Below are 72,089 nucleotides of genomic sequence, written 5' to 3' on the forward strand. Positions count from 1 at the left end.
GAGGCATTTGATAATTGGAGCAAGACCCTTGGAGTGACCGAGATTGAGTCTCCATATTTGGCCAGTAAAAGCCAAGGCGCTGGAGACGTCGGTAAAGAGTCACTGCCAACATTTGTCCGCAAATCTCGTTGTGAATGCGATTAAGTTGTAGTTGTGCTTCTTCGTCTCCAAGACATCTTGTCAGAGACCCATCTGGATTCCGGTGGTACATCACTCCATGAAGCATGAAAAAGCTTTGCATGGTTTTGAGATTGACATTTCCTTGTGAGAGCGAACTGTGTAGCTCTTGAACGATTGGAGTCCTCCAGTCATCAGTTTCAGCATCTTTGGATTGTGCGAGCCATGTCGACGCTACAGTCCGTCTCCTCACAATCAAAGTATCTTCCGAACCTTCGAATTGCAGCTTCGAGGCCAATGTGGATTGGCAATCGGCGTGTTTGTTGTTATTGCGGCCAATATGCGTTATGGTTGCATCGACAAAGTAGTTCAGTAGCTTTTGCGCCTCGGATCCATAGGGGGGCAGCATTACATCCTTGAGTGAGTAGACCCCGTTCATCTGATTGACCAACAACTTAGAGTCACCTCTTACTTCCAGGTGTGTAGCTTCTGCTTGTTTGTCTAGTGACAATCCTATGAGGAAGGCGTCGTATTCTGCCAAATTGTTGGTGCACTGAAAGTCTAACTTGAAAGAATGTGAAAAGACTTCGCCCGTTAGAGACACTAGAAAGATCCCCGCTCCTCCGGTATTACTATTAGGAGTAGCAGAACCGTCGAAATATAACAGCCACACCTCCTTTTTGATAAAAGAGATTTCGGGAAATTCTCCAGGAAGGTCTTCATGTAATGCGACGGTTCCTTCTCCTGGAAATGCCGCTAGAAGATCTACCACCGCTTGTCCTTTGATAGCCCTTGGAGGAGCGCATGTTATATCAAACTCTGACGTTTGGAGCATCCATTTGGCCGGTCTGCCTATCAAGGATGGTTTTCAGAGTAAGAACTTGATAGGATCAGCTCTGGATATTAATACCACCTTGTTCGACAGTAAATAATGTATGAATTTCTGCACAGCATGAACTAGGGCTAAGCATGCCTTCTCTACTTTGTGGTATCTGAGTTCAGCACCTCTCAACGTACGACTGAAGTAGTATATAGGATGTTCAATCCCCTCATCATCTTCCTGGGTAAGGAGGGCCCCGATGGCAGTGTCACTAGAAGCAGTATAGAGACATAACACTCTTCCTTGCATGAGAGATTTCATAACGGCGGGTGATGAAAATATTTGCTGGATCTTTCGAAATGCTTCTTGTTGCTTTGTACCCCAAATGAAGCTTTCTCCCTTCTTCAACAAGGGGGTCAATGCAGCGATAATTTGGGCCAAACCAGGTATAAAACGTCGGATATAGTTTACCTTGCCCATGAAGCTTTGGAGTTCTTTCACAGTTTGTGGAGGAGGCATCGTAAGAATAACTTGGGTTTTGGTCGGGTCGAGCTTGATTCCTTCAGAGGTGACTTGGAATCCCAAAAATTTGCTAGAAGAGACTCCGAAAGCGCATTTCATAGGGTTCATCTTCAATTTGTACTCGCGACACCTTTAAAACACTTGCCGTAGGACGTTTGTATGGGGTGCGCGAGTCTTTGACTTGACCACTATGTCATCTACATAATCTTCGACTTGCTTGTGCATCATATCGTGAAAAATTTCAGTGATGGCGCGTTGATAGGTAGCACCAGCATTTTTTGAACCGAAAGGCATCACAATATAGTAAAAGTTTCCGAGAGGAGTTCGAAAAGCTGTCTTACTTGCATCGTGTTCATACATCTTTATCTGATTGTAGCCGCTGTATCCATCCATGAAATAGAACATGCCATGCCCACTGGTTGCATTTACTAGCATGTTAATGTTGCGGAGAGAAAAATCGTCCTTGAGGCAGCATTTGTACAGATCTCTGAAATCAACACATCATCTAATCTGGCCGCTTTTCTTCTTTACAGGAGCCACGTTGGCTAACCAGGTAGGATGGTGAATGGGCTTGATGAAGCCAACAGTCAACAACTTCTGAATCTCGGTCTTGATCTGCTCCTCCACGTCGTGTCTGAACTGCCTAGGAGATTTTTTGATCGGTTTTATCCAGGTTTTATATGCAGGTGATGGGTGACCAGTTTTTCATCTAAACCAGGCATTTCCTCATATGTCCATGCGAATATGTCTTGATACTCCTTGAGAAAACTCGCAAGCTTCGTGCGTTCGTCTGCACATAGAATCGAACTGATGGATATAGGTCTCGGATATTTTTCATCCCCAATGTTGATCACTTAGAGTTCGTCCATTGTGGAGTCAGCGCCATCCTGTAATTGAAGTGGAGCATCCGGTACTTCCTCTTGCAGCATGTCGTTGTTGTTGCATTCCATTGGGCGGAAAGACCGAGTGAGGGTCTCTCCTGTTAATTGCTAACATCGGCGACGGTATATGGTTTTCCCTTTCTGGTCGCGACTTGCTGTAAAGGTCCATTCCCTCTTAGTATGGAGATGTGTTTTTTTAGAGCATGGCTCGGTTGAACCCCCCAAGCGTTGGTATGTCAAGTTTGGTTGTCATATTTTAGTGAATCAAAACTCATGTTAAGAGTCGCTTGATTATGTACTAGAGTCAACTTCGTATAGGTTAGCTTGAAAGTATTAGGATATGAGACATTACAAGTATTACGAAGTCTTGAAGATGTGAAGAAGCAAATAGCTACAACGACAACAATCATCCTTCCACTTGAGGTTAGTGATATTTGACTTGAACTGTTTCATTCTCTAACGTATCTTTCAAGTCGTGCATATTGAAAACATAACTGCGAAGCATATTTGAATTCTAGATAGACATAGTGTTAAGGAATACAATACGAGGTTTATTGCTTAACCATTAAACTTTGTATATAAGACATCGCCATAATCATTTGAATGCTATTGTGATTATGTATGGGTATGAGGTGAGGATTTCATCCTAGGGAACAATGTTTACATGTGTTCTAAGGAAGTAAGTTCATAAACTTGTTTGTGGACCGAAAATGGCATTGCCAGGTGTTATTGGTTTTGTTATTCATTGCATATCTTATGAACAACCAATATGTGTGATAGAGTATAAGCGCTCACAACTTGTTGTGTTCCTGGTAAAACTATTCACAAAGGCCTGACTTATGTATTGATATCACTTTTATTAGTAAAACCAATCTTAAGTAATCACTTGTGGTATGATCGGGTTTGTGTGTCTGACCAATTTTGGGAGAGGGGAGCCGATCCTAGTAAAGGGTGCAGTACATCACAAGGGGAACCGATCCTTGTATGGGGTGCAACAAGGTTTATAGCAGAAAGGGAAACCGATCCTATGGACATGTGCAACACGTTTTTAGGCAAAGGGGAACCGATCCTATGGACATGTGCAACACATATAAGTTAGATACCATATATATGTGCGGAACCGATCCTAGTACCTAGTCAACCAAATTTTTGGAAAGCTAGTGTGACTATGCACAATACTCACATGGAGGTAGAACCGAAACTTGTTTTGGCAGAACTGTTAAACCCATGATTGTGATTGAATTTTGGTTTGATCAGTCACATAGTTCTTGAAAGTCAGATGAACCAGTTCTAAACTTTTTTTGAAGTGTGGAAAATCGGTTTCAAGGTTGTAAGTGTGAAAGAGAACTTACAATGTTAAGATGTCGACAAACTTTGAACATGTGCTGTGAATGTTTATTTCTTTAATTGTTCAAATATATTCCTTAACGTCTAAGGGAAGAGAGTGGTGTGGTTTTAAAAGAACCTACAACTTAGACCTGCAAGTATACAGGGTCAGTTGTAGTGAGTGAGGTAAGAAGGGGTTTGTCCTCAAGGACTTGGTGTGTGTAGTTGAATCTAGGCTTTTGCTTAACTGATTTCAGAGAATTTTGGGCAGTGATTGAAAGCAAAAAGCACAGCAGTGAAAAGCAGTGTGTAAAGGAGCAAATATAAGACAGTGGAAGCAATGTGCAATGTATAATAAACAAGAGCATGAATGAACTAAGGGTGTAAACAGTGATAATGAGGGAACTAAGGTTGTCGAATCCACCATTAACTCATACTATGTATTCAACTGATTATGATACTCTTGTCCTTGTAAGAGATAAGGAAGAAGTGTCAAGTCCATCACTTACCTAAGGTGTTTCACCAATGGATAGTTCAATCGCAAATAAAGTATCAATCCTAAGCACTAACTTTCTAACTAAAGCACAACTAGTCAGAGGTTTCATAACAGTCTCTAAGGCATGAGTTGCAGTTCAATCAACACAATGTTATCCTAACTACAATGGATGCTTGACATACATTGTGAGAGCAGAGTATTGATGCACTGAGATTAAATCTATCATACAACATTTTAAGCATCAAGAATCACACAAACAACATAAATAACATAGTACAAAGCTATGGTTTCATCTCAACCTTAGCTTAGTGAACTAAAACATGATCAAATTATACTACTGGATGAAACATATGAAATAGTAAAATTACAGAACACTAAGAGCTTGGTGATCCGGCTAGCCCGGGCATACCCCCCCAATACCCACACATACATTCTATTTATACCCCAAAATTAGGGTTCATACAATTTCCCCCAAATTCCCAAATTCCCAAAATTAGGGTTTATGTAAAATAAACTCACCAATCTTCTTATTTTGTTTTCTCCTCTGCTAATTGACGACAACCCATGCCTTGTCTTGCTTCTGCCACTCCATCTCCTGCTTCAATTGTCCTTAATCGACTGTGAGGGGAAACCCTAAGTCTGCCTCTCTCAATTGTAGCATCTAGGTATGAAGAAGCTATGATGGAGAAAGAGAGACTAGGGGGTTCAATTGATGGTTTGGTCTGCTGTCATGGTCGGGTGAAGGTGGTAGTGGTGAAGCTCGAGAAGAAGAAACTGCAGGTGATGGGTTTCTGTCGGGGGAAGAAAACTGCAGAGAAAGAGAGAAGAAGTTCTCGATGGGAGGAAGAAGGGAATGTTTGGTTGGGAAGAATATATTTGTTGCTAGGGTGTGAGGCGGGGACATCGAATGTTGATGCACAGCGAAGAGAAAGCGTTGGATGATCACATCTGGATTAAATCGAACGGCATGAAGGGAACAGGCGTGGAACCACCGTTGGATGTGTGATACATCAAAACTGACGGCTTAAGATTGGAGTTAGGTACTATGATGTTTGACAGGAGCTTCAAGATTTGATGCTCGGTGATGAGGCGAACGTTGGATGATGTGATGGATCCAATCTGACGGCTCTCATGGAAATGGGTATGGATATTGGAAATGGATTTGGGTAAGGGTTTTGGGCCTTGGGTATGCCAAACCCATATCTTCTTTAAGAACAATTCTTCCTCTTAAAGCCCATTTCTAATTGATCCGTCTCTTGCAAACATCAATCTTCGCTTCCTCCTAGCGGGAGTCTTTGCCGGTTCTTTGCTCTTTTCGCTCCGTAATTCCATCCAAACTTTATTTATAACCTAAAAATGCAAAATTAATTAATAAAAATATTTATTCTTGAAAACAACGAAAACACATAATATGGGATAAAATGGAGCGTTAGTGCACGAATGATGAGTTAAATGCCAATAAAAAGGTGCAAATATATACAATATTTGGCACTCATCAAATACCCCCAAACCTGAATTTTACTTGTCCTCAAGTAAAACAAAACTAAGGAAATCCTACCTATACCACTGTCGCTGGTCTCTCGATTGCATTTAGCGAATGCAATAAGCCTTTTAAACCACTAAGTGTCCCTAGTGGACGAGTTGAAGTCTCGTGAAGGTTTGCTTAGAACGTACCTACAAAGTTCTAGGACAAAATATAAGCTCAGATTCCATGAAATGTGACATGTGCAAGACAATAGAAGCTCACAGCAAAATGGAGATGTCAATCTAGCTATCAAAGGCACAATCCTAGCACCGATAACAAATAAAGACATGTGATAAGAGTGTAAAGTGTATCTACACATGTGTAAAGAAAGATCGGATGTTATGACTACTAATCACCAAGAGATAGTTTCTCAGGCTAAGAACCGAGGTCGAAATCTAGATAGCTCTCCGGACTTTACGAGAATTGTGAATGAGTTTGAGGTATTTCACAATTACTCGCGTTGTACATCAATGTCATACACCCTTCCTTGCTTATAACACAAAAACACAAAAGATGACTCTTTACATGACTCTTATTTATATTGACTACTCTCTTTTATTTTTGGAACAAGAGAGGATGTAATTGATAAATACTTGATTATTCTTTTTTTATTTTATTTTTTTTGAAAAAAATATTTACAACATGGTAACTCTTTTGATACATAAGCAAAAAGAAAAAAAATTACATGACACTTTGCAAGAGGTAGCACTTTTTGATGCACCCAGTTAAATTCGATGGTTGTCTTTCTTAATGTAACCTCCACCTTCTATCCCAACCAACCAAAGAACAAGCTAGTCAAGTTTTGTTCAGTATTCTAAAGTGATTGGCAATCGTGACTTCCGATAGAACACCTCAAGGATGAGGCTATACATGTATTGGTAGATCGTGCGCGTGCAAGTTTCTTATCACTATGTGAATTGTGCTAGAATCAGGGTACATACATGCACAAGAGTCAACATTTCAAGGTAAATGAGCTCCATTTTTATGTTTTTTTTCGAATTTTTTTTTTTTTTTTGATTTTTTTTTTCAAAAAGAAAGAGTTCTGTTTTCAATTATAGCATGTTATCAAAGTATCTACTTTTCACCCCCAAACCTAAACTAAACATTGTCTTCAATATTTCAAAAGATAAACATGATTATAACACATACCATGAGAACGATGCTAAGTGTAGAAAAAGGAAAGAGATTACCGGATATTGGCGAAAGCAAGTTTTGAACTCCATTATTCAAGGCAAAACCCAACAGTAACTCAACTGAATTCACATTGGGTTAGCACAATATATACAAGAAACATATGATTCCACTAAACATTACCTACCAGATTATATACAAACAATTCACTATATACATACAGTCTAAAGAGTTGAGGATCAACCCAAAAGACAAAGTGTTGAAACATAGACAGTTTTAAACAACTATAGTTGGACTGAAATGCGAGTGAGAGTGAAAAACCAAATGAGCTACCCCTAAACCTATATTTTTCAATAGGTTTACTTTTAAGCACAAAATCTTTTAAATTTAGGGGTTCAGGATTCATAAGGTCTAACTCAAAATGGCCTTGTTGCGGGATGGTCAGAGAAATTAATTCCAACTGTGGCTCTTTAAAAATGTTGTATTTTGATGCAAAATAGTCCAAAAGGACTTGGGAGGCACACAGTTCCAATCATAGGTTGGGAATTTTCAGAAAAGTTGGTTTAAAAGTTTTGTTACAAACCAAATCTAGGTTGGGTGGAATAATCTCAATATGCGATTTAGGTAAGAAAGTTGGTACTTCTAAGTTATTTTCATGGATAAGATCAATAGTACCAACACATACTTCCCCTAAATCAGAAATTGGTAAATCATGCTCACATTCATCGAACAAAACATCAAGACCTAAATCGGTATCATGATTGTCCGTAGTACTCAAATCAATATCGGAAGAAATAACATTTTGTGACTTAGGCAAGGAATCAGACACATCAAAAAAAAATTCATGCATATTAACATTAGTGTCTACAGAAGATTCAACTATTCCTATGTCATGCTCATCTTCGAAGAACAATTGTACAAGTACCATATCAATATCAAAATCATATGATTTGCTATGAGTATTAGAAGAAACAACATTCATGAAGGTCGAGGGCGAGAAGCCATATGTTATTGAACCAAAAGGTTCCACAATATTTTCATGTTCTTCTAACATAACATCATCATCATCATAATCTTCATAATCATCATCATGGTAACATGCATATTGGTCCTCATTAACAGTGGTGGTGTCATTAGTCGATTCATGTTCCTCTAAATTAGGTTCATATTCAACATCATTTACATGAATGGGACTAGACACTTCATTAGGGACAACATACATTTCCTCATGAATTTCCTCCTTTTGTAGGTGAAGCAAAATCTGATCTAAATATGCCTGAATTCGTGATGTAGATCTAGCAAAGTTTTGCTCACTGAGTCTGAAAGCTTCTGTGGTGGAGTCTAAATTCATGGGAGTACAAAATTCTTCATGTTCAAATTGTGGTGAATGGTACATGTGTGCATGGTCATTAGGGTTTATAAAAGATTGATCGCAACCCTCAAAGGATTGATTATGGTCCCAATGACTACCAGCCTCACAATTTGTGGGCATTTCATAATTTGGATTTTCATGGGATTCTCTAAATTGCCTATAATCATGAAAAATATAGCAATATTTATCCGGGTGGTCTAAACCACCACATAAGGTACATGCATAGATTTCAGGTCGTCTATGTGAACTAGATGCTACAGATTGCTCATGTGTTTGCATTTCTAAAGCAGTGATCCGAGCCTCTAACTGATTCACAAGTGACGAATGTGTGAGTTGGATATTGTCTAGATGTTCATTTTCACTCAATGGTGGATGATACATGTGTGAATAGTCATTAGGGTTTGCATATTGAGGTTCATGACCTACAGAAGGTACATAATAATAATCCCTATAACTATTGACATCATGGTCTGTGAGAGGCTCATAAGGTGAATCTTGCCCGTAAGCTTCTCTAATAGATTTATTCCCAGTGGCAGACCAAAATCCAGACATGTTATGTTTATCAAACAATCACACAATTCAAAAAGAGAAATAAGGCCCACACTTTTCAGTTATGGGTTTCAAAAATTTGGTTTTTTAGGATTTAAAGGTAAAGCCTATTTGGGATTTTTGGTTAAAAAGAGGGAGAAAATTTTTGGTTTTTGAATGGGAGAACACTTTTGGTTTTAATTGGGAGATAAAAAGAAAAATTTGGTTTTTAATATTGGGAGAAAAACTTTGGTTTTAAAATTGGGAGCAAGCCCACATTGGTGGAGCAAGAATTTGGTTTTGAGTTGGGAGAAAAATTTGGTTTTGTTGGGTTTTGAAAACTCCTTTTGGTTTTAATGGGATGAGGCCCAGCTAAATGGTTCAAATTTTCTGTGGGACAAGCCCAGCGAACGGCCTAGAGATTTGAGTACACGGCCCAACTAACGAGTTCAGTGAACCAAGCCCAGAAATGCACGAGGCCCAGCTGGGTATTTGATTTTTGGGCTCTCAGTTAGCCAAAATTCGAGGCCCACTTGGGCTTAAAAACTTTTTCCAATATTTGAGTTGGGTTCAAGCCCAGAGTTCAGAAACAAAGTGCACTTGGGTTCAAGAGTTTCAGAATCAATTTACATGGCCCAGAATTTCAGTTTTTAAAGCAATCCCACACAGTTATTGGGTTTAGGCTTACTCTTTTTAGCACAACCCAGCTGCTCTGTTGTTCTAGTTGCACAGCCCAGTTGGGCTTTGGTTCACAACAGCAACAACACCAGCAGCAGCAGCTCAGCAACAGCAACACAGCAACAACAACAACACATCCAAGAGCAGCAGAAGCAACACCAGCTCCACAACACCACAACAGCAGCAAAATTTGCAAGTTCAGTGAAATGCAATGAGATGCACAACAAGAAGGCAGAGATTATGTGAATGCAGGAGGCAGTAAGATTAATTGAAAGATGCAAGTTATGATGCAGAACAATATGCAAAGATAAATGCAAGAACAATATGCAGTGAAGATGCAAATGTATTTACAATTTATGCCAAATGAAATGAAATGATTTTTTTGTAAACAGCAAAGAATATGCTACCAGAATGCAATAGAAGCATGGGATGAATAGATGCAAGAAAATGATGCAGTGAAGACTGCAAGATGATATAATGCAAATAAGATGCAAGAAACAGCAAGACAAGGGAATGTACAGCAAGAACATGACAGTAAAGATCAAGATCAAGAGAAAACAGTGAGCAAAGAGTATGAGATGCAGGTGCAGCTACAGATGAGAAACTAAAATGCAGTTACAGGAAAAACAGCAAATATGCTTACACTAAATGCACAGTAAGTTAGATAAGATGTAAGTAAAGAAAAACTAAGATGAACAGCAAGGAAAACAGAAAACAACAAAGCAAGATACACAAAGCTTCAACCACACAGCAGCCAAGTCCCCGACAGCGACGCCAAAAACTTGGTGTGATTTTAAAAGAACCTACAACTTAGACCTGCAAGTATACAGGGTCAGTTATAGTGAGTGAGGTAAGAAGGGATTTGTCCTCAAGGACTTGGTGTGTGTAGTTGAATCTAGGCTTTTGCTTAACTGATTTCAGAGAATTTTGGGCAGTGATTGAAAGCAAAAAGCACAGCAGTGAAAAGCAGTGTGTAAAGGAGCAAATATAAGACAGTGGAAGCAATGTGCAATGTATAATAAACAAGAGCATGAATGAACTAAGGGTGTAAACAGTGATAATGAGGGAACTAAGGTTGTCGAATCCACCATTAACTCATACTATGTATTCAACTGATTATGATACTCTTGTCCTTGTAACAGATAATGAAGAAGTGTCAAGTCCATCACTTACCTAAGGTGTTTCACCAATGGATAGTTCAATCGCAACTAAAGTATCAATCCTAAGCACTAACTGTCTAACTAAAGCACAACTAGTCAGAGGATTCATAACAGTCTCTAAGGCATGAGTTGCAGTTCAATCAACACAATATTATCCTAACTACAATGGATGCTTGACATACATTGTGAGAGCAGAGTATTGATGCACTGAGATTAAATCTATCATACAACATTTTAAGCATTCAAGAATCACACAAACAACATAAATAACATAGTACAAAGCTATGGTTTCATCTCAACCTTAGCTTAGTGAACTAAAACATGATCAAATTATAATACTGGATGAAACAGATGAAATAGTAAAATTGCAGAACACTAAGAGCTTGGTGCTCCGGCTAGCCCGGGCATACCACCCCAACACCCACACACACATTCTATTTATACCCCAAAATTAGGGTTCATACAATTTCCCCCAAATTCCCAAATTCCCAAAATTAGGGTTTATGTAAAATAAACTCACCAATCTTCTGATTTCGAACGGCACGAAGGGGACAGGCGTGGAGAGACCGTTGGATGTGTGATACATCAAAACTGACGACTTAAGATTGGAGTTAGGTACTATGATGTTTGACAGGAGCTTCAATATTTGATGCTCGGTGATGAGGCGAAGGTTGGATGATGTGATGGATCCAATCTGACGACTCTCATGGAAATGGGTATGGATATTAGAAATGGATTTGGGTAAGGGTTTTGGACCTTGGGTATGCCAAGCCCATATCTTCTTTAAGAACAATTCTTCCTCTTCAAGCCATTTCTAATTGATCCGGCTCTTGCAAACATCAATCTTCGCTTCCTCCTAGCGGGAGTCTTTGCCGGTTCTTTGCTCTTTTCGCTCCGTAATTCCATCCAAACTTTATTTATAACCTGCAAAATTAATTAATAAAAATACTTATTCTTGAAAACAACGAAAACACAGAATATGGGATAAAATGGAGCGTTAGTGCACGAATGATGAGTTAAATGCCAATAAAAAGGTGCAAATATATACAATATTTGGCACTCATCAGAGAGTCCCAGGATCGAAACATAAGTAAGTTAAGAATCTTTTAATTAAGGTTATTAATTTCATTTTGTAGGGAAATTCCAGAATTAGTAATACGCATTTACTAATTAGATTTTTCGAGAGATTTCAATCGTTATTTTTGGACAGAGCATTTCCAGGAATTATGGAAAGCGAATTTGTGTTTTAATGAATATCTTGAGAATATTTTCGGTATTGGAAATTCCTTGGTGTCCAAACTTCCTTGTCTATAAATACTTGAAGTTTGCCTTTCTAGCAAACTAATCCTTCATAACAACAAACTTCCTCTTTTGTTGTTATTACTGGTGTAGCCGCCTATTCGGAGAGGAGAGTAACCTAATTAGGCGAAATCACTTACGGCCGCTCAGTTTAAAGTCTTCTTTGGGATTGAGAATCTCTAGCATGTATCGTTGGTGGGAAACTAGATAATTGCGGTTTATCTTTTGTTTTCGATTGATTTGATTGACTAACAGTGGTTGAAATCTGATTGCACCTAGTTCGTTTATTCTTGAGAATCTTCTCTTCTAATATAAGATTCACTCAAACTAGTTCAAAGTTTCGACAGGGATCTTTAGACTTTTGTTAGTTCTAAAGACGATCTTTTGATAATCCATTGTTAACAGACTCCATTTTGTGCGTGATTGATCACAAGAGATTCAAGTGATTGTGTGCAGGTTTTTATTGAAGATTTAAGAAGATTTGAAGAAAACGAAGATATTGAAGATCTGACTTGGTTTTATAATCTTTGGTGTGCACAATACTTGTTTCGGTAAAAGAGGATCCAAATAATAATCGGTTTATCCTTGTGGTAGATTGGATTGATTAATTGAGTAGATCGGCATCAACACGATTCTTCGGATTAAAGGTGTTGTTCGCTTAATCTTAAACGATTACTTCGGTAATTGAACATAAGATAGATCTAAGGACCTGACGAAGGAGTTTATGTTAAGATAAACGGAAGAGCCTTTTTCCAACTCATATCACTTGGTTGAATAGAGTTGACACCAAAAAGATTTGTTGTTCCTTTACTGTTTGGAATACGAACCAATGGAATTTTTCCAAGTACGTGACTTATTCATAAGTCGGAGGTGTGGGAATACAGACGGAACTAGGTGAACTATAGGGTTAGTTACTTGGTCTCAACTATACGAAGTTAGGTTTAATTTTGTGTAGCAGCTTAATCCTGAGAGTGTTCAATTATGGAAAGGTCCCGGGGTTTTTCTGTATTTGCGGTTTCCTCGTTAACAAAATCTTTCTGTGTCATTTACTTTTATTTTCCACATTATAATTGTTTTATTATAATTAAAGTAAATTACACAAACGTTAATTCCTATTTACTTGATAAGTAATCCTATTGTGTTTGGTTAAGTCCGAACCTTTGTATCAAGTAAACATACTTCGTTGTTGTATTGTCTCGATCTCGTATCCATTGACGATCACACGAAGTGTGAACCGATTAGTTGTATTGTCTCGACTCAGTCCATACACAATCACTTTCGGAGAAAGGACTTATAGGTAGGAAAAGTTTAAGCTTGAGGTATATTTGGTTACCCTCGCCTTTTTAATTGATATCAAAGCAGGAAAACATGAAAAGATCTAGCAATCTGTGTTAGGTGCGATCCAACCTATAAGAATGAACTCGAGTTCTCATGAATGGCCTTAAATTAATATACCGCCAAGATTTGACGGAACAAACTATCTATGGTGGAAATCTGCTATGAGATTTTTTCTTCAATCACGAGACTTTAATACTTGGCTATTAGTTGTCAATGGTTATACTCTTCCAAAGATAGAAAATTCAGAAACTGAGTTTAAACGCTTAACAGAGTTTTCAAATGAAGAAAAGGCACTTGCAAAGCAGAATTCAGATGGTTTGAATGCTATTATTCATGTTGTAAGTCGTGACTTACAACATCATGTGTCTACATGTCAAACTTCGAAAGAAGATTGGAATAATTTTCAGATCGTATTCGAAGGAAATTCGTCAGAAAAAGAAGCTAGACTTCAAACCCTCACTTCCGAGTGGGAAAACCTTCGAATGGAAGACAATGACACTTTTGAGGAGTTTCACATTAAACTCTCTGAGATAATTAATGCTTCTTTCTCGTTAGGAAAGACTATTTCTGAAAAGGATATAGTAAGCAAGATTCTAAGATCGTTGCCATTTAGATACGATTCTAAGAAGCATGCAATCATAGAAGCAAATGATCTTTCAACTCTCTCATGAAGCACACTCATTGGTAAGTTAAATATCTTTGATCATGAATCACAGTCTATTCAAAGTAAAGGAATCGCTTTTAAAGCAAAAGTTCCAAAAGCTCCAATGGAAAGGAATAGACAGTTGGATTATTCAAATGAACAGATTGCAGAAAATTCTGATGATGAAATTGAACATTCATTATCATTAATTACTAGACAGTTCCGATATCTCTTGAAGAAAAAAAACAAGAGATTCGTTAGGGATACTTATCGATCTTCTCGACCGCATGATCGAGTTCCTGTCAAAAAGGATCAGGAAGAAGATGATGAATATCATCCGCAGTGCTTCAAGTGTAAAGGGTTTGGTCATATTGCTAAAGACTATCCTAGTCTTAAAAAATACACTAGAAGCAAGGCATTGGCTGTAACTCTTGATGAGACCTCTGATTCATACGATTCTGAATAAGAGGAAACAACTGACATTGCATTAGTTGTCAATCTTAATTCTTCATCCTCCATTAGTGATTTACCCATTTTAAGAATGGACATGTCTTCCGATGTTATTAAATCACCTAAAGGCAAAAGGAGAAATAAGACAAGATGCAAATACTGTCTCAAAAACAGAATTGCTAATTGTTGCGCAAGCAATTCCAGTCTATCCCAAGATACTTCGTTAGTTCGAAGTAACAAAAAGAGATCTTTTCATACTATACTAGATCAAGAACACTCTGGTTGTTCAAAATTCCATAATGAGAGAAAATCTCATAATAATGCCACTTGATCGGTATTAGAATTCTTTCCTCACCACGTGTGCCAAATTTTTGAGTGAGGAAAGAAGAAAATTCAAGGCACTTTTGTGTAGATTATGGAAATAATATCTAGTATTAGAAGATATTTGATATATTCGTCTTTTTAGGAATATTATATTTTCGGTAGTATGAAAAATATAAAAAGATTCTTCTCCTATTTTGATCATTCCTTTTCCGAACTATGGGTCTTGATCAAATGGTTTCTCTGGAGAAACTACAGGATCAGAAAGATCGTTTTAAAACTAAGTCCGGATTATCTCTTGATATTAAGGGTAAAATCAGAAAGGGAGATTGGCTTAGCAAGAAGGAAAGAGAGAATACTCTGAATAAAGATCAGTGTATTGAAGCATTGACACATTTTTATGTTCAGTCAAAGAAAGAATTACATGCTCTTACAGAATCCTTCACGTAAATTTCTCATCTGCAAGAGATTCTGGTCAAACAACAAGTCTTTCTACTTGAAGAAATCCAAAAGATGAAAAGTAGTAATCCACCTTCATTCAGTTCTGACATGAAGGACTAGGTTGCAAGAAAAATAAACATCAATTTTTGATTTTTTTTCATTGATTGTATTGGTCTAATATGAATAAAACTATTATGAATAAAATTATTTGATTGGTAATTTTTCTTGTGATAGTTTTCGGTTTACATAGCTTGTGCTTAATTGCTTTTACCTTATTGCTATGTATGTTTATGAGATGTTTGATTTCGGTTTTACTACCTTAATATTCGATCTCATATATTGTGAACCCTTATGGTTTGGGTGACTTTTTGATTTAGAAGGATTAAGTTCTAGCCCATGTTGGTAGGCTTTATCAAAGGATCACGAGGGGTTCTGATAGAAACAATATGTGAAAAAGTCACAATATGTTGAATCGTTTTTTGGTTTAGCATAAAAGCATATGTGTTTCGACGGTTTTCAACTTTTGCTTGCAATTTTTAAAACCGGTTTTCAACCTTTCTCTGGTAAAGGTTGAGGTGTATTGTTATTGTTTCGTTTATGCATAAGGATGACAACGTGGTGATATTTCGATATCAATTCTCCCTGGACGAAGATGCAATCATATTGGAGAAGTGGATGCAAAATTTGAGGTAACAATATTGTTAGTTAATTGTTTTCCTGTTTAAGAAAATCCTGAGTTTATATTATATATATTTTTTGCTTTTGCTTAACGAAATTTCGGTTCAATTGATGTTTATACCATGATGTGTGTGTGTGGATGTGTGATTCAATTGGTCCCGGTTAAGAAAAACTATTGTTATCTTGCTTTATTATGTGGTATCAATTGTTTAGGCTTACAAAATTTCGGTACAATTGATGTGTGTGTGTGATTCAATTGGTTCCGGTAAGAAAAACTATTGTTATCTTGCTTTTTTATGGTATCAATTGTTTAGGCTTACAAAATTACGGTGCAATTGCGGTGCTTTTAATGTCTATGTTGTTTCAATTGCTTCCGGTTGAGGTGAATAATTATGCAAATTGATTTATTTTAGTTTCTATGAATTATTTATGGCTTAACGAAATAAATTGTGTACGGAATGAGTTGTTTAGTCCAATTCGATTCCGGATAAGAGAAACTAAGTTAATTTTTATCTTAGTTAGACTTATCGAAGTGAGGTTTCGGTTATACAAGTCTAATCGAAAGCCTAAACAAGAAATGCTAGTTAACTAACCTAGTACTTATCTTGTTTAAAATTGAAAGGTCTAAGTTTATGGATAATTAGAACCTGATGAGAAAAATGGAGTTTATCTTTATTTTTGTCTTATCGAATTAAGAGGTTGTTTGAGCAGTGTGCTTTCTGTCTGAGCATTTCGTGCAATGGCCTTAACTTTGGTACTTGGAGGTTCATGCTAGTCCGCTGCGAGTGAACATAAATCCGTCATGCCATACCGATTTAATGTTTCTGATAGGGGAACATAGCACATGAAAGTACTCAGTGAGTCTAGTATTGGAGAGGAGCCAGAATTTACAGAGTGTTATGGATAAAAGTATATTGAGCGGCTCAATAAATGTGTCGGTGGAGAGGTTAGTACTCGCAACACCGTTTCCTTGCAGTGTGACGTCACATCTGATGCTAGGTTTTATGATTTTAACCCTAAGCTAAAAACCACCATCAACATTAAGTCCCCTGCTTAGCACGTAACAGTGGCATTGTTGCGGAGTAAGCATGAGATGGTGACAGGCGAGAGTAAAATCGAGAGAGCAATACGTGAAGAGATCGCCAAGGAAATTCAACTAACCTTTAGCTAAGGCATGAGGAATCCGTGTATCCTTGTATTGACGACTTGGCGTATTTCCGGCTTGACCAGAGGGTGTTAGCGTAGAGTTTTGCTTCCCGGAACGTTGGTGCCAATTTGGGCCATGGGGTAGTGAAGATGGTGCTGCCGGCTTGGGAACGGCGGGAAGCGCGGCTTTGAACGGTGGAGATTGCGTTGCTTTGAACGACGGAGATGGCGCTTCAACCTTGGCCGAACGGAGATGATTTTATGGAATAGCGAATAACGCGGCTATCTTGGAAGGACCGATAACGCGGCTATCTTGGAAGGACCAAGGCGTGGTGAAGATGGAGCCATGAAGCGTCGGTATTGGGATGCGGAGAGGATAGCACTGGCTCGGTTGCGACGCGGAGACGACACTGGCTAGGACGCGGACTGTTGGCGTCGGCTTGGACGTGACGCTATTGGATGTGGAATGTTGGAAACTGTCTTCAGTCCATGAAATGGTGGAAACTGGCTTTAGTCCACGGAATGGTGGAAACTGGCTTCAGTCCACGGAGTGGTGGAAACTGGCTTCAGTTCCGTGGAATGATGGAAATTGGCTTCAGTTCCGTGGAATGATGACAACTGGCTTCAGTTCCATGGAAGGGTGACAAATGGCTTTAGTTCCGTGGAAGGATGACGACTGGCTTCAGTTCCGTGGAAGGATGATGACTGGTTTCAGTTCCGTAGAAGGATGACGGCTGGCTTCGGAACTCCAGCTACCAAACGGTGGTGATGACATTACTTACTTGACCACGGAGCGGGTGGAAAATAGTGATGTTGGCTTGACCACAGAAAGAGAGGAGATGGCGCTGCTGGCTAGGTCTGTGGAAAAGTGGAGATGACGCTGCAACTTCGGCCATGGACCATCGATGCTGGCGCTGAAACTTTGGCCACGGAGCGCTGATGATGGTGCTGCAACTTCGGCCACGAACTGTTGATGTTGGCGCTCGAAGCATTGGCGCTGGATTGACCAAGGAGTGTTGCTTGTTGAGCGGCTTGTGTTCCTCGTGCTGGCGCGCTGCTGGTTCGGTCATGGAGCATAAGTCTATTCCCGTTCATGGAAAAATAAGGAATCCTTATTCTGTTCAAACTTTAGAAACTCCATCCACATGTTAAGAGGTATCGACCCTCTTCTGTTTTCTGTTGCTCGTCCGGATCCGTGATTTTATCTGCAGTGTCTCTCCAGTGGATTCCAAAATTTACCAGACTCCATTGCATTCTTGGAAAGGATGGATGAAAGATATTCTCGGCAACGATCATGTCAAGGCTAATCTTGGGGATTGTGGTTGCGTTGTCGGTCAATTCTTGACTTTAGGTTGTTCGGTGCCTGGACCTTCTGATTGCGATGAAAATATGTTGTGGATGCTTGTATGGTCAAAAATCTTCCGGAGCTACTGGATGAAATAGATGAGTTGGGAGACGTTCCGTTGCAGATGTGCTGCTATTAAGTCTTTCAAGGACTTTGTTCAAAGCGACATCCTTCGAACCATCTTCTGAATCTTGGACTATCGTATGGAATGGGATGCGGTGAGCAGTCCCCAGTTATATTTTTGTTAGATCCGATGGCATGGTCGAATATGTGAATTTATCTTTGTGGCGTGCTTTTGGAGTCTTCAATGCGCATGTACGGCTTCATGTTGAGAAATCCCTGCGGCTTGTAAAACTTCGATAGCGATAATGTTGAAATCAGAAATAGCCTAGTTGAGGGGAGTGAAAACATCCCATGCTGGTAGGACTCATATGTAGCCTACTTTCATCGCATCGTCTTGAATCCACGTCCACGGTATTTGATACGAGCTTATTGTACTTTTCATGATGTGACGTTGGGATGCTCAGAATATCACATGGACGAAATATTCTGGATAGCGAAGAGGTAGAAATGAGAGAGTTATGTTGTTTATCGTGGATACTTATGTTTCTTCGAGAAAATATTTCAGCCGCGTCTCTGGAGTTATATCATGAATCTTTGATGGCCGTCGGGATGGACTGCGATAAGCAGTCCCCAGTCGCACTTTTTAGTTTCTGAAGTTGTTTCCTCTGAGCAGGCTTAGGATCCGTCGCGGCCTCGTAAAGTGTTGCAGGCACCTTCTAGACAGAGAGGTGATGATATTCTTATGTTACATCCTTGAAGAGTAGATGACCTTGTCGTGGCTATGACCTTTTGGTCGACCGTTTCTTAGCTTTTACAGTGAATGGATTCCGTGTAGATCCTCAGTCCCCAAGTGTGGTTTATACGCTTCCGTCTTGTATGGTCGGTAGGTTTACCATGATAAATATATCACCATCTTGTATTCATACTGGTGATTTTGTTACTTCTTCCATGTGAAACAATAAAACGGAGAAGTACGGATTACCCTTGTAGCATTGTTTCTATGGTGAAGTTCTGGCTGGTATCGACAAACGAGCATCAACAGTTCTTGGAAGCAGATGTGATTAGAAGAGACTACATCGCGTGGGAACCAAAATAGGTCGTCTGGAATTGTATGGGCGTCCATGGAAGCAAAGGGATCGGCTGTATGGTAAACTGTCCATGACCATGAGGTTTGGCGAGATGGATCAAAAAGTGGCCACAACTGTGATCCTTGGCTGGATGTGATCACGATCCTTGACAGGGAGGAGTGTGGTGGCTACGGGCACGAACTTTGGAAGGAAGGAGTGTGGCGTTGAAGCGTCTTTGGCTCTTGGAGAGGACGTTGAAGCTTATGGAGCAAAACGCCGAAACTTCGGCTTCGGATCCTGAAGAAGCTTATGGAGAGGATGCTGAAGCGGAGCGACTTCTGGCTCTGTAAGTGGAGCGGATTCCCGAGAGAATATTGAAGCGGAGAGGCTTCTGGATCTGTAAGAGGAGCGGCTTCTCGAGAGAATGTTGAAGCGGAGCAGCTTCTGGCTTTGGAAATGGAGCGGCTTCCCGAGAGAATGTTGAAGCGGAGCGACTTCTGGCTTTGGAAGCGGAGGCGACTTCCCGAGAGAATGTTGAAGCGGCTCCTGTAGAAAACTTCAGTGAGGGTGCCATTAACCCTTGACTTAGAAAAAAACGAATTGATACGATATGGAATGGGAGACGTCACCAATAGTGTTGGTCGGCAAGTAGTGTTTTTCTCCTTATGGGAAATAATACGGTTCTTCTGTTTGATTTTCCCTTGCAACTCTCAGAGCCGTGACGACTACAATGTTGAAGTCGGAGGCCGCGTCAATCAACGTGCTGTCAAACTCGACATCCTTCAAGTGAACAGTGATTAGGAGTCCCCAGTTCCGTCTATCAATCGTGCTTCCCAGGAGAGATTGGGGTTCGGAAATGGCTTCCCCGGGTGGAAACAACTACTTTCCTGATGCAGTGCGGTTGAGGGATGCAAGTATGTCTTGACGACGCGCCTTGTAGAAATACAGAATCTCACAAAAAATGTTTCATCATGGACTGCACGATTTTGTAGATGGAGTCCCCAGAAATCATGCAGCTACTGATGGGAAGAGGGTCTATGTGAACCCATGAGGATTGTTGATTTTCTTTTCCTTGATTTTGGAGAAGTCGTTCATGATCTCCACGTGTGATATAATTGGATTTTTGATTTTTCTACTGGGGGTTTAGGAGCAACGCGAGCCTCCTCATCTATAAAGGCGCGTCTTGCTGAAGTTCTTGCGCCATATGTTAAAAGTATTCCTTGTCAGTTCCATCTGGGGTTGACGCGACTCTTGTGGTAACCGCTCCGTTAGTGTCTTGAGGAAAATAGGTATCTATTTCTGAGTTGTAACCATGTCTGTCTGAGACTTACGAGAACCTTTTGTATTCCCATCAAATAAAAAGTGGTAAGAGGAGATTGACTTCTTATGGATCCTCCAGTCTCTATTCCTGATGGTGGAGTAGCAGCGGCTCTGGTGACAGTTGAAGCTGTCATACTTGAAGAAACGTTGGGAGCAGCGGCAGCGGATCTGGTGACTGGAGGTGTAACACCTGAAGGAACATTTTCCGCGTCAGAGGCTCTGGCTATGGTAACCGAAGGTGTAACGCCTGAAGGAACATTCTCCATGTTGCTGGTGTTGACAGGTGGCGTATTAACATTATTGGAAGGAACGCCATCACCGAGGATAATTTAGCGCCAGTGTTCTCAGGGTTTGTTGCTGATCCAGACCGTTTCCGAGGATGTAATCTCGAGATGAGATTTCCACCGGGACATGTGCGTAAACTTTAAGTTCAACGCTCCCTGGTTCGTTGAGGGTTTCACCGAGATCCAAAAGTTGCAGGTTGAGGCGACCGAAGGCCCCTCCGCGGATGTGATCAATCAACAAGAAGCGGAAATCGAAAGGTTGTCCAAAAAGTTGAGGCTGAAACAAGCGGCTCTCCAAAGCGTGAAGGAGGTTTTCTCTGAGAAGAGCAAGCTATTGTTGAATGATTTTCCTTGAACATCTTCCGTCTTCTGGACCTCTTTTGCTTAGGTTTTTTTTTTTTGAAGGGCAAACGAAACGCCTAGTTTATGGTTTGGTTTTCTGGTTTTTGGATTGATAGATGATTGTTACGTTTGAGGGTTTTGGATTATTCCCTGGAATGAATTTTGGAATAATGTCGTTTTGATTATGACTGTTAGTAGCATAAATATTCTAGGAGAGTCATGGAACTGTGAATGTTGTATGACGGTAGAAAGTATGTGATGAGATTTTTTGGGGATAACATGGCTGTCGGTTTCCAATGTGAAAACCTAAAGTAGTAGATTGTGTACTCTGTCTAATAAGACTTACTCGCTTTTAGGGTCTCTCAACAAAATGGATCTTCGGGCGTATGTCTGAGCTTCATGAGAAACGCCGCTGTGTTTGTGAGAAGTCCCCAGTCATTCCTCATCGTGTGATAACTGATAACTGAGCCATTGAACCCCGCGCGGTCGTTTTCTTCTACCATCTTGATGTCTGGGTTGAAGAATGAAACTTGGAATTAGAAATTGATATTGTAACCGAGAGATTAATCTCCCAATATGGTCGTCAATTGTTTGTGGGTGAAAAACCGTTTCTGCTGATTTCGGTAATTTCGTGTGAGTGCGGATGAGAAACAAATCTAAACCCAAAACAATGTACTGCACGGGATTACTTTTGATTCGAGAGATCAATCTGTACAATCCTGACCTAAACCGAGAAATGGCCGTTCCAGTCTTGCTTCGGTCACAAAGTGAAGGAGAAGGTTTGGTCTTAGGGAGGGAAGCGAAGAAAGTGTTGAGGCCAGAATAGTTGATTCTGGAAGTGTGGGTGTTTTGCGAATTGTATCAGAAATTTGAACTGGTGAGATGAATGGAAAGCTACCATGTGATTTCTGGATGTGGTATTGTTCTCCTGACCAAAAACTTGTTTTTGGTGGAAATAGGTGAGACCTATTTATACAAGTCGCAATGAAACGTACCCTAGCCTCGTAAGAAGTGTAAGCGATTGAGTGGTGGAAGAGAATGGTAACGGGTAACGCATGGAATTGATGTTTCCATAATGAGGATACGTTTCACCATTATCTCTTGCCATTACTAACCGCCTCACTCTTATGACACTTTCTTGTAACGGGCATTTTGCACGCCGCACGCTATAAACCGCCATACCAATACCCTGATGAGCATCCCCCAGTTTGTGACATGTTTTGATGTCTCGAGTGTTTTCATGGAAAACGTGTAGCATGTTGCTGTTTTCTTGGTGGTGCGGCCAAGGATTTGGCGTTGTGGCCAAATTTGGGCTTAGCACAAAACGTGGAATTTGGCATTGCGGCCAAAAGTTGCCACAAGTTTCGTGACGAACTTGTACGGCTGAGATTTTCATCTCAGGAGAAAGGCTAGCCGTTGATCGTGGATACCTTCCATCGGTAACCTTGCAACTTTGTCTAAATTGGCATGTTGAAACCCTAATTAGCGCCCTTTACTAGAATCACTGTAACCCGGGCCAAGCTGGTGCAGGTGTGGTTTTCAGGAATGCAAGTTCAGAGATGCTTGGTGTTCTTTGTGTTGGCCTTGGTTGGCAAACAAATTTCTATGCGGAGGTTTGTGCGACTATTTATGGTGCGATTATGGCTAAGAGATGGAATCTGCGGAGTATTTGCATTCGTTCCGATTCGAAGAGTTGTATTCAAGCTTTTCAAAAGGAAGAGTTGCCTTGGAAGATGGTGCATAAGTGGAAAATTGCGAAGTCGTTCTACTCCAATGTCCGTTATATTCATAGCTATAAGGAGGCTAATTTTTCAGCTGATGCCTCGGCCAAGCAAGCCTGTTTGCTGGCTGAGGATATTTTTGAGTTTTTTGAGGGTAGGCCAGGTTTTATTCCAGCTGTGGAATGGCCTGGAAGGGTTTATTTTCGTTTCAAATAGGTCTTTAAGGTGAGTGGCCTAGCGGCTAGTCACTTAGAAGTCCTAGTACCTGTACAGTTTTCGTTTTTTTAATTTTATTTGACCGAGAAAAAAAAACTAGAATTTTGATGGTCCGCCCCTCCATTCTGATCGGAAAAGAATTTCCTATCTCCCTACGTGGGAATATTTAGGTTTTGAGCTCGTTAGGGAGGTGAAAATAGCCCGAGAGTAAAACTCAGGAAGAAGAATTCAGAAGGGATGTTGCGGGACCGAGGTGGCATAGCCACGCCTGTGGTATGGCGGCATGGCTGGCTTGGACAAATTAGGGTTTGACAGCACAAACCAAAGGATTTGGCGTTGTGGACAAAAGTTTCCACAAATCTTGCGGTTTGGTGGCAAGCTTGTACGTCTGAGATCTGCATCTCAGGAGGAAGGGTAGCCGTTGATCGTGGATACCTTCCGTTTTGCGGACAGTGGTATGGAGGCATGCTAGTATCCGCGACATAGCGGTATGCCAGTTGCAACATGGCCGAAGCTAAAATTGGCATCGTGGCTGGATTTGGTAGCAACTTGCCCAAATTAGGGTTTGGCGTGTTGAAACCTTAATTGGTGCGTGTAGTATGCGCGTGAGGCATGTTTGGGCACGTTTTGGAAGTTGGCGCGTTTTTGGGCAGCTAGCGTGTTTTGGGAAGCTAGCATGTCTTGGGAAGCTAGCGTGTTTTGGGAAGCTGGCGCGTTTGGGAATCTGGCGTGTTTGGGAAGCCAACTTGGTGTGGCGACCTCTTTTGAGGCCGTGGAAGGTTTTGGAGCAACCTGATTGGTTAATGAAAGTAGGGGCCAACAAAGCGGGTTTGATGCGACCTGGTTGGTCGATGGAAAGAGGGCCGGCATGCTAGGGTGCGGCCGCACTTTTAGTGCGCTGTGGCGGATTTGGTTGCCTAGTTCGGCTAAGCAAGGTTTCGACCAACGAGGTCTAGTATACTGCGCGGGGCGCGAAACCCTAATTTTGCAAATTAGTCGGGTTTATGAGTTCTTTGTGAGTTATCACAATAATTGGCTGGATTTTATATACTGCCACACAAAAATCTTTATCTACAGACTGCAGTGTGCTTTTTGTTTGAGCATTTCGTGCAATGGCCTTAACTTTGGTACTTGGAGGTTCATGCTACTCCGCTGCGAGTGAACATAAATCCATCGTGCCATATCGATTTTAGGGTTATGCTAGGGGAACATAGCACAGGAAAATACTCAGTGAGTCTAGTATTGGCGAGGCGCCAGAATATACAGAGTGTTATGGATAAAAGTATATCGAGCGGCTCAATAAATGTGTCGATGGAGAGGTTAGTACTCGCAGCACCGTTTCCTCGCAGAGTGACGTCACATCTGATGCAAGGTTTTACGATTTTAACCCTAAGCTAAAAACCACCATCAACACTCGTCTATCTATTTATCGAAATATGTGTTGGTAAGCTTTCGCTTTAGCCAAATTCATCTTTACCTAGTGACGAAAGTCATGTTATGTTTCAAATACTTTGAAAATTGCTCTGACGAAAAATGGTATGTGAATAACGGCTATATAACGTTCTCTGAAAATGTTTCAATAATTGAAATGAGAGTTTAGATTACATAACCATTGGTAGGATATAAGCATTGTTGTGGAAACACATATATGTATAAGTCCTTATTCCTTGAACCAAGTTTGCGAACTTTGTTGATCAAGAGAAATGGAAGTGGCGTGAGCGAAGTCCGCGAACTCAGTCCGCAAACTGGGGAAGTTCTCATCCGAGAATTTATGTTGGAGTTTGTGTACTCCTTCCATGAGCTTAAGTCCGCAAACCCAGTCCGCAAACTTGAGTAGGTTATATCTAAAACCGGTTGTTCTTGAACTAATGTTTATTAAAACTAAGGAATGCTTTTGCAAACCATGGCTATAAAGTTCACGAACCGATTCGAGTGAATCAAACCGATTTTTCTTTGATTGTGTCTTGTGTAGTTACATAAGATCTAAGAAATTGATTAACTCTCTAACTAGTTCATTTGAGTCATTTAGACTAGTTATGGTGAAGAAGAATATGGTTGATATGAGAGTGATCATATGGCTAACCATTGGTTAACTATTGTTGAACCAACAAATGTTAATGTTTGGGTACGGTTCATAAACCCAAAATTGAACATTTCATTTGTGTGTAACAAGCTAATTTTTCGATCCAACAGTTGAGAAATATTAGCTTGAATCTAATCAGGTTTTCATCTGACGGTGAATATTGAATGCTTTGTTACCAAGCTAACATTGATAGAAACCCTGATTTGAGAGACTATATAAGGGAGAACTCTAGCAACTGAGAAACCTAATCCCCACACCTTACGTGTGATACTAGTTGCATAATCTAGAGTCGATTTTCCTTTAACCTTGGGTTTTCTTCTTCAAAAACCAGGTTAACAACTTAAAGACTTCATTGGGATTGTGAAGCCAGACCGATACTACTTTTATCGTAGTTGTGTGATCTGATCTTGCTGTTTCTATTGTACGAGTACAATTGTAATAATTGGCTTAAGATTTATCTCCGATAGGCAAAATAGAAAAGAAATCACAAACACTTCGTCTCATCGTTTGTGATTCCGCAATATCTTTTTTCGCTGCGTCGATTAAGATTATTGTGAGGTGATCAAGAATACTAAGCTATTCTTCGGGAATATAAGTCCGAGTTATTGATTGGTTCCTGTTCAACTTGATTTATCAAAAGACGGAACAAAACTTGTAGGTATATTCGTGGGATACAGATTTATCTATTACCGTAGACTTTTTTGTGTGATACTGATTTGTTAATTAAAGTCTTCGACTTTGGGTCGTAGCAACTCTTAGTTGTGGGTGAGATCAGCTAAGAGAATCAAGTACGTAGCATCCTGTTGGGATCAGAGGTGCAGGAGCGTAACTGTACCTTGGATCAGTGTGAGATTGATTGGGGTTCAACTACAGTCCAGATCGAAGTTAATTTGGAGTAGGCTAGTGTCTGTAGCGGATTTATACATTGTGTGTTCAATCTGGACTAGGTCCCGGGGTTTTTCTGTATTTGTGGTTTCCTCGTTAACAAAATTTCTGGTGTCTGTGTTATTTCTTTTCCGCATTATATTGTTTATCTTTATAATTGAAATATCATAGGTTGTACGTAAGTTCAATCAATTGTGAATCCGACCTTTGGGTTGTTGATTAAATTGATTGAAACTTGGATATTGGTTTTTGATACCGTCCAAGTTATTTCTTATATTCAATCGGGTTCACGAATTCCTATTTGTTTGATTGCGGATTGAATTGAGAAATAGAGATATAACTCCTTGATATACTTTTCTTAAGATTGAGTCTGACTGTCTAGTTGATTCTCTTGAAAGTATATTAGAGTAAGTCCTATCAAATTTCCAAACGAATTATTGGGTGTGGTTGTTGTACCCCCCGCTTTTTCACACCTGTGGTATGATCGGGTTTGTGTGTCTGACCAATTTTGGGAGAGGGTAACCGATCCTAGTAAGGGGTGCAATACGTCACAAAGGGAACCGATCCTTGTATGAGGTGCATCAAGGTTTATAGAAGAAAGGGAAACCGATCCCATGGACATATGCAACACGTTTTTAGGCAAAGGGGAACCGATCCTAGTTCCTAGTCAGCCGAATTTTGGAATGCTAGTGTGACTACGCACATTACTCACATGGAGGTAGAACCGAAACTTGTTTTTGTGGAACCATTAAACCCACGATTGTGATTGAATGTTGGTTTGATCAATCACATAGTTCTTGAAATTCAGATGAACCAATTCTAAACTTGTTTGGAAGTGTGGCAAATCGGTTTCAAGGTTGTAAGTGTGAAAGAGAACTTACAAAGTTAAAATGTCGACAAACTTTGAACACGTGCTGTGAATGTTTATTTCTTTAGTTGTTCAAAGATATTCCTTAACGGCTAAGGGAAGAGAATCCTAGGATCGAAACATAATTAAGTTAAGAATATTTTAATTAAGGTTATTAATTTCATTTCGTAGGGAAATTCCAGAATTAGTAATGTGCATTTACTAATTATATTTTCCGAGAGATTTCGATCGTTACAGAGCATTTCCAAGAATTATGGAAACCGAATTTGTGATTTAGTGAATATCTTGAGAACATTTTAGGTTTTGTAAATTCCTTGGTGTGCAAACTTCCTTGTCTATAAATACTTTAAGTTTGCCTTTCTAGCAAACTAATCCTTCGTAACAACAGACTTCCTCTTTTGTTGTTGTTATTGGTGTAGCCACCTATTCAGAGAAGAGAGTAACCTAATTAGGCGAAATCTCTTACGGCCGCTTAGTTTAAAGTCTTCTTTGGGATTGAGAAGCTCTAGCGCGTACCGTTGGTGGGAAACTAGATAATTGCGGTTTATGTTTTGTTTTCTATTGATTTGATCGTCTAATGTTGGTTGAAATCTGATTGCACCTAGATCGTTTATTCTTGAGAATCTTCTCTTCTAATATAAGATTCACTCAAACTAGTTCAGAGTTTCGACAGGGATCTTTAGACTGTTGTTAGTTCTAAAGACGATCTTGTGATAATCCATTGTTAACAGACTCTGTTTTGTGCGTGATTGATCACAAGAGATTCAAGTGATTGTGTGCAGGTTTTTATTGAAGATTTAAGAAGATTTGAAGACAACGAAGATATTGAAGACCTAACTTGGTTTTATAATCTTTGGTGTGCACAATACTTTTTTCGGTAAAAGAGGATCCAAATAATAATCGGTTTATCCTTGTGGTAGATTGGATTGATTAATTGAGTAGATCGGCATAAACACAATTCTTCGTATTAAAGGTGTTGTTCGCTTAATCTTAAACGATTACTTCGGTAATTGAACATAAGATAGATCTAAGGACCTGACGAAGGAGTTTATGTTAAGATAAACGGAAGATCCTTTGTCCAACTCATATCACTTGGTTGAATAGAGTTGACACCAAACAGATTTGTTGTTCCTTTACTGTTTAGAATACGAACCAAAGGAATTGTTCCAAGTACGTGACTTATTCATAAGTCGGAGGTGTGGGAATACAGACGGAACTAGGTGAACTATAGGGTTAGTTACTTGGTCTCAACTATACGAAGTTAGGTTTAATTTTGTGTAGCGGCTTAATCCTGAGAGTATTCAATTCTGTACAAGGTCCCGGGGTTTTTCTGTATTTGCGGTTTCCTCGTTAACAAAATCTTGTTGTATCATTTACTTTTATTTTCCGCATTATAATTGTTTTATTATAATTAAAGTAAATTACACAAACGTTAATTCATATTTACTTGATAAGAAATCCTATTGTGTTTGGTTAAGCCCGAACCTTTGTATCAAGTAAACATACTTCGTTGTTGTATTGTCTCGATCTCGTATCCATAGATGACCACACGAAGTGTGAACCGATTAGTTGTATTGTCTTGACTCAGTCCATAGACATTCACTTTCGGAGAAAGGACTTATAGGTAGGAAAAGTTTTAGCTTGAGGTATATTTGGGTACCCTCGCCTTTTCAGTGTTCATCCGTCGTTTGAAGAAGGGTTACTGCGTCCTGTTAGTGGAGGCGCACCGCAAAACTCGGTTTCTCTGCTCAGTGATGTGAGCCGGTCTTCCTCCTCGATCGATGTCCATGCGGGGAGCAGCGTGTAGTAAACTTTACTCGATGAATCTTGTGAATTTTCCTTCGGCTCAAACAGCTCTACGTCGCAAATCGGTGCGTAAGGAGATAACGACGCAGGGATGCGAATGACTTCTTCATTCAACATGGTTTTCAGGCATTGGTGATACGTTGAAGTAACGATATTATTATCATGAAGCCGTGGTCTCCCTAGTATCATATGGTAGTCTGGCTCTTTTTCTATCACTTCGAGTTTTACTTTCGAATGGACAAGTCCTACCGATATATTCAAATTAACATACCCGTATGTACTGGTTTGGTTTCCCTCGAAGTGCGTCATCATGGTAGGTTTTCGTACAACTTTTCCCGGTCGAACACTGGCTGTTTTTATAGTTTTAAGGGTGAATCGAGGATGCTCTCGTGTCGATAAGAGCCCTCTTGAATTCCGAGCCCTTGATGCGTGCGGTGACATGCAGGGCCCTGTTGTGACCTTCTTCCACCATCATGTCATCTTCAATAAACGTGACATTGTTTATGGACATCTCTGATGTTTTCAAGGATTGATTGTGCGAAGGGATCAAACGTGTGTCTAGAGCTATCTGGTTGGTTGCAGCAAACGTCTCCACTCGTTGGTCCTTCGAGAGGTGTAGAAGTTCACACAGACTTTCCACTACAGAAGCCGCTTCCTGGTCCACTGGTTATTGATTTGAGGACGGTCATCGGTTGAAGAGTTAGTCCTCATCGTTGGGATTCCTGGAGCGGGGAAGACGCTTAAATATGATGTGAGCTTGACGAGGAAGTTGAGTATGTTCTCTATCGTTTCCTTCATCACTTCCATGTTCCTCGTGTGTATCTCCTGTACTCGAGCCAATTCTGCCAAGGTTGGAATTTCTCTGTTGGTTGTGCGATCAGGTGGAGCACTGGAAGGATGAACGTCACCACTTGAAAGATCCCGCTCGGAGTTTGGAGTTGAATTGGTTCTAAGGTCAACCATTCTGAATTATGATAAAATTGAAAATGAAATTGAAGATTGATCTTGAAACCGAGAGATTAATCTCCCGCTGTGGTTGCCAATTGTTTATAGGTAAAAACTGATTCTGCTGTTTTTGGTAATTTGGGGTGTGCTGATTGAGAAACGAGTTCAAAACCTAAACAAATGCACTGCACGGAAATGCTTTTAGGTTCGAGAAATCAATCTGTAAGACTCTGGCCTAAACCAAGAAATGGCCGCTCCAGATTCAATTCGGTCACAAGGTGAAGGAGGAAGGTTGATCTTAGGGAGGGAAGCGGAGAAGGTGTTTGAGATCAGAGTGTTAAATTATGAAGGTGTGGCTATTTATGACATGCGTATCAGAAAATGGTTTTTGCCTACTTATGTTGATAACACTTGTGTTCTCTTATTTGAATAGATTGAAAACCTATTTATACAAGTCATTGAGCGCACCCTGATCTCTTAGGAAGTGGAGGAAGCGAAGTAGTGGAGAAGTTGGTTTTGTACGGAAGGTAGTGATCATCGTGTCTCCGTTATGAGGGATGACTAATCACACGTTCTCCACTACTCTCATTACTGATAACCGTCCATCTTTCCTGACACACTCTCGTAATGGACGTGTTGCACGTCGCACGTTGTAAACCGCCAGATCAATACCCCAGTAAGAATCCCCCAGTTTGTGACATGTTTGATTTCTCGAATAAGTGGGTCAAGTCGTGGGACCCACCGCGGAGAATAGCATGGTGCTATTAGGTGAAACAACTAAGTTGTTTATGAGGCCAATATAAAGTATTGTATGTATTCGATGCATGTGAAGCATCGCGTTTAAGCAGCTCAAACTAATCGATGCGTATGAAGCATCATTGTTTTAGAGCCTGATTACATAAGCCGCGGATTGGCGTCTTAAAGGAGGCAGCATGATCGACCACCTTTGGGTGATCGTTTGAATACCCTACGGTCAAGTCATTACTTGGTCGATCGCCTCATGTGGAAGAAGGATGGTCGGTCTTCATAATGTTGCTTTACTTTTTTTCTAAAAGTAGATATATACTATCCAACTAGGCTGGAAAAGTTGGATGGTCGTGATCATTTGCGGCAGTTTCAAACTTCCATTGTCGTGACTTTAGGGTTTAGGGGGACGAGCGACCAACCCTCTTTGGGCGAGCGATTTGAGGCTTCGATCGTCAGCTCGAGCAGGTCGGTCATCCACGCGTGAAGGTGGGCCGAAAGTGATCATGTTGATGTCTTCGAAGCCGTTTGAAGTTAAATCTAAGCCACTCAAATCAGCTGGCGAAGATGAGTGGTAGAGATCGATTTGCGGCAGTAATGTATTGCCGCAAAGTAATTTTAGCTTTTTTGAAAATAGCGTGCTCACGCTACTTTGGGCCGGCGATTCGATGCACTTTGGTCTTGCTATGAGAAAGTCGATCGGCCACATGTGGAGTGGGTTCGATGGTGAGTAAATTGGTATATCTTTGATCGTTTGAAACACGATCTAAGCCGTCCAACTAGGCTGGCAAAATTGGACGGATTCGATCGATTAGCGACAGTCGTATAACACTGCTTATTCAATTTAGGGTTTTCGAGGCTGCACGATCATCATATATCAATCGAAAGATTTGGTGTCCTATTAACTTCCCGTGACCAAGTCGATTGGTAAGGGATAATATTGGGCCGGTGGTGAACATGTTAGCACTTCCCTGATCATTTGGAACGCGATCTGTGCCGTCCAACTAGGCTGGCAAAGTTGGACGGACAAGATGGCTTTTGAGACCGTTTTTTACGGTTTTAGCTCGTCCGAGCTTTGCTTTACGCAGCGCAAACGCCCAATGTTTGGGTCGGCGTTTGAAGCGCTTGTGCATGGGTAACACGGGATTCGATCAACTAGAGGATTAGTTGGCCCTCAGGTAATTGCTACGGTGATTGCCTAGTTCCACTAGGAGTAACCTAAGTTTGTTAAACCGCGCGGCCAAATTGTGTGGCAGTGATCGTTTCTGAGACTGACATTAACAGTCTAGAGTTTCCTTAAGGAATTCGAGTGCGATCGAGCTAACTTAAAAGCGCGTCGATGCGATATTCTCTTTGTCAGAGTGATGTAGTTCGTATGGGAATTTTCGTGCAGGTCTCAATACTAGCACTTCGGGAGATTCATGTTACTATGTTGAGAGTGAACACCTCATCGTCATGTCATGTCAATAATGAGAGTTCGGCTGGGAACATAGCGCGAGAAATACCGGGAGAATCATGCATTCATAGCTAATGCGATAGATTGAAATTTATACGATGTCTGGGATTGATGCACCGTTCTGATAAATTTCATAAGAATGTCGAATTGCTCAATACATATATAAGTAAAAAGGTTTGAACACTCATTACTTTTAAATGGCTTTCATTCCTTTGCAGGATTACAACGCTAAATGTACGGTTTTACAATTATAGCCCTAAATGTACGGTTTGGCAATTAAGCATAAGTTCAATTAAGAACTCTCCCCCATAATATGTCATTCCCGAAAGAACGACAAGAGCGACCTTAATTTCAAAAGAAAAGTAGGATTTCTTTGGACATAACAAATTACATACAAGTATGAATTTGAATCCAAACTATTCAATTAAATCAACCATAAGAGAACTCATAATTAATTTAACCGAACATGCTCAACACAAGTAAACTTATGGAGACTTAACACTCAATTAGATTAATCACAAGAAAACCCGTAATTAATCTAATCGAAAAACACAACTAAACTAATCACAAAAATAATCAATTTAATTGGTCATGCTCGACACAAAGTATCTCATGGAACAACAACCATGCCAAAACAATGACTCAGTCGATAGAGCTCAACATAAGACACTTTATGGAACAACACAGTATGTACACAAAAATGGAGTCGGAGATCGACCTAATACCGTGGAATAAGCAAGTACTCATTCTATTTTCTATCACCATTTGCACAATGACATACAATAGACATAATCCTTGAATCACAAAAGATTTTAACCTATCCTCCATCAAAAATTGACATAATAGGCTTCACTTTTGTATTTGTCAAAAGTCAATTCATTCTTTTATCAATACATGCATATCAACTCATGAACGACTTTACTTTTGACAAAGTATGGGACAATCAAGTTCACGGACGCAAACACACATATCCCATAACAATATTGCAATATATAAAACCATAAAGATTAACACTGCAAAAATCATCTTCCAAACAATTTTAGAATTTAAACAAATAAACCGAAAAACATGAAGATGAAAACGTTGGACATAGCTATGTGTAATAACAATAATGGCTATTACAAACTCTAGTTATTCTTCTAAATAAAACATAAGCATAGAAGATTTACTAGGCAATAAAGAACAAATCAGAGTTCATTGAGAACCTCATATCTTTCAATGAATCCATCAAAGAAGGTATCACTGATTTCCTTTATTCTCTTGACCGTAGACACACCATGTTCGTGATTTAGAACACTAACTTTGCAATCAACAACCCGAGCAAGCTGTCTAGCTTTGACGCAGTCCATGATGAGCTTATTTTGATTCCATATCAGAATATTCAGATTAGCAAGAATTCTGGCCTGACCATCTAGAAGTTGATTTATTTGCAATTGAAGATTTGCAAAGTCGACCTTTGAATCGTTCTGAAAAACGAGTTAAATCCTTGAAAAAATTATCAATCCAGGAGTTGTGATCCTTTCTTTCAAGCATCTTCTTTAGAACCATCTCCTGAATTGATTCACGTTCCTGATTGTCTTCCTCCATATCAAGATGCACAATCTCTTGAGATTTTGCATAGTTCTCCATAAATTTTTTAGGGAAGAAGAAACACAGTATATATAATAAGTATATATGCGTTTGAAAACAAGAGTTGTAAACTCTGGTTTTGAAAACCCTAGGATCTCAAAATAGGAGGACGCGAACGTTGTGGACCGCCAGCATACACATAAAAAGAAACTTAAAAAGTGAAGTATACAACATACTTGAGTAATTATCAATTATTGTCCTTGCATCTCTCAAGTTAGGAACAAGGAAAATCGTACCTGAAATCAGGTGGTAGAGTGAGAAATAATCCCACTATGATTATTGAGAAAGGAGTTGTACATATCATCTGACAATTTGATCTTTGTTTTCTTCGCATTTCTTTGGTTGATTTTCATCCCTGAAGAGTAAGACATGGCGTGTTTAACATATCCGTCAGAAGGATTTCTCTGAGAACTAAATCTAACACCTCTTGCAATTGGTTCAAGGGGATCAGAATATATAGGGATCCATTTTCTAGACTTAGATTTATCAGACTCATTCTTATAAACACAAGGAATGTGTTCATTAGTGGTATGAGAGTTTATACCATTGAGATGAACTTGTTCCCTGAGATGATTTCCAGAATATAGATCATTTTTATAAGGTTTCTGGCTTTTTGTGGGCATGCAACTCACTGCAATAGTCGATCGACTATTTGTTCCATTGACAGTGAAGAGAAGCAAATTATGAAGTTTAGAAATTTATTTCCTTCTGGCAAAACAATGGATAGCATAATGATTCCTTTTCCCACATAATGTACAGGTTCGTGGAGGAGAAGCAGTAATTGGCACCTGTTTTAACTTCATAGCCATATTAGAAGATTGTAAGTTATGTAAACTTTTCTTGACACAATCTTCTTCAGGAGAACATTTCGTCATGTACTTTACTTCATGAGAATGAGTTTGTACAGAGGACTTTCTCCTTAAGACATATTTTTCATTTTCCAAGGATCTGTACTGTTCATGGGCCAGAGTAAGAGATGCACTTAGTTTCTCTCTTTTGACACGAAGTCTGTTAAGATTTGATGAATGCGTCCCGATCAAACATTTTTCTCTAATTGAGTTTTCCTTAACAATATCCTCAAGAACACTAATCTTTTCATGTTGTAGAGTAGTTTCTTGGAGAAGTTTTTCAATATTCTTAGAGAAGGACTCAACGATGCTATAGAAATCATGTTCTCGATCAAGATACTTTTCAAATTCATCAATAAGATGATCATGATTCTGAAAATCAATAATTTCAGAAGAGTTTTTTGAGATTCTGGTGAGCTCCTTTTCATCTTTTTCCAGAGTGTTACATGCCTCATGAGAGGAAGACATGTCAACATCAGATGGAACAATCTTTCTACCTCGGGATTCGGAAGAATCAACTAAGGAGTAACCCTTTGAGGTGTTTCCAAGAACCTTGGCGTAATTGAAAGCTTCAGGAGACACTTGGGTATGCGTGAACGAGATTTTGTCCTCAGACTCAGATTGCCACAAACACAGACTTGTAAGGTCTTGAACGTGTTTGCCTGCTCTGACACCAATTGAAAAAGCGGGAGTCTAACAACTACACCCAATATTTCTCTTAGCAATCTGTATGGACAAACTCCAATATACTTTTATGAGAATCAACTAGACAATTAGACTCAATCAATAGAAAAGTATATCAAAGAGTTAATATCTCTATCTCTCGATTTAAATCTTACTCAAGCAGACTGCGAGTCTCGATTAAATACAAGAGAGATAACTTGGATGGTACCAAAGACCAATATCCAAGTGTAAATCAATTTAAATCAACAACCAAAAGGTCGGATATTCTAATTGATTGAACAACGCACAACCTTTTATATTTCAGTTATATAACAAAATATAATGCGGAAAAGAAATAACACAGACACCAGAATTTTGTTAACGAGGAAACCGCAAATGCAGAAAACCCCCGGGACCTAGTCCAGATTGAACACACACTGTACAAGCCGCTAAAGACACTATCCTACTCCAAACTAACTTCGGTCTGGACTGTAGTTGAACCCCAACCAATCTCACACTGATCCAAGGTACAGTTATGCTCCTACGTCTCTGATCCCAGCAGGATACTACGTACTTGATTCCCTTAGCTTATCTCACCCACAACTAAGAGTTGCTACGACCCAAAGTCGTAGACTTTAATAAACAAATCTGTATCACACAGAAAAGTCTACGGTAATAGATAAATCCGTCTCCCACGAATATACCTACTAGTTTTGTTCTGTCTTTTGATAAATCAAGGTGAACAGGAACCAATTGATAAACCGTACTTATATTCCCGAAGAACAACCTAATATTATCAATCACCTCACAATAGTCTTAATCAACACAGCGAAAAAAGATATTGTGGAATCACAAACGATGAGACGAAGATGTTTGTGATTACTTTTTATCTTGCCTACGGAGATAGAAATCTCAATCCAATTATTACAATTGTACTCGTACGATAGAGACAGCAAGATCAGATCACACAACTACAAGAAAGTAGTATCGGTCTGGCTTCACAATCCTAATGAAGTCTTTAAGTCGTTAACCTGGTTTAGAAGAAGAAACCAAAGGTTAAAGGAGAATCGACTCTAGCTTAGCAAAACTAGTATCACATAGAATGTGTGGGGATTAGGTTTCTCAGTTACTAGAGTTCTCCATTATATAGTCTTTCAAATCAGGGTTTGAAGTCAATGTTAGCTTAGTAACAAAGCATTCAATATTCACCGTTAGATGAAAACCTGATTAGATTCAAGCTAATATTTATCAACCGTTAGATCGAAAACATAGCTTGTTATACACAAATGAAATGCACATTTCTAGGCTTGTGTAACCGTACCCAAACTTGTACATTATTAGTTGGTTCAACAATAGTTAACCAAATGATTAGCCATATGATCACTTTCATATCAACCATATTCTTCTTCACCATAACTAGTTCAAATGACTCAAATGAACTAGTTAGAGAGTTGTTCAATTGCAACGAAATCTTATGTACTACACAAGACACAATTGAAGAAAAAACGATCTGATTCACTCGAATCGGTTCATGAACTATATAGACACGGTTTTCAATTGCATTCCTTAGTTTATAAAGATAAGTTCACAAATATCGATTTTAGATATAACCTACTCAAGTTCGCGGACTGGGTTCGCGGACTTAAGTTCCCGGATGGAGTTTACAAACTCCAGCAGAAATTCCCGGGTTTGAGAACTTCGCTAGTTCGCGGACTGAGTTCACGGAATTAGCCCATGCACTACTCCGGTTTACTTGATCAACAAAGTTCGTATACTTCGGTTCAAGGAATACGGACTTATACATATATGTGTTTCCACAACAATGCTTATATCCTCCAATGGTTATATAATCTAAACTCTCATTTCAATCATTGAAACATTCTCAGAGGACGTTATATAGTTGTTATTCACAAACCATTTTTCGTCAGAGCAATTTTCAAAGTGATTGAAACATAACATGACTTTCGTCACTAGGTAAAGATGAACTTGGCTAAAGCGAAAGCTTTACCAACACATATTTCGAGAAATAGATATGCGAGGTAAACTCGGCTCGAAATACCAAATGTGTATAATCTAAGTCTATATAGCAAAACGAGTTTTGTCTCAAGATAGGAGATAAATAGACTTTTGAGCTATAGATAAGTTCAAGTCTCCACATACCTTTTAGTCGATGAAGATCCACCAGTTCCTTGAGTAGTCCTTCGTCTTGTATGATGATTGCGATGGAGTTCTTGAGCCCAACTACACTTTCTATCCTAGTCTGAGACTTTAGCTATAGTAGACTAGAAATCAAGACTTATAGTTTTGATCACTAACATTGACAAACATGCGTGAGATAGCAACGCATGCGAGTTCGACCGAGCAATGCTCTAACAGTATAATTCATTGGTTTTTTTTTGCAGGAGTTTTGTTGCTTAAGTGTAGTAATCCGTCCTATGTTTGTTCATCGATTGCAGCAGTAAAACAAAATAAAAGAGGTATCAAGAGCAGTAGGAACACCACCAACCTCAATGGGGAGAGCGCAATCTATCCTCTACTATAGAATGTGGTCAGAACCAATGGGGCTCACCTAAGAATTGAGGCACACCAGCACCATGCCTTTGTACATCACAGGTTGTCCTCCATTTTGTTACGGTAACTATGTGACAAATTTATGGTTTTCAGCCACTTTTTAAATTGTGCTTCCGTTTATGGAAATTTATGGTTTTCAACCACTTTTTTTATTCTGATTCTGTGAATTATTGGTTTAAAGATGGTATTCTTTCATTTCGACAAAAATCAGTACTTGCATCCACTTTAATTTTGTGAAACTTATCATCAATGATCTTTTGCATCCATTTAATTTGTGTATAACTTATCATCAATGATCTTTTTTATTTTGCATGGTCTCAAGTTTCTCCCTTAATTAAAATATGCGAGAACAAACAAGTAAAATATGTTTCTTAGTAAAGGATCCCACAGTTGGGAATTAGAAATAATCAAGAAAACCCAGTTGCTTTCTTGCTATACATTTTAGTTGTGCAGGAAATAGAACTTCTGTTTCCTCCGTCGTGTTGTGATTTCCTTTATGGCATCCAATCAGTCGAACGACTAATGATATTTGATCTTTTGTATGGTTCCAAGTTTGTTCTTTTAAAATAAGCTCGACTATAAAGATATGTGCTTGCAATGTTTGTTACTTTCATCATATTGTGTCGTCTCGGCTCATAGCATATCTGTTCCGAAGTTATGTTTTTTTTTTTTTTTGAAAGCAGCCTTACAGTACCGAGTTTGTACACATCTGCATACAACCATGAACGATCAATGTCTCGATATGATGAGATACAACCGTCCGCATACATCCACATGTGTACATCTTTATACAACCATCTATACGCATATATCAATAGCAAATGGATACAATTTATCAATCCCCAGGGAAAGTAAAAAGATCAGAGGAGAGGACTAAACAACAAGCAAAGAACATTCATATCCCATGATGCTCAGGATAACAATTATTTCGCCAATTGGAGGATGCTCAAGATAACAACTACTTCGCCAATCATACTGAACTTAAGATGCACACAGGTTGAGTATGAATTTAATTTTTTTGCAGAATCTGGAAATGTAGACCTCCTAAAAGTTTTAGAAACCCTTAACCATTATCGAGAAACACCAATGCACTCACAATACCATTAGCTGCGCAAGTAGAGTACAAGCCTTCCCCAGGTGTATTATCAACTTCATATATCAATCATATGTTTATGCAATTGTGGAAGTCTAGGAACCATGGAAAATACAACGGTTCCTCGGCATACTCCCCGTAGTAAACTCCAGAGAGACATGCTTATGGAAGGGTTAGTTCTCTAATAAAGTTTGATTAAGTGGTAAGAAAGAGAATCACTTGATATCGGGCTAATTCTAAACTAAATGTAGTGCACTATGTGGGGTTTTAGTCGGTTTTCTCATCATTTTTGCACCATGTGTAATTTTCTTAATTTTGTTTTTCATTTTTTGTTTCCGTATTCTTTTTTGTCTCAAACGGATGTGGTGTAAATAGGTAATCATACCAATGTATCAAATGATAACTGCAGAATCTGGGTTTGGGAAAATGAATTCGGCATGATGTTTATTACATCTGGATTTGGCTAGAACTCTCCAAGTAATTTAAGATTTAAAATATCTTATAAGTATGTCCTAAAATTACGAGGAATGTGGCTATTTGCTCATGTACGTTCTTTTTGGGCCAGGAAACAGATGATGGCCTGTATACATAATTAAGGTATTTTAGGTCTTACCAAGGGGGTAGTCAAACAAGATTTCTATGGACTTTCACATATTTTTAATTTGAGTGACTTCTAAAGATTCTCTGAAAATCTAGATATTTTTAATGATTCTCTGAGAGAATTTTAGAGAGTCTTTGTGACTTGTAGAGACAAAAAATGAGATTTATAGGGACAAAAAAAATGAGACTTGTAGAAAGTTTATGTAATTTGTAGAGACAAAGTTGTACAAGATCCCCTGATTAATTCCCTACATTACCAATTTTTTTATTATTCACATAATAATAATAATTCTCTTGTTCACCATCAACATCAAAATCTTTGTAAACATTTTTCTTTTCGTCTCGTTTTTTTTTCCTCTCGTTCACCGTCAATTCTGTGTTGATTGTAGTGACAGAAACAATTCTCTTGTTCACCATCAACATCAAAATCTTTGTAAGTGTTGTTTTAGTTTCAAATTTAGTGTTTTGCTCTTTCGAATTTTAGGTTGAAGTCCCAGTTTCTTTTAGGGTTTGAAGTTTGGGTTTTTCTTCATCGAAATTTTTCTTCTCTGAGAGATTCGAATTTGGGTTTTTCCTCGCTGTGTACTTAATTGAATTTTCATCTTCTCCACACCATCAACTTCGAAAATTCGGTATTTCCTTATTTCTTGAGTTTGTTGTGACAGTAGCAGGGTATTTTGTTCATTGTAGAGAAGATTTTTGCTTTGAGAAAGGGGGTTTCGAATTGAAGGTTTGAATTAAGGTTTTTGTTGTTTCTCTCCTTTTCAGTTTTTGGTTCTTTCTTTGAACATTTTTTGAAGAGTCTATAGTGGGAATCAACATTACCATTCCCTTACGAATCTTCCTCATCATCTTCACAGCATCAGTGTCTGTTACCCTGTGATTCAAAATTAGAAGTAGTAGAGAGGTTCAGTTTTCGGGAATCAGTTTCTCTTCTTTGTTGATTCAATAAAGACTTGATTTTCTCAGTTTGCAGAGGAGTTTTTCATTGTTTGAAGCAAGTGTTTCGGGGGTGTAGAGGCTGTGTACTCTTTTTTTTGGGTGCTGTTCTGAGTTGAGATTTTGGGTTGTGATTTGCAGCTGAGGATTTGGTGTTTGAAGGAAGGATCAAGGAGCTAAAAAGTTCAATTAGTGTTTTTTTATATGGTAATTTGAGCTTTGATTGGTGTTAAAAACTTGAATTCCCATATACTACATTCTAATTCCTATTTGGGATTTGTTTCTTTCAGCTTCAAGAGATAGTCTGTTTTTGCTTAGGAAACCATGCCCTGCACTCGCTCTCGATCGTCATCTTTATCTTCCAAACCTAGAACACCATCATCGTCTAATGATTTTGCTTCTAGGGATAGCTTGTCTAGATCCCCCTCACCACCTCCACAGTACCTGTCAACTTCTGCATCTCAAGGGGACAAGATTCACTGTCCTTTCAAGGGTTATGATGGGTGTCATGATAGCATTGGAGGAAGAGGTTTTGCTAGGAGTGCTATTTATCGACATCTTTCAGATAAACATTTTCCCACAGGGGAAGCCAAAGTAGTTTGCAGAGACCGTATACAAAATAACATCGACTGCTTTGTTGCTTGGGAGAGGCTTTTGTTAGATATGAAAATGTGGTTGTGCATTAGCTGTCTCCATATTCATGCCTGGAAAAAGCCGTGCAAATCAGAGTTACATCCAGCAGACATCATTGCAGGTCCACTTAATGGCAATGGGAATGACTCATTCATGGTGTTTCGAAACCACAAGTCCATGTATATTCATCGACGGTTGCTGTCCCTGATTTGGTTTATTCTCAAGCTCAAGCAGTCTGTCTTTCAGTTGAGATGCTTAACTCGATTTTTCAGAAGCAAATTACCACTGTAGTAAGTATACCACCCCCTTGTAGACTGAACTTTTCTCGTGCCCTTAAATCAGCTTTAGATAAAGTGCTTGCTCGCCCTGTGGATTTAGTAGTTTGGTTGCACCTGCTTTTACTCCCTGTTTGCACGCTTAATTTGTATATACCTAAGGGCACTGGCGAAGAACGATCTGGGGTTAGAAAAAAACTGCAGATTGCAGCAATCAATCAACCTTTATGTAAGTGGAGAGAGCCTAAAGGTTGTGTTGTGCTAGTTCAAAATCTGCTAGATCTTACAAAACATAGTGCCAAGCAGCAGCGGCCCAGGAGGAAGAAGGAAGAAAACGCCAATATACAGGCTTGCAAGAAGAAGATCAACTTTGGCCATTTTACGGCTGTTATCCGTGTTCTTTTTTCTGATGGCATTGCACCTGCGACTTCAGAGACACTACATGATCTCCAGCAAAAACATCCCTTTGCTCGACCCCCAATTGTACCTGCAGATGATATTACCACCCCTTCTTTAGATGTTGATGCAACTTTGGTTTTATTTGCTCTGAAAAGCTTCCCTAAGGGCACTTCATGTGCACGATACGGCCTTAGAGATCAGCATCTGCTTGACGCAATGAGTGGTACCACTGCTGCTGTGGATGATGACTTGTTACAATCCATTGCAGGGGTAGTTAATTTATGGCTAACTGGTCTTTGCCCTCCAATTCTTGGTGAATACGTGGCCAACGCACTATTAATCCCACTCCTCAAGCCAGGTGGTGGATTGCGACCAACTGCTGTGGGCACAATATGGAGGAGACTATGCTCCAAGCTTGCTGCCAGTGTTGCCTGTAAACACATTACTTCTTATTTGGGCACACATCAGTTTGGTGTTGGGATACCTGGTGGGGGAGGGTATACTGCACGCAGCTAACAGACTACTTGAGATGAAAGGAGATTGTACAAATCGTACTATGCTATTGATTGACTTCACAAATGCTTTCAACCTTGTTGACAGATCTACTATGCTTAAGGAAGTCATATCTCATTGTCCGAGTATCTCACGTTGGTTCGAATTTTGTTACTCAAAACCGCCCAAATTATATTATAATGAGCATGTTTTGTCTTCGACTCAGGGTGTTCAACAGGGTGACCCTCTTGGTCCCCTGCTATTTGTGTTAACACTGCACCCCATCGCCACCAAGATCGCAGATCGCTGCTCCCTGGACTTCCATGCCTGGTATCTCGACGACGGTACTATTGCGGGTGACACACTTGAAGTAGCTAAAGCCTTGAATATTATTCAGGAGGATGGTCCTACGAGAGGTTTACACTTGAACATTACCAAAACTGAAATCTTTTGGTCCTCTCATGATCCAAGATGTATAACAGATGGTATTTTTCCCACTGGTATTGGTAGGACAACAACTGGGATGGAGTTATTAGGAGGTCCAGTAAGTTTAAACCTGAAATTTTGCAGTGACATGGTTTCCAGTAGGGTGGATAATACTTTACAACTAATGCACAATGTAAAGAAGTTACAAGACCCACAGAGTGAGTTGCTGCTCCTGCGGCATTGCAAAGGGGTCTCGCGACTTTATTTTACTCTCCGTACCACCAGCCCCTTGGCCCTATATCGTGCAACTTCACATTATGACCAGTAGCTATTTCAGTATTTGCGGGAGATTGTGGTTCGTGATGGTGCTGGGTTTGGACTGGTCCAGCAGCGTATGGCGACTATGCCAATTAAAGATGGAGGGTTAGGGGTTTATACTATGGCAGATACTGGTAAATATTGTTATTTAGCTTCTCATGTTCAAGCCCAGTATATTCAGAATATTATTTTGCAGCTTACATCCTCAACTCCATGTCACAGTTTTGACCAAGCCTTGGATTCATTCATACAAGCTTGTGGTTTAACTGGTTCCAATTTCAACATTGCAGACGCTGCCCCCCATTATATGAAGTCTTTGACAACGATTTACTTCGGTGGTGTTAGGAATACTTTGCCCTCTAGCTTTGCTTTGAATGACCGTGAATATTTATTGTGGCAGTACAACAAGAAGGAACATGCGATGGATTTTCTAAAATCCATACCTATTAGTGGGATGAATCAGTCGGTTGGATCGAGACAGTTTAGTGTTGTTTTGCAGTATCGTTTAGGTATACCCTTTTTCGATGTTGACAGTCATTGCTTTTATTGTGCTATAAAGCTTGTATTGCTACAGGGAAAGAAGTTTATTTGGGTTTCCTCGCAGACAACGGTAACCCCTCAAGGCCTGCTGATATTATCGTTTACAACTGGAAATATGGCAAGGATGTTTGCTTTAATGTCACCGGAGTTTCTCCCTTCACGAGTGCTAGAACCCGTAACTTCACACCAGGCCATGCTATTAATGTCGCAGTCTCACGCAAAGTTAACAAGTATTTGAACATATGCACTACACACGGATATGGCTTCAAAGCTTTGGATTTCACAACCTTAGGTGAACTCGGGGAAGACACCATTTTATTTCTTAAACGTGTGGGCAACTGCCTTGCTAGCCATGATGCTAATTACAAAGTTGGTAGTTCTCTCTTTTATCGATTAGGCATTATTATTCAAAAAGGTGTTGGTGCCCAACTTGTCGCCCGACTACCAACCAACTCTTTGTAAAAAATATGTTTTTAATATTAATAATAATAATGAGTTTATAATAATAATAATAATATTAACGGGCCCCTAGCTCAGCTGGTCATCCTCGTTCCCCAAAAGTTTAATGCGCTCCAGGAGGTCACAGGTTCGAGTCCCCAATGGCGTAATATTGCAGGAACTAACATGGAAGGTAGTGTTAGTTTTCCCCCCTTGTGACACAATCTCAGCCCCCCTCCCGCCGTTTCGGCTCCCTTGGCTAGGTTACCCATGAGGCTCGCTGGTAGATTAGCACAGCAACCTGTTCCATTAATGTATTAGTATGTCGTTGGAGCTTAGCTTGTTAGGCTTCCAACTAGTTTCATGTAATAATATTCATCCAATAATATAATAATTTTTTTTTTAATAATAATAATAATAATAAAAGTACCATGACTACCTAATGAAATATGTGTACATTGTCAAAGTAAATCTCACTGTTGTTATATGCCTAAATTTTCATGCACATTATTCCGGTCGTCCCACATTTTATTTTCTATGCGGAGAAAAAAATCATAACTTCTAAAATATTGTAAATACTATATATGGTCATTGTGGATTTCCGCCCCACATACATACCATCACCTTTCCACTTCTTCTTTATCTTGTAACTCCCACTGTTAGTGTATGTTTAATAGCTAGTAATGGTTGCATGTCATTACTCGTACTCAATGCCATCTTTATTTCTCCTCTTATGTTAGCTTATAAATAGAGGGATTTTCTCTTTATACCATATACCAATTCTACTAATAAGAAAATCTCTTCTTTTCTCCATATTTCTTTTGTGTAATTGTTTATCAATTCATTTATAGTTTATAACATAAAATATATATTTTAAAATCGATATATATATATATATATATATATATATATATATATATATATATATATATCACAAAGACTCATATGGCCGATTTTAAAATATATATTCTCCAATTTTAAAAATCACATTATTCCACATTTTGTCTTGATTACTCCTTTCCAAGTGGCCCTTAAGTGTATTAAGGAACAAGGAGAGAAAAAATATGGTTCACTCCCAAAATCAAAAAATCTCCAAACTTGAAAAAAGTCTCTAACCAATAACAAGAGATATTAAGAGACTATCCAAAAATCTCTATGGACTAACAGTAAATTTGCGAATTCCCCAGAAGTCATTCAAAATCTTATTTGACTAACCCCTGTAAATTACTTCAAATACTTTTACCAGAGATATGTGTACATAATTATTATAGGTATTTCAAGTCTTAAATTGCCTGCAAGGGTGTATTTTAATTTTTATTTCGAGACATACCATAAATATATATGTACCGGAGCAATATATGTGTGCTTATATGCGACATGACATACTTAACCGGAACAACATAAGAAAGACATAAATTTTGTCCGACCGTTTGGATTGGACGGTTTCGAAGTATAATGCCTTAATCTCAGCGTATTTGTACAATAATTTGGATAGGAAATGTCGGAAGTTGTTTATTGAAATGAAGAAAGAAGTTGTTCCCACTATTGTTACTTATAAAATTTTAACTTCACTGTATGGTCGACTGTGTTTGGTACCTTACATGGAGAGAATATTTTTTTGGAGACAAAGGAGGCGAACCTCTCTCCTAATATAACCACTTATAACAATCTTATTTCTGGGTATGTTACTTCTTGGCAATTTGATAAAATGGAGTGGATGTATGCATTCATGAAACAAGGACCTGTCAAACCTGATATTAAAACCCATTTGTAATGCTTCGAGATTATGCGCATTGGAAGAAAGTGGATAAGATGGAGAGTATTTATGAATTGGTTAAGGATCATGTAAACGAGAAAGATGTGGTACTAGTAAGAACCATGATTTCTGCATACTGTGATTCTTCTGACCCTGATAGGGTTAGGAAGATTGAAACATTGATGAAGATTATACCAAAAGAGGATTATAGGGCTTGGTTACATGTGAATCTAATTAACGTTTATGCCCAAGAGAACTTGATAGAACGCATGCAGAGTTATATTAATGATGCTTTTAATCGTAACACTAGGGTTGTAAGAAAGAATGTGATGTTAGCAATCATAACAACATTTTTCCGTTGCAATGCTGTGGAAGAGCTGGCGAAATTTGTGAAGCAAGCTAAGTCTGCTAGATGGAGGATCTGTCGATCCTTGTATCATTGTAAAATGGTCATGTATTCATCACAAAATCGGCTGGAGGAAATGGAAAAAGTTCTTGAAGAGATGGAACAATCTAATATTGACCCATCAAAGAAAACATTCTTGATTATGTATAGGGCCTACACGGATTATGGTCAAAGAACCAAAGTAGAGCAGGTAGTTGGAGCAATGTTCAAGCATGGATTTGAAATTCCTGGGGATGCTTTCTCATCCTAAAGCACCCTAGATTATTGTACTGCACCATCTTTTTCATGCTTAGGCTATGTCCATTCGCTTCAGCTAATCGTTGGATATGGTATTTCACACTGGGGTAGAGAATTTCAGAGCTAGAAACAAGGCACAAGTAAGGGTTTTTTTCTCGTATTGTTCATCAATTAATTAATCACTAGAAAAACATCCAAAACCAGTGAAACTTGCTCATTTTACCACCGGTTGTGATGCAAGATATTCTATGTATAAAATTGATTGTATTTTTTTAAACAATAATGCGTTATCTTCTAACAAACACTGCTCAAATTGTTCTTTAACAATAGTAATAGATGTAAATGTTTTACCTAGTGATTGTGCATTACTAAGAGTGGTATGTTTTAGAAATTAACATCAAAGCTTTATCCTATTGTAGACATTTTTTTTCTTGTGGTATTCTGGATTTAGTAGCGAAACTTTGTTGTCCCATGCTTAACAGTTAATACCATGGGATTGGTGAGTATATAAATGGTTTCTCCGTGATCTAACTAATAGCTTAACAATTAATACTGTGGGGTTGGTGAGTAGATAAATGGTGTCTCCGTGATCTAACTAAAAGCCATATAAGCCCTTGCCAATCGCATTCTTTTGAGCCCATTTTAGAATGTTCAACTCTGGTATAAATATCCATAGAAACTTGCAGTTCAGGTATAATATGCGTGTTGAATGCCCATAAGCAGTAATTTATACCCGGTTTTTCTGTATTTTAAATGATTTTCTGGTACGGAATTTGTGTTTTATTGAACTTACCGTGCTATTTTCAGTTATTAGCCATCTTTTGTTTTCCGAAAATTGGCTTAGTACTTACTATTCTGCTTCCTGGCTGATCTTTCATTGGTCGCTAATTTGCAGAATGTGTGCTCAAACTGTGAATTCCAATGTTAAATTGCTGAAGACTTTTGGAAAGTGAAACAACCTGCCAACGTTACCTCGGTTTGTATGCTAGCCAGATACTGTCTAAAATCAGCAGCCGAGAGAGACCCATGGAGCAGTATTTTCCTTCTCTTGAATGTCGGTTACAAATGAAGATATTGTTTACCCAATGTTAAGAGTGCATTCTTTATTAGAGGTACATAATTTTGTCTCAAACATCTGAAATAACAAGTTAAACCCCTATAGAACTCCAGGGGAACTGCATAACTTAATTGAATTTGCAGATTGATTCTGAAGGTTTTAGATCGGATCTCTCAACAATTTTGCTTGTTCTAATGCACTTCATCCCACTTTGGTGTGTCATTATGTTAAAGTTATACTACATTATTATCGATTATTTTATATATCACTTACAGTTACAAACTATACAAGAGCATTGTTGTTTTCCTTCTATGATTTTCTTGGAAACCCAGACTTGGTTGAAAGAGAATTATTCCAGACAACTACACCATCAGGTTTATTTATTGCGGAGAACTTTTGTTTATTGTTCTGCTCCTGGTCATCTTGTTTCACTTGTTCATTCTTTCTACTCCTTGTGCATAATTTGATTTATTACTTATTACTGTTTTAATGATGTAAGATGTACTGATTCGTCTTCCTTGCGCAAGTGAGGTGGAGAGATACTTGTCATTATATATATATTGGAGACGAGAACTGTACAATTTAATGCTGGTATTTAATTGAGATAGCATACAAGCGAACTACTCATTTCCCTTGTAGAAGAGATATTTGGCAACTACACCGCCACCCCTAATTTTTTGCCAAGCAGTATAAGGTGAAAATACGAGGGTACCCAAATACACCACAATCTTTTTATTTGATCACAACTTATTCAATTTCTACCGTGTATAAACCTTTTGGAGCAACAATCATTCAAGGAATATTTCAACACGGTGTTCACTTGAAATAAGGTTAGTCCGGACTGGTCTAACACAGTGAGAATATCAAAGTCAAGTGGAGAAATCCAATACACTTTGTGTGATCGTCTATGGATATGAAATCGAGACAATACAACAACAAAGTATTCACTTGATAACCAAAATCTTATAAGTTAAATATCAAGTGACTAGTTAACATGCAAGTGTATTTACTTTAAATAAAATATAAAAACAATTATAATGCGGAAATAAAGTAAAGTGCACACTCCAGAATTTTGTTGACGAGGAAACCACAAATGCAGAAAAACCCCGGGACTACGTCTAGTTTTGAATACTCAATTGAATTAAGACGCTACAAAAAATAAACCTGCAACTTCGTGTAAACAATACTAAGTAGACTAAAATATTAGTTACTCAACTTCAGCAGTACTCTTGTTTTGATAATATCTAGCAAGACCGAAGTTCTCTATAATATTTGTTTTGATAATATCTAGCAGAACCGAAGTTCTCAATAGATATTTGATACTAGATATCCTAACAGAACAGCCGTTCTCTTTAGGACTTAAATCTAATATATCTTCTTAATGGTTCAATCTTTCAATTACGAAAACAAGATTCCTTTGGATCGTATTCCAAACAGTAAAGGATAAACTGTTTGGTAACAAAACTCACTTTATAATCATAATACCGAAATATATGATATAAGCACAGTTAAGGATCTTCTAATTTTAAGACCTGTTACCAGATCTGATACAGGTGTATCCGTACTCCTTTAGGGAACTTAGTTAACCTCAAGCTAAGTTGAGGGAAGAATCATATTCTAGGCAGGAATCCTTGTTTAGGAAGAATTCATAGTTAGAAAAGAGTTTTTTTTAAGCAATACTCTTAGTTTAGGAAATAGATTCCTAATAGAAGTCCTTGGTCGGCTGAGCACGATGAAGGCTATAAATAGATGGCTTTGGATAATAGCTAAACACACAGAATTCTAAGCACAGAAACCTAAAGAAGTTGTGAGACAATTGATTATTGTAAAAGCAAGCTTAGTAAATAGTTTAGGGTTAACTACTGTTTAGAGAAATTGTGAGCGTAACAAAGACAAAATTGTAAAAGCGTTTTCTTGTTCATAATCTAGAGAAGATATATTTCTTCGAATCACTACTTGTGTTCTGTTTTCTAAGTTTCTCGTCTATTATTATTCTGAATTCCGCCTTTATAGTAATAGCTACCAAGGTATAGAGATCATACGTATCAAGTTGGCATCACGAGCAAGGTTAGTTTTTAGGGTAAATCCCTGTGGTTTATGGTTTTCACTATATCTCTTTACATAAAGCTTGGTGAGGTACTCGAGAAGCAAGAAGAGGTTAAGAAAACAAGGAGATCAAGGATGACAAAGTCAGATGATGATCTTAAGGAAGGCGAACCAAAAACTATGGAAGAAAAGGTAGCTACGCTGCAAACAGAAATGAAGTCTATTCAAGTTACCCTTCAGGAATTGAGTGAATGTATTCGTTCTCATACACCAAAGAATAAGACGAAGAAAAAGGTTACACCTTCACCTGCAGCTTCGGAAAAATATGATTCGGAAGAAGACGACTCGGAAGAAGAAGAAGAGGAAGAAGATGAGGATGACAAAAAGAAGGCAGGCGAGCTTCCTAAAGGTCCTACATCAACTAAACCTCATGGTAATAATCTGAAAATCGATTTTCGCGTTGATCTTCCACTTTACGATGGGAGTGTCGATGTAGAAAAATTGGATGATTGTATTGAACGTCTAGAGACGTATTTCTCTTTCTTTGAATAAGGTTCAGAAGAAAATATAGCTTTCGCGACATTGAAGCTACAAAAGCATGCTCTAACCTGGTGGAAGGATTATCAAAGACAAAACCTAGGTAAATGAGTATTGTCGTGGAAAAGATTCAAGGCATTTGTAAGGAAACAGTTTTATCCGGTTGGCTACCTTGAGGAGAGATGGTTCAAGTGGTATAACTTGAAGCAGACTTACAACCAAACCGTGCAGGAATATACTACGGAATTTGGATATGCAATCTTGGGTTTCACTCTGACAGAATTCAGAATCAAGCTATGGTTTTGGATTTAAACTTGGAAGATCATGTTATCTATATGAAGTATATTTCCGGGTTCCATGAGTATATACGAAAGGATTTGAAGATGTTTTCGGTAGATACTATCTCCGAAGCAAGTATAAAAGCTAATGCCATTTAAGGCAGGCTTAAGAAATCTGATTCAAAGGGAAATACTAAGCTGAAATCTGGAGGTACCACTGTGAAATGAGGTGAAAGGAGCAAAGAAGAAGGTAATTATAGTGACAATGATGTTTTGACTTGCACCCATTGTAAGCCCTCATCTAAAGCCTTAAGGGTTTCAGAGGAAAGAAGCCAAGAAGGCAGCATTAGTCGCTCAAACTCCAAAAGAAGTCCACGGACTAACGGAACCCAGCTCAAAGCTTTCTCTTATGACATAGGAAAAAGAAAGACCTTCAAAAGATGATCTTAGGGAACGACTTTTCACAGTGAAGATGTAAGTCAAAACATCACTAGTTGATGTTGTTATTGACCCGGGAAGTCAGAAGAATTTACTTTCAAATTATTTGTTGCAGAAGTTAGTATTGAAGACTAACAAACATCAAAAACCATACCCATTAGGATGGCTTCAAAAGGAAGGAGGCTTACAAGTTTCACAGCAGTGCACGTTCAAATTTGCTCTAGATGAGTCATATATTGACGAAGTTACATGAGACGTATTTCCCTTGGATGTCTTCCAGGTAGTACTAGGAAGTCCTTACCTATGGGATAGAGATGCAAATCTACATAGGAGGGAACAAAAGTACACCTTTACCAAAGATGGACAAAGTTTTGTCATTCGGGCTATGGATTCTCCTCTTGAGGGAGTAAGATTGATCACAGCCACTCAGGCTAAGCGGTTGGTGAATGCTAGCACAAAGTCCATTCTCTTTGTGATCCGTTCTCTTGAAGAGAAGCCGAGTAAAGTTTGTTTGGCAGCCTTGACTGCACAACAAGAAGGTGACCTAGAAAAGTTGAAGTACAAGGATTTATTTTCTGATGTCACGGGGTTACCGCCAAAGAAGAGTGTGGAGCATGAAATTATGTTGATCAGAGAGAGTTCTCTTCCTAATGTAGGTCTTTATCGCACGACCGTAGAGGAATCTAATGAGATCAAGAAACAAGTCCAGGAACTTCTAGAATTAGGAATGATAGTGCCAAGTGCTTCACCTTCTGGATCCGCGATGTTGTTGGTTCCAAAGAAAGATGGAGGCTGGCATATGTGTATTGACTATAGAGCATTGAACAAGATCACTATCAAGAATCGTTACCCTTTACCTAGGATAAACGACATGATGGATCAATTGGAAAAATCTCGAGTCTTTACAAAGTTGGATTTCAAATTCGGATACCACCAGATGAGAGTTCGAGAAGATGATAATGGAAGACTGCTTTCAAAACCAAACAAGGCTTGTTCGAATGGTTGGTGATGCCTTTTGGTTTGTGTAATGCTCCAACGACGTTTGTTCATTTGATGAATGATTTGTTACAACCTTTTACAGAAGATTTCGTGATTGTTTATTTGGATGATATCCTTATATACAACAGAAGTTGGGAAGAGCATCTCGATCACGTAAAGAAGGTGTTTAAAGTGTTACATGAAGGCCAACTGAAGTTGAACGTAAAGAAGTGTGAGTTTGGGAAGGAGGAGTTGGTGTACCTTGGATTCATTGTTGGTGGAGTACAACGGAAGATTGATCCAAAGAAGGTTGAAGTGATCACTAAGTGGCCTAGACCTAGTACTGTAACTGAAATCAGGAGTTTCTTAGGGTCTTGCACCTACTTTCTTAAGTTTATCCGGCATTTTTCGAATATTGCAGGACCATTACATGGTTTGACGGGAGCTAAGGCAAAGTTTGAATGGCAGCAAACCCATGAAGACGCTTTTCAATTACTAAAAAGGAAGATTTGAGAAGCACTACGGCATTGCCTAACTTAAAACGTACTTTTGAAGTTGAGACTGACGCTTCTAACTATGCATTGGGAGGAGTGTTATTACAGGATGGTAAACCAGTGAAGTACCATTTCCGAATTGTTCTCAGGTGCTATTAAGAACTACGCAACTTATGACAAAGAATTTTATGCTTTATATCAATGTATCAAGCATTGACGAGTGTATCTCTTAGGTAAAGAAGTAGTGGTACATTCAGATCACAAACCGTTGGAGTAGATACATGCACAAACGAAACTACAACAAGCCCGACACATGAAGTGGATGTATTACTTGATGGATTTAAATATTCTCATTCGGTACAAGAAGGGAGTAACAAACAAGTTGGCAGATATGTTATCTCGAACTCGAGTCCGAGCATTAATGGTGGCCATGAGAATTCAACCAATTGTTCCTCAAGAGTATGCGGAGTCATACGCATCCAAAAAAGACTTAAAGAAGGTGTTAGAAGGTTTAAAGAGTGGTTTTAAAGGCGAGTTTGAACTCCGAGACGGATTGTTATACAAGGTCCAGTTACTTTGCATACCAGAAGATGGAGATCGTTTACAATGGTTGAGAGAGGCACACACTTCTCGAGTTGCTGGACACTTTGGGATGAATAAGACTCTTCTAAACCTGCATTGTTATGTCTTTTGGCCAAAGATGCAAGATGATGTGGCTAAGTTATTTAGAGGGTGTAAGTTGTGTAGCACATATAAACCTTACAACAGAAAACGTGGGTTATATCTACCATTAATAGTATCATCAAGCCTTGGGAGAGTATTTCTATGGATTTTCTTGGTGGGTTACCAAAGGCCAAGTCTGGTTATGATTACTTGTTCGTTGTGGTTGACCGATTCAGCAAGATGATTGCATTAATTCCATGTACAAAGACGGTAACGGGAGCCGGTGCAGCAAAGCTCTTCTTTGAGCATGTGTGGAAGCATTTTGGTTTACCTACTTCGATTATTTCTGATAGGCATAGTTGATTCCTTAGTCACTTTTGGGATTCTTTATGGAAGATGATGGATACTAGGTTGAAGAAGAGTACAGCTTTTCATCCACAAACAGACGGGCAAACAGAAGTGGTCAACAGGGCTATGGTTCACATGTTAAGAGGATATAATTCTAAGCATCCTAAAACTTGGGATGAGAGTTTACCATATCTAAAGTTTGCTTTCAATAGAGCAGTACACAGTTCTTCGGGAAAATATCCTTTCGGCATGTGTTATGGTTACTTACCACCTAGCCCTTTTGATATAGTATTTTCTAGTGACACCTCAATGGGAGGGAAGGAAGGAAGGAAGTGAACGGAAAAAAGCACAAAAATTCTTAGAGAAGATATCTCAAATTCATGCGACTGTTGAAGCACAACTAAAGAAGTCACAAGCCAAGTACAAAGCAAAGCATGAAAAGCATCTCATGCCTTGTAATTTTGGTGTTGGTGACTTGGTATGGTTAAAATTAGGTAAGAAGCGGCTAAAAGGGGAAGGTAAGAAGTTGAAGCCATTGAGATATGGACCATTTCGTATTCTCGAACAGATTGGTGACAATGCCTTTCGTATGGATCTGCCACCGTATCTAGGAGTGTACACGGTTATAAATGCCGAATACTTGAAGTTGTTTGAACCACCATTACTTGATGATTATGGTGACGACAGATCTTACCACGAGTAGAAGACTTATGGTTTAATAGAGAGGAACCACTCAAGGAAGACTGCATATTGGAGCGAAGAGTGACTACAACACGACAAGGAGAAAAATAAGATTTTCTAATTGGATGTAAAGGTCAAGATCCTTGCAAATCCAAGTGCTTCAACAAGGAAAAAGGCACTCTCGAGTTCCCTAACCTTCATTTTTAACTCTCACAGGAGTTCAAGTTCTTAAAAAGGGGACCCATGATACAGGTGTATCCGTACTCCTTTAGGGAACTTAGTTAACCTCAAGCTAAGTTGAGGGAAGAATCCTATTCTAGGCAGGAATCCTTGTTTAGGCAGAATTCCTAGTTAGGAAAGAGTTTTTTTTTTTCAAGTAATACTCTTAATTTAGGAAATAGATTCCTAATAGAAGTCCTTGGTCGGCTGAGTACGATGAAGGCTATAAATAGATGGCTTTGGCTAAAACACACAAAATTCTAGACACAGAAACCTAGAGAAGTTTGTGAGACAATTGATTATTGTAAAAGCAAGCTTAGTAAACAATTTAGGGTTAACTACTGTTTAAAGAGATTCTGAGCGTAACAAAAAGAGAATTGTAAAGCGTTTTCTTGTTCATAATCTAGAGAAGATATATTTCTTCGAATCACCACTTGTGTTCTGTTTTCTAAGTTTCTCGTCTATTATTACTCTGAATTCCGACTTTATAGTAATAGATACCAAGGTATAGAGATCATACGTATCAAGATCCAAAGCTCCTTGATTACAAGATCAGACAAGACAATGAGTACCGGAATAATCAGTCTTGATTACAAGGTTTATGATGAAATCACAAACTACTTGTTGATCTTAGAAAGGGTTATGTTTATTGAAAATAATAACCTCTTTAATCTGGAAAATCAAGTCACGGAAAGTTACACCAAGATCAAAACACAAGAACAAAATTCTTCAAATCTTCAAAGTAACAACCTGCTAAAACAAACTTGATTCCTTATTGATTTGTTGCAAACAACGGACTCTGTTAACAATGGAAAATCAATGAATCTATCTTACGGATCTAGAAAAGCTTAGATCCGTAGAAACGTTAAATCCTTGATCTAGTTTGAGTGAGCCTTATATCAGAAGAGAAGGTTCTCAAGAATAAACAAACTAGGTGCAATCAAAGATTCAACAACCGTTAGTCAATCAAATCAATAATCGAAAACTAAAATAACAATGCAATCATCTAGTTTCCCACCAACGATAATAATAGAGCTTCTTGATCCCACAGAAGTCTTTAAGTGAGCGTCCGTAAGAGATTTCGCCTAAGTAGGGTACTTTCCTCTCCGAATAGGTGGCTCCACCAGTAACTGTTAGATCATAGCTCGGTTGAACCCACCAAGCGTTGGTATGTCAAGTTTGGTTGTCATATTTTAGTGAACCAAAACTCATTTAAAGAGCCACTTGATTATGTACTAGAATCAACTTCGTATAGGTTAGCTTGAAAGTATTAGGATATGAGACATTACAAGTATTGTGAAGACTTGAAAAAGTGAAGAAGTAAGGTGCTAAAACGACAACATCATCCTTCCACTTGAGGTTAGTGATATTTGACTTGAACTGTTTCATTCCCTAACATATCTTTCAAGTCGTGCATATTGAAAACAAAACTGAGAAGCATGAACACTCTAGATAGACATAGTATTAAGGAATACAATACGAGGTTTACAGCTTAACCATTAACCTTGTAAATAAGACATCGACATAATTGTTTAAATGCTATTGTGATTATGTATGGGTATGAGGTGAGGATTTCATCCTAGGAAACAATGTTTTACATATGTTTTAAGGAAGTAAATTCATGAACTTGGTTTGTGAATCGAAAAGGAAATCGCCAGGCATTATTGGTATTGTTATTCATTGCATATCTTATGAACTACCAATATGTGTAATTAGTATAACCGCTCATGACTTGTTTATGATCTTGGTAAAACTATTCACAAGGGCCTGACTTTTGTATTGGTATGACTTTTATTAGTGAAACCGATCTTAAGTAATCACCTGAGATGGTATGATCGATTTTGTGATTTTGTGTATGACCAACTCTGGGTAAGTGGGAACCAATCCTAGTAAGAGGTGCAACACATCACAAAGGGGAATTTATCCTTGTATAAGGTGCGTCAAGTTTATAGTAGAAAGGGGAACTGATCCTATAGACATGTGAAACACATTTTTAGGCAAAGGGGAACCGATCCTATGGACATATGCAACACACTCAAGTTAGATACTATATATATGTGGGGAACCGATACTAGTACCTAGTCAACCGAATTTTGGAAAGCTAGTGTGACTATGCACAATACTCACATGGAGGTAGAACCGAAACTTGTTTTGGTAGAATCATGAAACCCATGATTTGTGATTGAGTGTTCTTGATCAATCACATAGTTCTTGAAAGTCAGATGAACCAATTCTAAATTTGTTTGGAAGTGTGGCAAATTGGTTTCAAGATGGTAAGTATGAAAGATGACTTACTGAGTAAGGATGTCGACATACTTTGAACACGTGCGATAATGCTTATCTTTAATTGTTCAAGTTATTCCCTAATATCTAAAGGAACAAAATCCCAGAATCGAAATAAATAAGTTAAGAATCTTTTATTTAAGGTTTTTAATTTTATATAAGTAAAATGAGAATTAGTAATGTGCATTTACTATTTGAAGATTTTCCAAAGAGATCTTCGGTCAGTATTTTGGACAGAGCATTTCCAGGAATTGTGGAAACCGAATTTGGAATATATTGCATATCTTTGGAATATTTTCGGTTTTGGAAATTCCTTGGTGTCCAAAATTTCTTGTCTATAAATACTTGCATTTCTAGCAAACTAATCCTTCGTGACAGCAAACTTCCTCAGTTGTATTGTTATTGATGAAGCTGCCTATTCGGAGAGGAGAGTAACCTAATTAGGCGAAATTTCTTACGGCCGTTCAGTTTAGTCTTCTTTGGAATTGAGAAGATCTATTAGTACCGTTGGTGGGAAACTAGCTAATTGCGGTTTATCTTGTGTTTTCGATTGATTTGGTTGACTAACGGTGGTTGAACTTTGATTGCACCAATTTTGTTTATGCTTGAGAATCTTATCTTCTGTTAGAGCATAGCTCGGTTGAACCCACCAAGCGTTGGTATGTCAAGTTTGGTTGTCATATTTTAGTGAACCAAAACTCATTTAAGAGTCGCTTGATTAATGTACTAGAGTCAACTTCGTATAGGTTAGCTTGAAAGTATTAGGATATGTGACATTACAAGTATTGCGAAGACTTGAAGAAGTGAAGAAGTAAAGAGCTACAACTACAACATCATCCTTCCACTTGAGGTTAGTGATATTTGACTTGAACGGTTTCATTCCAAAACGTATCTTTCAAGTAGTGCACATTGAAAAAAAAACTGCGAAGCATGAACACTCTAGATAGACATAGTATTAAGGAATACAATACGAGATTTATTGATTAACCATTAAACTTTGTAGATAAGTGTTTATGGGTGAAAACCGTTTCTGCTGATTTCGGTAACTTTGGGTGTGTGGGTGAGAAACGAATCTAAACCCTAAACAATGTACTGCACGGGAGTACTTTTGATTCCAGAGATAAATCTGTACAAACCTGGCCTAAACCAAGAAATGGTCGTTCGATGCTTGCTTCGGTCAGGAAAAGGGTTGGTATTAGCGAGGGAAGCGAAGAAAGTGTTGAGACCAGAATAGTTGATTCTGGAAGTGTGGGCGTTTCGCGACTTGTATCAGAAAGTTGAACTGGCTAGCTGAATGAGAAAGCTATCAGATGATTTTTTGATGTTGTATTATTCTCGTGACCAAAACTTGTTGTTTGGTGGAAATAGGTGAGACCTATTTATACAAGTCATAGTGAAACGTACCATGGTCTCGTAGGAAGTCGAAACGATTAAGTGGTGGAAGAAAAGAGTAATGTGTAACTTTCAGACGTTATGCTTCCATGATGAGGGAAGTGAATTTTTGTAACCTCCAGTCATTACGCTTCCATGATGGAGGAAATGAATTGTTTACACCGTTACTTCTCACCACCACTAATTATCCCACTTCATGACACTTTCTTGTAACGGGCGCATTGCACGCCACACGCTGTAAACTTCTATACCAATACCTTGATGAGCATCCCCCAGTTTGTGACATATTTTGATGTCTCGAGTGTTTTCATGGAATATATGTAGCACTTTGCTTCAGGTGGCAAGTTAAAATCGAGAGGCTTACTGCAGGTAAATAACATGTGATTCTAGGCTCGTTTTGGCTAGTCGCCTAAAACTTATCGCGAGCTTACAGGTTTGGTGACGAACTTCGATGGCCGAGATCGCATCTTATAAATAAGGGTAGCCGTTGATTGTGGCTATCTTGTGTTGGTACCTGACAATGGCGTAGTGGCATTGCGGCATGACTTGTGCATGCTAGTGGTACCTGGCGTAGCCATGGTCGCTGGATTTAGGCGGTTGGTCGCCTAAGAGTTGCCACAAGTCCATCAGTTCGGTGGAGAACTTGGACGGCTGAGATCGTATCTCATGAAGAAGGATGGCCATAGGTTATGGCCACATCTTGTTGTATAGCGAAGTGGCGGCAGCCACATGCTAATGGCATGTCAGTGGCGTAGACACGGCATAGCGGCATAGTGGCATGCTATTAGCCGCCGCATAGTGGTACGCCAATGATGTTGCGGCATGGCCAAAGCTAAAAATTGGCTTCGTAGCCAAATTTAGGGTTTGACGCCGTGGGAAATTAGGGCTTGGCGTGACCAAGACTTTGCGCCGTGGAGTCGGACCCACATGTGGCGTGGAAACATTAGCCATGTTGCCATGCCAATCCCTTTTCTTCTGGGAAACGTTATTTGGCGTTAGTAGAAATTTGCCCACATTAGGGTTTGGCATGTCGAAACCCTAATTAGTGCACGTGGCATGCGGCTGCGGCATGACGCTACTTTTGTGCAAATGGCTCCATGGCTATGCCAAAGGAACTATCGAAAGGACATTTGTGGAAACGGTCACAGGAGTTGGAATTGCCGTGGGTGGCTATTTACGACAGGTTGCCACGCATTGGCATGTTTGCGAGGTAGCATGTTGCGAAGTTGGCATGTTTTCAAAGTTGGCATGTTGCGAAGTTGTCGCGGTAGAGTGACATGTTGGCATGATACCGCGGTAAAGTGGCATGTGGCATGCCGACCAATATGGTGGCGTGGCAGGGTACGTTTGGCTTTTAATGTATGGTGGAAAGTTCAAAGCAACTTGATTGGCCCAAAAAGGCGACCGATCAAACATAAGGAGCGACTATACTTCTGGTGAGAGTGTGGCGAGTTTAAAGCGACCTGATTGGTTGAGGAAATAGGGTCAGGGCGTGGTCAATGGCGCTAGATGGCCTTGGGCATGGCCACGCCTCTTTTTGCTGATGTGGCTCCCTGTTTTTTTTATTCTGAGCGAGGTTCTGCACCTGCTAATCCATGGCGGATTAATTACTTAGTTTTTCTTAGGCTTAATTTTCACAAGAAAGGTCTAGTATATTGCACGAGGCGCGAAACCCTAACTTCTGAAAGTTAGTCAGGACGAATGACTGAATTCTATGTGTCGACACAGAGCTCTTTTAAGTTCGTTGCCAGAGAGCAGCATAATTTTCTGATTGAATACTTTATGCAAAGATATTATTCTTGATACTTGGAAATTCGTGCTACTATCCTGCGAGTGAACACAAATCGTCATGCCATATCAACATTAAGAGTTCATCCGCAGAACATAGCATAGAAGGCATTGAGAGGAACTTATATTAAATGAATATACGTGAGGCGCCGAAATTTACTGAACATCTGGGATTCACCAGTCTCGATAAATTTCATGTAAGTATATTGAGCGGCTCAATAAATATATCAGTGGATAGGTTAGAACACGTGGCTCTATTTCCTTGCAGAGTGACGTCACATCAGATGCAAGGTTTTACGATTTTAACCCTAAGCTAAAAACCACCATCAACATTAATTCCCCTACTTAGCTTGGAACAGTGGCATTGTTGCGGGGTAAGCATGGGATGGTGACAGATGAGGATAAAATCGAAACAACAAGTCATTAAGAGATTGTCAGGGAGATTTGGCTAAGCTTTGTTAGGAGGCACGAAGAATCTGCGATCCTTGCATCGGCGGTTTCGCATAAATTTGGTTTGCCTATGAGGTACTGGCCTCAGAACTGCAACTTTGGCTACTAATTGGCAGAGGTGGTACTGCGACTTGGTCCACAGAACGACGAATGTTGCTAGCCGTCTAGGTCACGAAATGTATGGAGATGGCGCTGTCTTGAACGGCCAAGATGGCGCTGCTTTGAACGGCTAAGATGGTGCTTCCTTGGCTGGTGGAGGTGGCGCTGTTTCGAACGGCTAAGATGGCGCTTCCTTGGCTGGTGGAGATGGATCTGCTTCGAGCGGATAAGATGGCGCCGCTTTGGCTGGCTACGGAAAGGTGGATGGCGCGGCTAGTTTGGAAAGGCCGATGGCGAGTCTAGCTTGGAAGAGCCAATTGCGTGACTAGCTTGGAAGGTCCAATGGAGTGGCTAGCTTGGAAGGGCCAATGGCGTGTCTAGCTTGGAAGGGCCAATGGCGTGACTAGCTTGGAAGGGTCAATGGCGTGGCTATCTTGTAAAGGCCGATGGCGAGGCTATCTTGGAAGGGTCGATGGCAAGGCTATCTTGGAAGGGCCAATGGCATGACTATCTTGGAAGGGCCGATGGCGAGGCTATCTTGGGACGCGGAGAGGATGGCGCTGGTTAGGGTTCGGCTGCAACGTGGAGATGGCGCTGGCTAGGAGCAGACTCTTGGGGCTTGAACGCGGACTGTTGGCGTTGGTGTGGAGCGGTAGAGATGGTCGTTTGAGATCGAACTGTTTGGCATTGTCTTGGCCGCGGACTGGTGGCGCCATGGAGTGTTGCCTTCGCGGGCCCAGTTGCCTTTTTCCGTGCATAGCTTAAACGAGAAACCTTCCTCCACTCTAATTCCAAAAGTGTTGTGCTTATAAAAGGAAACCTTCTTCCATCCAAACTCCAAAGTAATATGTATATAAAAGGAGTCGCACATCTTTTATTTTTTTTGTAATATTGGCTTTGTTTTCACGTCTCCGTGTTAGCAGCAAAGCAAAGGAGTTGGCGAGCGTACTCCAGGTATGTGCTCCAACGTTTCTCCTCTGTTTCCCCTTTTTCTTTTTTTGTTGGTGTAAACCCTAGCCGTAGACATATCCTCCATAAACCCGTAGAAATACTTTTGTATGAATGATTCTTCTCTGCTAGCGGTATCGTAGTAATATTAGCCGTCACTTTGATAGTAAGGAGGCCAATTATTGTACAAAGTAGGCGCGCATGGATGGGTGGCTTCCATTAGTTCTTCTCGGGTGAAAACCTAGCTTTTAGGGTTTCCTTTTCCTCTCATGGCCGTGTGCACAATTTTGGTGGCCATGCGTTACTTGGCCGAGGTCATACTTTCCGCGGCTTCACATGTTCCATGCGGAATTGTCTAGTTTCGACCAAGGGTATACTTTCCGTGACGTCACGTGTATCTCGTTGATCAGACATCAGTCCCCATTCTCTTTAGCTGTTAGTGCCATGACATGTGGCCAAAGGAGAAATTTCCGTAGCAAATGTGTTGTTGACTCTTGATTGTGGTAACCAATTTTTGATAAAATCTCTATGTATGCTTTTCTTCAAAGTAATAATTTTTTGCTTTGCTTCGTTGTATTTACTTCAAAAGCATAAGGAATTTTGTTAAGATGTCACCTGGAAGTAGTTCTGTCGCCGCGTTGAGAAGTGTCAACAACTCCAAACCGAACACAGATGATGAGTTTTTTACGAAGTCTGCTACGATTACAAGGACCCATCCCAAATTCGTGGAAAATCTTCTGACTGATTCAGAGAATGATGGAGAAGTTAAATCGGTCACTCCAGGGCGTATAATGTAGCTTTTTCTTCAGAAGAAAGAGTATCCAGCTTCTCCCGTAGATTTCAAAATCTGCCTTAGTCCATTGCGCTCTTATGATAAATGGATGAAGTTCGTGATGAACCGAGACCACGTAAAGGCCAACTTAACTGAGACGCAAATCGTGCATGCTGTCATGGCATCTGCAGCACTTCAAATCAGAAAAGACATTGCAGGTTTGATCACTTTCATCTCTAGATGGTGCCCGGAAACTCACACGGTTATATGTAGATTGGGTGAGATGACTATTTCTTTGGAAAGCGTAGCCGTTCTGTTGAGTCTTCCAATAATTGGGAAACTTGATGTTGTCTTGTCTGAGGAAGAAGAAGAAATGCACGCTGCTTTGGTCACGAAAGCAGTGGAATATGTTCTAAAGAATGAGGAAAGGTGTTTCTATAACTAGTGAGTGTCTGAGTGGTTCCCTGATGAGCCAGAGTCGGATCATTGTTGGATGATACATCCATGTTGCTGCATTTTTAATTTTGTGGCTATCCAGGGATGTTTTCGATGATGGCTCTGGTAAGAAGGACAAAAGACATAAGCTCGTCAAATTTGCTATCAAACTAGCGAAAGGCATTGCTCTTCCCATCGACAGTTTGTTTCTTGGCTCTTTGTATACTCATCTGGATCACTTAGTAACAGACATGTACCTCTCTAATGGGTATATGAAAGTGGACTCGTATATCCACGTCGCCTTTATTCAAGCGTGGTTGTGGGAGCATTTCAAAAATTACGCTCCTAACCCGAGAACCTTGTTTCCTGATGCATATGGCGGTTCTAGGATACTCCGTTGGTTGGAGAGGCGTCCAAGACCTGGCACAAAGCTCATTGATTTTATTAACAACTCGCATGCAGTTAAATTCGTCCTTGGGCCCCGGACCATGCCACCATAGTTCAGCCGAACACTTTCGCCGCTGCTCCGAACTTGACTTACTTTCTGCTGGAGAGAATATGCGCGTTGGAGAGGTTGTATTCGTGCGAAGCTGTATCTCTGGACACGTGCCATCCTTCTTCTAGGGGTCTTTCAAGGCGGTCCCTTATAATATTGACAGGGCAGCCCGACATATGGGATTTGACCAAGGGGTCCCTTTTATTCGTCAGTCGGCTGCTCCGGAAGAATTGTTACCAGCCGCTCTTGATGCCAGTGTTCTTGCGCCAGGTAAAAGCCTTCCTTTCCTGCTCTTGGAACGAAGACCTGTGACGACTCCCAAATATAATATCTTTTGGAAAGATGAGTTCCTCGCCATTCATCAGTTCGTGCAGGATGTTGTGACAAATCCATGTGGTAAACCTTCCTCTGCGATTCTAGCGAAGCATAATTTTTTAAAAGAGCTTCCCTCAGGCAAGCAAAATTCCTCTAGCTTGGATGCAGACATACGTCAGAAGAAGGAGCAAAAGTCGAAAAATCGTGCAGGTGGATTCCTATCGGATTCGACGGCTCTTGTGACTTTCAGTTCTTTCAACACGCAGGTGTGTATGACTCTCTTCACTGACTTGGCTAAATTACATAAATCTTCCATTTCGTTACCGACTCTTCTTTTTGACTCAGGGTCTCGGCAACTCGAATATCTTTGCTAGACTTGCCCACGGCCAAAAGACTGCGCCTCTTGAGGGAGGAAGCGACAAGACTGAATCTCTTGAAGAAGAATCCGAAGAAGAGGAAAGTTCAAGATCCGGTGATGAGAGGAGCACTTCTGAATACAACAACGGGCCTTCTTCCAGTGGACCCACAAATGAGTCGGTGAGTTTACCACACTTTTCTCTTGGATTGTTTATTTACACCAAATAAATGATTAATTGGTGATATTTACATGAAGGGGCTGCTTCCGAAAATAGCTCTGAGATGGAGATCCACGGAAATGAAGGTGTGACAGTGTCTCCAGTCATGGAAACTGTACTGATAGACGCATTTTCGTGTCTAATTTGTCCTCAATGTTAAGTATTGTTAGTACTTGTTTTTGTCCTTATTATAGTGTTTTGTGTGTTTTTAGGTATTTTTTGGAAATAAACATTTTTGGAAAAATCAGCTCGAAAAGTTTCCCGGGCCACCCTCGAAGGACAATTGTTATTCGGACTCTCACTATCGGTTAAGGGGCACCTCAGTGGACACCTGCTATTCGCACCCCAGTTCAGGATAGGGGGACACCCTTTCTTCTTCGTTTGAAAACTGTTTTTGGCGGGAAATGAAATTCTCAACTGGCAGAAGTTTGATCACAAAAATGAAGGGGTTACGGGTCGATTCAATGGATGAAATTTGATAGAGAGATGTGATATAGGTTAAGGAACACATTTTGGGCAGTGGGTTCGATCGGAATTGGCTGGAAAACGCGTGATGATTCACACACCCAAAACAGAGCACGTGTACTGTAACACGAGCAAAATTGAAGTTCTTGTGTGCATGGAGGAGTTCTACTAGCGTTGGAAGAGTGTTGAGACGTGGAGAAGGCTAACTAGAGCGTGCATGATCAAATCTAACGCGTGCATGGGCTTAAAAATGGAAATTATCGTTATTATGGGCAGCAAGGAATATTCGGATTAAATGGAGAATATACGCAATAAATGAGGGGATTTTTGGTCCTGAAACACTATAAATACAAGGAAAAACAGTTTGGGAAAGGTTAGCACGGGATTGGGAGAGATTTAGAGCCGAGAGAATCACCAGAAGAGTCGACAGAGAAAAAGTTCTGCTGCTGTCAAAGGAAGAACACGAAGAACATTGTACAGTCCCGGAAAGTCGTTGATTAGTGTCGCATATTTGCGACAATTCTCAGTTCCTTTCCCGCGACGAGCTTACAACACTTCTGAAGTGCCGTTCTTCCCTACGCTTCCTGTGTGTCGCAAAGGACAGTCTTAAAACGATTTCTTTTTATTTCATCATTTGTACTCAACTTTTGAGCATTAATAAAATCTTTTGAGTGTTTTTCCAACATAATGAGAGGCTAAATTCTTGGTGATTGAGGCAATGGAGGATCTATTCACTCATGTTTGATTGGTAATATTTTTATTTATAATTTCTTTAATTATTTACTTTATTTAATTCACTTGGATAAATATTAAAAAAAAAAAGATAAAATGGTTTTCTTAATTAGTTGTGAATCAGTTTGATGTTTTATGCTTAGAATAATTCTTTGATAAATCATGCTTAAGGATTACAACTTAATATTTGGACACCTTTTAAATTAAAAAGTGATTTAATAAGAAAAAGAGCTTAATAATAATTTCTGAAATATTATTTATAACCAATCAACTTGAAGTGGTAGTGAATCCTGAGCCTTAATCCTTCTAAAATCTTGACATTACTATCAAAAAATTAATTTCCTTCATTTATTTATTTGTTTAAATCTTAAAAAAAAAAAGTTACCTTCACAAGTTCGAAAAGAACCCAATTTTCACCACTATCTACAACAACATTTGAAAATATATTTAATCATGTACCTATTAGCAACCCGGAGATGGAAACTGATCATCGTGAAGACGCTTCTGTGCTTCAGATGATGGAAAACGTTCCCATGGCTGTGGGCGCGATTGTAGCCAAAGAATCCTTGCTGGTTGCGGAATTAATTGTAGTCGCCACTTTCGACCTCCGTTCTTGACTTCTCATGAAGATCACGTGTTGATTGGAAACTTCAGTGTATCGGCTAAGTATGCGGAGTTGTACCAGGATACGGGAAAAATACAGAAACATTGCCACGACCAAAAAGCTCACTAGACGATTTGCGTTGGTCAAGCGGGTGGAAGAAATATTATCTTTAATTCGTGATATGTGCAAGGTGACTGGTCACACCGTTTCTGGAGATGTAATATCAAACTGGGAGTTCCATCGGGATATGTGTGTAAACTTTGAGTTTAACGCCTCCTGGTTCTGTGATGGATTTTCCGAGATCCAAAGGCTGCAGGCTGAAGCGGTTGATGGTCCTTCCGAGGATTTAATTAATCAACATGAGGTAGAAGTCGAGAAGTTTTCCCAATAATTGAAGCTGAAGCAAGCGGCTCTTCAAAGTATGAAGGACATTTTCTCCAAGAAGAACGAGCCGTTGTTAGGCAACTTTCCTTGAACAATTTTATTTTCAGAACTTTTTTTCTTAGGTTTTTTTTTTTTTGAAAGGCAAAAGAAACGCCTAGTTTATGGTATGGTTTTCTGGTTTTTGGATTGATAGATGATTGCTTTTTATAAGAGTTTTGATTATTTTTGGAGTAATGGCTTTTTGTCAATTGATATGTCAAAATTTGAATTACGAATGTAAGTAGCAAAATCATTCAGGACCGTGAAAGTTGCATGAGAATGGAAGAGATATTAAATCTTGGGATGATTGGGTCATCGACTTCCATGATAAATGTGAAAATCCAAACAATAGGTCGTGTAAACATCATTTGGCAAACTTACTCGCTTTAGGGTCTTTCACCAGAACTGAGTCTTCAGGTAGTAAATCCGAGTCTTTACGCAATGCCCTTTCTGCCACGGGAAGTCCCCGGTCGTTCTTTATTGTCGGTGGAACATCTTTATATCGATCCTAGTAAGATGGAGAATCTCTAGTTCCCAAACGCAATTCTCCTGAAACCCCTCTTTTCTTGGACGATGCGCTTCAAAGTATGGCATTCGCTGGTAGTATGATGGGAACGAGAGTCGAATTCGTAACCGAGAGATTAATATCCCACTGTGGTCGCCAATTGTTTATGGGTGAAAACCGTTTCTGTTGATTTCGGTAATTTTGGGTGTGTGGGTGAGAAGCGAATCTAAACCCTAAACAATGTACTGCACGTGAGTACTTCTGATTCGAAAGATAAATCTGTACAATCCTGGCCTAAACCAAGAAATGTCCGTTCCAGGCTTGCTTCAGTCACAAAGTGAAGGAGAAGGGTTGGTCTTAGGGAGGGGAGCGAAGAAAGTGTTGAGACCAGAATAGTTGATTCTGGAAGTGTGGGCGTTTCGCACTTGTATCAGAAAGTTGAACTGGTTAGCTGAGTGAGAAAGCTATCAGATGATTTCTGGATGTTGTATTGTTCTCCTAACCAAAACTTGTTGTTTTTTGGAAATAGGTGAGACCTATTTATACAAGTCATAGTGAAACGTACCCTGGTCTCATAGGAAGTGGAAACGATTGAGTGGTGGAAGAAAAGAGTAATGTGTAACTGTCAGACGTTATGCTTCCATGATGAGGGAAGTGAATTCGTGTAACCGCCAGTCATTACACTTCAATGATGAAGGAAATTAATTGTTTACACCGTTACTTTTCACCACCACTAATTATCCCACTTCATGAAACTTTCTTGTAACGGGCGCATTGCACGCCGCATGCTGTAAACCGCCAGACCAATACCCTGATAAGCATCCCCCAGTTTGTGACATATTTTGATGTCTCGAGTGTTTTCATGGAAAACATGTAGCACTTTGCTATGTGTGGCAAGTTAAAATCGAGAGGCTTGCCACGGGTAAATAACATGTGATTCTAGGCTCGTTTTGCCTAGTCGCCTAAAACCTGTCGTGAGCTTACCGGTTTGGTGACGAACTTCAATGGACGAGATCGCATCTTATGAATAAGGGTATCCGTTGATTGTCGCTATCTTGTGTTGGCGCCTGACAATGGCGCAGTGGCATTGCGGCATGACTTGTGCATGCCAGTGGCACGATGGTGCAACTGCGCCTGGCGTAGCCATGGTCGCTGGGTTTAGGCGGTTGGTCACCTAAGAGTTGCCACAAGTTCATCAGTTCGGTGACGAACTTGGATGGATGAGATCGTATCTCATGAAGAAGGATGGCCATTGATTATGGCCACATCTTGTTGTATAGTGAAGTGGCGTCAGCCACATGCTAATGGCATGCCAGTGGCGTAGCCACGGCATAGCGGCATGCCAATGGCGTAGCTGTGCCATAGCGGCATGCTAGTAGCCGCGGTATAGTGGTACGCCAGTGATGTTGACGACATGGCCAAAGCTAAAAATTGGCTCTGTGGCCAAAGTTAGGGTTTGCCGCCGTGGAAGAATTCGTCGTGGAAGAATTAGCGCTTGGCGTGGCCAATTAGGACCCACATGTGGCGTGGAAACATTGTCCCTATTGCCACACCAATCCCTTTGCATCTGGGAAACGTTATTTGGCTTTGGTAGAAATTTGCCCAAATTAGGGTTTGGCATGTCGAAACCCTAATTAGTGCATGCGGCTGCGGCATGGCGCTACTTTTGTGAAAATGGATCCATGGCTATGCAAAAGGAACTATGGCAAGGCCATAGTGTGGAAACGGCCACAAGAGTAGGAATTGCCGTGGGTGGCTATTTATGGCAGGTTGCCACGCAGTGGCATGTTTGCGAGGTAGCATGTTGCGAAGTTGGCATGTTTGCAAAGTTGGCATGTTGCGAAGTTTTCGCAGTAGACTGGAATGTTGGCATGATACCACGGTAAAGTGGCATGTGGCATGCCGACCAATATGGTGGCGCGGCAGGGTGCGTTTGGCCATTAATGTATGGTGGCAAGTTCAGAGCAACTTGATTGGCCCAAAAAGGGCACCCGCCAAACATAAGGCACGACTATACTTCTTGTGAGAGTATGGCGAGTTTAAAGTGACCTGATTGGTCGAGGAAATAGGGTCAGGGCGTGGCCAATGGCGCTAGCTGGCCTTGGGCATGGCCACACCTCTTTTTGCTGCTGCGTCTCCTTGTTTTTCTTATTCTGAGCGAGGTTCTGCACCTGCTAATCCATGGCGGATTAATTACTTACTTTTTCTTAGGCTTAATTTTGACAAGAAAGGTCTGGTATATTGCGCAAGGCGCGAAACTCTAACTTCTGCAAGTTATTCATGACGATTGACTGAATTCTATGTGTCGACAAAGAGCTCTTTTAAGTTCGTTTCCAGAGAGCAGCATGCTTTTCTGATTGAATACCTTATGCAAAGATCTTATTCTTAATACTTGGAGACTCGTGCTACTCTGCTGCGAGTAAACACAAATCGACATGCCATATCAACATTAAGAGTTCAGCCAGAGAACATATCATAGAAGGCACTCAGAGGAACTTATATTAAATGAATATACGCGAGACGCCGAAATTTACAGAACATCTGGGGTTCCCCAGTCTGGATAAATTTCACGTAAATATATTGAGCGGCTCAATAAATATTCCAATGGAGAGGTTAGCACACGTGGCTCTGTTTCCTTGCAGAGTGACGTCACATCAGATGCAAGGTTTTATGATTTTAACACTAAGCTAAAAACCACCATCAACAATAAGACATCGACATAATCGTTTGAATGCTATTTTGGTTATGTATGGGTATGAGGTGAGGATTTCATCCTAGGAAACAATTTTTTATATGTGTTTTAAGGAAGTAAGTTCAAGAACTTGTTTTGTGAATCGAAAAGGACATCACCAGGCGTTATTGGGACTGTTCTTCATTTCATATCTTATGAACGACCAATATGTGTGATTAGTATAACCACTGATGACTTGTTTGTGTTTTTGGTAAAACTATTCACATGAAGCCTGACTTATGTATTGGTATGACTTTTATTAGTGAAACCGATCTTAAGTAATCACTTCATGGTATGATCGATTTTGTGTTGTAAGTCCGAATCTGGGTAAAGGGGAATCGATCCTAGTAAGAGGTGCAACACATACAAAGAGGAATCGATCCTTGTATGAGTTGCAGCAACGTTTATAGCAGAAAGGGGAACCGATCCTATGGACGTGTGCAACACGTTTTTAAGCACAGGGGAACCGATCCTATGGACATGTGCAACACATATAAGTTAGATACCATGTATATGTAGGGAACCGATCCTAGTACCTAGTCAACCAAAATTTGGAAAGATAGTGTGAATATGCACATTACTCACATGGAGGTAGAACCTAAACTTGTTTTGGTAGAACCGTTAAACCCATGATTTGTGACTGAGTGTTTCTTGATCAATCACATAGTTCTTGAAAGTCAGATGAACCAATTCTAAACTTGTTTGGAAGTGTGGTAAATCGTTTTCAAGTGAGTAAGTATGAAAGAGGACTTACAAAGTAAGGATGTCGACACACTTTGAACACTTGCAGTAATGCGTATCTTTTATTGTTCAAAGATATTCCTTAACAGCTATGAGGAAGAAAATCCCAGAATCAAAATTAAATAAGTTAAGAATCTTTTAATTAAGGTTTTTAATTTTATATATGGAAAATAAGAATTAGTAATGTACATTTACTAGTAAAGATTTTCCAAGGATATTTTCGATCATTATTTTGGACAGAGCATTTCCAGGAATTATGAAAACCGAATTTGGAAATTATATTGCATATCTTGAGAATATTTTTGGTTTTGGAAATTCCTTGGTGTCCAAACTTCCTTGTCTATAAATACTTTGAGTTTGTATTTCTAGAAAACTAATCCTTCATTACAGCAAACTTCCTCGGTTGTGTTGTTACTAGTGAAGCCACCTATTCGGAGAGAAGAGTAACCTAATTAGGCGAAATCTCTTACGGCCGCTCAGTTTAAAGTCTTCTTTTGGATTGAGAAGCTCTATTAGTACCGTTGGTGGGAAACTAGATAATTGAGGTTTATCTTTTGTTTTCGATTGATTTGATTGACTAACGGTGGTTCAACTTTGATTGCACCTAGTTTGTTTATGCTTGAGAATCTTCTCTTCTGATATAAGATTCATTCAAACTAGTTCGAAGTGTCAACAGGGATCTTTAGACTGTTGTTAGTGCTAAAGAAGATCTTGTGATAATCCATTGTTAACAAAATCCGTTCTATCACAAGAGATTCAAGTAGTTGTGTGCAGGTGTTTATTAAAGATCTAAGAAGATTTAAAGACAAAGAAGAGATGGAAGATTTCTGACTTGGGTTTAAAAATCTTTGGTGTACACAATACTTGTTTCGGTAAAAAAGAGGATCCAACTATAATCGGTTTATCCTTATGGTAGATTAGATTGATTAGTTGAGTAGATTGGCATCAATACAGTTCTTTGTGATTAAAAGTATTGATTGCAAAATCTTACGATTACCTTGGGTGATTGAACATATGATAGGTATAAGGACCTGACGAAGGAGTTTATATGAGATAAACAAAAGAGCCTTTGTCCGACTCACATCACTTGGTTGAAGAGAGTTGATACCAAACAAATTTGTTGTCCCTTTACTGTTTGGAATAAGAACCAAAGGAATTGTTCCAAGGATGTGACTTGTTTACAAGTTGGAGGCGTAGGAATACATACGGAACTAGGTGAACTATAGGTTTAGTTACTTGGTCTCAACTATACGAAGTTGGTTTAATTTTGTGTAGCGACTTAATCCTGAGAGTATTCAATTCTGGACAAGGTCCCGGGATTTTTCTGCATTTGCGGTTTCCTCGTTAACAAAATATTGTTGTGTCATTTCCTTTATATTTCCGCATTATAATTGTTTTATTATAATTAAAGTAAATTACACAAACGTTAATTCCTATCTACTTGATAAGAAATCCTATTGTGTTTGGTTAAGTCTGAACCCTTGTATCAAGTAAACATACTTCGTTGTTGTATTGTTTCGATCTCGTATCCATAGACGATCAAACGAAGTGTAAACCGATTAGTTGTACTGTCTCGACTCAGTCCATAGACAATCACTTTCGGAGAAAGGACTTATAGGAAGGAAAAGTTTTAGCTTGGGTACCCTTGATTAAAGATTTTTCGTGGTTGTAGTAATGAGGTTCAAACTCTCGGACTTGTGAAGGATAATTTTTTTAGAAAATAAATATATATACGAATATTGACAAATTGGTAGAGAGTTACTGGGACTAAGGACTTGGCCAATTCTCATCCATAAAATGTAAGGACTCTTATTTTGCCAATATAGATTCTCAGAATATTAGTTATAAATCGTAAGCATGGGACATCAAACACTTAAGCAAGCATGCCGCATCAAATAAAATGATAACTAATTAATCAAAATCATTTTTCAATTTTAAATCAATGCAAAAGTCATAAAAAGAATAAATTAAATTTACCAGAATGACGAAAATCGCCTCCTCCGTTGTCCCAATGTTGGGTTTAGCTCATCATGGTGAAATACCTCTCAAAATATTTTATTAAGCTCAATTGGTGTTTACAATAAAGAGAATAAGAGAAAATGGTGTGAATCTGCGACCCACAAAAGGCGTCCAGAATAAACGATAAAATCTAACCGCTGTTGTCGCTATGGTTCTAAGACCCACACCTACGACCCACGAGCAACTGTCGTTGTCACTGTTGAAGAACGACGGTTTCTGAGAGTCTGTTCTTCGTGTTCTTCATCTTCATCAGCAGCATAAAACAGCAGCAGGAAGCTTGCTGTTCATGGTGATTTC

General features: G+C 39.4%; 1 protein-coding gene and 1 pseudogene across 7 annotated transcripts; both read left to right on the forward strand.

Annotated features, from left to right (window-relative positions):
• Positions 1-39,588: 39,588 nt before the first annotated feature.
• LOC113287919 lies at positions 39,589-43,940 on the forward strand. Of its 7 annotated transcripts, none has more exons than XM_026536798.1 (4): positions 39,755-40,567; positions 40,651-43,037; positions 43,194-43,412; positions 43,508-43,940. In XM_026536798.1, the coding sequence occupies exons 2-4, from the start codon at positions 42,980-42,982 to the stop codon at positions 43,903-43,905; spliced, it is 675 nt and encodes a 224-aa protein (XP_026392583.1). In that variant the 5' UTR covers positions 39,755-40,567; positions 40,651-42,979; the 3' UTR covers positions 43,906-43,940. The 7 variants fall into 6 exon arrangements, 2 of the variants coding, with proteins under 2 accessions (XP_026392583.1, XP_026392581.1); XR_003330396.1 differs by having other exon boundaries at positions 39,589-39,854; positions 40,502-40,567; positions 43,194-43,940; XR_003330398.1 differs by adding an exon at positions 39,731-39,742 and having other exon boundaries at positions 40,502-40,567; positions 43,194-43,940.
• Positions 43,941-44,323: 383 nt separating this feature from the next.
• Positions 44,324-46,312, forward strand: LOC113290900 (annotated as a pseudogene).
• Positions 46,313-72,089: the final 25,777 nt, after the last annotated feature.

Source organism: Papaver somniferum, chromosome 6 (assembly GCF_003573695.1).
Source record: "Papaver somniferum cultivar HN1 chromosome 6, ASM357369v1, whole genome shotgun sequence".
In the NCBI taxonomy this organism is placed as follows: Eukaryota; Viridiplantae; Streptophyta; class Magnoliopsida; order Ranunculales; family Papaveraceae; genus Papaver; species Papaver somniferum.

Coding starts and splice junctions, on each gene's coding strand:
- LOC113287919 (XM_026536796.1), top strand. CDS start 41,245: ATGCTTAACTCGATTTTTCAGAAGCAAATTACCACTGTAGTAAGTATA.